The sequence below is a fragment of the Lissotriton vulgaris genome, chromosome 11, assembly GCF_964263255.1.
Source record: "Lissotriton vulgaris chromosome 11, aLisVul1.2, whole genome shotgun sequence".
Classification (NCBI taxonomy): domain Eukaryota; kingdom Metazoa; phylum Chordata; class Amphibia; order Caudata; family Salamandridae; genus Lissotriton; species Lissotriton vulgaris.
Genome location: NC_141699.1, coordinates 195,977,605 through 196,049,693, shown reverse-complemented (window position 1 = coordinate 196,049,693; position 72,089 = coordinate 195,977,605). Strand labels below are relative to the sequence as shown.

General features: G+C 43.6%; 1 long non-coding RNA gene across 1 annotated transcript; it reads right to left on the bottom strand.

The window, feature by feature from the left end:
* Positions 1-40,223: 40,223 nt before the first annotated feature.
* LOC147679513 (uncharacterized) lies at positions 40,224-56,939 on the bottom strand. The gene is made up of 3 exons (XR_015301000.1): positions 55,206-56,939; positions 41,960-48,985; positions 40,224-41,869 (listed from the first exon to the last, which is right to left on the bottom strand). It is a non-coding gene; the product is annotated as an uncharacterized LOC147679513 (long non-coding RNA).
* Between the last annotated feature and the right edge of the window lie 15,150 nt (positions 56,940-72,089).

The window sequence follows — 72,089 nt, the reverse complement described above, 5'->3', positions numbered from 1 at the left end:
ATACATGGAATAATCTTAGAGCCGCAGATAATAGACAAGTAGGTGGTGCTAAACCTGAGGATGTGATTGCTGATCTCCCTGGTAGGATTATTGATTATATGAAGACTTTGATGCCTACTGTGCGCGTTGGATAAATTGTCTGCGTGCAAGCAGAAGAAAGACGAAAATGTGTCTGACTTTTTCACTAGGTTCGAAGAGACGTTTATTGACCATAGTGGCCAGGACATGAGTACGGAAGGTGGTCAACGGTTGTTTGTTGACAAGTTTGTCCATAATTTGCTTCCCGAATTGTGCAGTAAGTTGAAGGATTCTGAAAGTGCTTGGGCTGTTTCTACGTCAGCGCAGATCTTGGCCACTGCCCAGTGCTATGAGACTAGAAATAAGGATGAGATAGAGAAAGCGGATAGGAAGACTAAGGAATTAAAGACTAAAGTTCTTCTACAGCAAGCTTATCCGCCTCGTAGTAATCAGCGCGATTATCAGCAACCTCAGCAATATCAGAGAAACTCACAAAGGTTCGAGTCTGCCCAACAGCGTTTTCCTGTAGGCCCTAATCAGTCTGCATATTGCAAAGAAGAGGGTAATTTCAAGAGTAGTTGTCCAGTTCTGTTACAGCGCACAAATGGTGTTTCTGGTGTGAGAGGTCGAGGTGTTCAGCAATTTCCGCGAGGTGGAGGACGTGGTGTGTTTCCTCAGAATGCGCGTTCTTTGCCTCCACAGAATTCTATGAATACTTTTGATCAGCACAATGGTGCATCTGGTAGGACGGCACAGTACTATGCGGACGATTACTATGTTGAAGGTGAGAACGCCGACGGTAATGATTGTTAGGACCCCCATAGACAAAGAGAGGGAGTTGTTTCAGTTCCAGTAGATCAGAGTGGACCTTATGTTGAAGTGATTGCATCAGGTGTGTCAGAGCTTTTTCTGTTGGATACTGGTGCTGCAAAGAGTTCTATTATGCACTCTAAACTCCCTGGCGCACCTTTGTCTGGCTTAACAAATGTTTCAGTAGGTTTTTCTGGCGCCCCGGTTAGTAATCCGATTTCTAGTCCTTTGTCTCTTTCTGTTGGACCTTGTGATTTCGAAGCACCCCTCATTCTGACGACAGGTTGTGGTGAGAACTTGTTGGGATTGGACTTATTGAAAAGATTGTATGTGACGCTGTATTGTTCTCCTTCAGGAGTACAGCTTACATTAGGTAAGAGAGTGAAATCTCCGATGTATTTATCTAAAGATCGACTTCCACCTGAATTGTCTACTCTCCCTGATTCTCTTTGGGCTACTGGTCCTAATGATGTGGGTCTCTTAGAGATTCCGCCATATGTTGTGACGTTGAAAGCAAATGCTAGATTACCTCGTATTCCGCAATATCGGATTTCCAGTGATGGCGAAAGAGCACTTCTGGCGATCATCTATGATCTGATTGAGAAAGGTGTGATTGAGGAAACGAGAGGTAATGTGTGCAATAGTCCTGTTTTGCCTGTTCTGAAACGAACTGATTCTTCACAGCCTCCTGTATATAGGTTTGTGATTTATCTTCGCGAAGTGAATACAATTGTAGTTCCTCAATTTCCTGTTGTACCTGATATCACCGCTTTACTGACTTTGATTCTGGCTACAGCCACGTGGTTTTCGGTGATTGACTTGAAGAATGCTTTCTTCAGCATCCCGATTGCTGTGGAGAGTAGAGATATTTTTGGCTTCTCTTTAGGAGGCCGAAGTTTCCGGTTTAAGCGCGCTCCCCAAGGCTATTGTGAGAGTCCATCGATCTATAGTCAGGCTTTGAAGACACAACTTGATTTGCTTGTTTTACCTGATGGCGCTGCTCTTATTCAGTACGTTGACGATCTGTTAGTTGCTGCTGACAATGAAGAGATTTGTAGAGAGGCTACTTTGTCGTTGTTATGTCACTTGTCTGATTTCCATCATAAGGTGTCTCTTTCGAAGTTGCAATATTGTCGATAAGAAGTTACCTATTTAGGTCACCTCTTATCGAAGGAGGGAAGGAAACTGACCCCAGAAAGAATTCAAGCTATTGCGAAAATTAGTGTGCCTACGACACAGAGAGAAGTACGTGCTTTCTTGGGTATTACGTCATACTGTAGACAGTGGATCCCTAATTTTTCGTTGCTTGCGAAGCCTTTGATAGCTCTTACGGTTAAGGATACTCCTAATCCTATTCCTTGGACTGACGAATGTCAAAAGAGTTTTTCAGAATTGCGTGATGCATTGTGTTCGGCTCCTGTATTGGGTACTCCCGACTACAGTAAGCCTTTTACATTGTATGTCCACGAGAGAGAAGGATGTGCATTGTCAGTCTTGACTCAACAGTTTGGCGATAAGCAGCGTCCATGTGCGTATTTTTCGTCGACTTTGGATCCGGTAGCTAGAGCGTTGCCGAGTTGCCTGAGAGCTACAGCAGCAGCGGCTGTTTCGATTCGACAGTCTGCTGGTTTGGTGATGGATAATACACTGATGGTGATGGTTCCACATGCAGTGGATACCTTGTTGAATCGCACCAAGACACAGCACTTAACTAGTGCTCGGTTGTCGGGTTACAAAGGGACACTCTTAGCGAGTCAAGTGCATATAAAGAGATGCAACACGTTGAATCCAGCCACGTTGTTGCCGATTTCAGTTGAGACAGATACTGTTGAACAGCATGATTGCTTCCTTAGGACAGAGGAAGAAACGAAAGGGAGGATAGACCTTAGGGATACTCCTCTTCCAGAGTGTGATGGTACCTTATGTGTTGATGGTTCGTGCTTCAAGCTTCCGAATGGTGATACGACTGCGGCATATGCTGTTACGACTTTGCACACCGTTGTTGAAGCTGCACGTATCCCACATAATTCAGCACAAGCAGCGGAGTTGATTGCATTAACGAGAGCGTGTGTGTTGGCGAAAGGAAAACAAGTGACTGTATACCCAAAGCCAGTATGCGTTTGGTGTGGCTCATAGTTTTGGACGTTTGTGGAAGGAGCGTGGGTTCCTCACGTCTCATGGAACGAAGATTCAGCATGGTCAGTTGGTGAATGAACTTCTTGAATCTCTTACTTTGCCGTTGCAAGTTGCGATCGTGAAATGCAGTGCGCATAAGAAAGTTACTGATGATGTTGGTCGTGGTAATGCGTTTGCAGATGAAGTCGCGAAAGAAACTGCGAGAGACGTGATGAGTCGAATGTATGTTGCAGGTCCGGCGAGATGAGTTCCGGATAGAAGTATGTGTGAAGATACGATTGAGAGTGTGAAATCCATCCAAGCTGAGGCTATAGAGAAAGAGTTGAATGAATGGAGAGAAAGCAAGGGTAAATTGGATCCGAATGGTTGTTGGATTGAGTTGTCAGAGCATCAGAGATGGTTGTTACCCGATGCGTATGTACTTCCAGTGGTTACGATGGCTCATGGATTGGCTCATATTAGTGTGAAAGGGATTTGTAAGTTGTTGGCTCCAGTATGGCAGAATGCTAGTATTCCTAAGTGTGCAGAGAATCTGGTCAAGAATTGTATGGTGTGTTTGATGTACAATCCTGGTAAGGGAACTCCAACCCCAGCTGGTCATTTTGCTCCTCCAACGTATCCGTTCGAGGCTTTGCAGCTAGATTTCATCCACATGGAGAGGTGCAACAACCTGAAATATGTCTTAGTGGTTGTTTGCTCTTTTTCTAGATGGGTGGAAGCCTACCCTTTGAAAGACAACACTGCCTTGTCCACAGCTAAAGCCCTTATTAAGGAATTTTTCCCTAGGTTCGGTTTGCCGAGAGTGATCTGGAGTGACAATCGGAGTGAGTTTGTGGGTCAAGGGATGAAGAGAGTATGTGATGGATTAGGAATTCGGCAGAAGTTCCACGCAGCAAATCATCCCCAATCAGCTGGTCTGGTAGAATGCTATAACGGCACCCTTAAGCTAAACTTGGCCAAAATTCAGGCGAGCTCTGGTTTACAATGGCCAGATGCCTTGCCACTAGCCCTTTTGTCCACTAGAATGACTGTGCATTCGCGAATGGGTCTGAGTCCATATGAGGTCGTTTTTGGTCGCCCGGCAAATGTTTGGGGAATGCCGCGGCTGACAAAATTCAGCGAGATAGAACACCCTGTATTGCTTGACTACCTGTACGAATTGATGGCTAAATTGCGTGTTTTACATCAACAGGTTCACAATACACTGCCACAAGCTTCTGAAGATCCAGGACACGCCATTGAACCTGGCTCCTGGGTGTTCGTGAAGAATTTCCAGCGGACCAAGAACGATCAGCCCCGCTGGACCGGTCCCTTCCTTGTTTTATTGGCCACACATTCTGCAGTACGAGTGCACAGTAAAAAGAACTGGATCCACGGCGTACATTGTAAGAGAGCCCCTTTGCCTCTGCAGTACGACCGGTGGGTCCAGAAAGGACTTCCTGACTCGGAGACTGAAACCGTGCCTCGTTTCCTGCCCTTTAGCGATGCCCGTTTGATTGGAACGAACACTGAACGAGAAAGCGACGATCTTCTTCAAGAAGCTGTGCCTCCGTCGAATCGTTTGAACACTGTTGAACCTGAGCTACTATTCCATGAACAGACATTGCCTGGCAAAGAGCTTTATAATTTGCGACCGAGAGTCGCTGGACAAATAAAATAAAGTGAAATTCTTTCTTTTCTGATTTTTAAGGTTAGCTCTCCTCCGAGGAACTATTTGGATTTTTGTTTTTCGAACCACCATCCGGGTTCAGCTGTAGGGTCGCGGTGTCAAGTCTTTGGAGTGCAAGCCGAAGACGTTAGGTCGACGGTTCTGGTTGGTCTAAGGGAGTTGCCCTGGACTGACAGATGCGTTCCTTAGCACAGAACACCCTACCGCCGCGAGCAGCAATTAGAGAGGATGGAGTTTTTCGAGATGGAAAGACCTGATGAAAGAATGAGCTCTAAGAGCAAAATATGTATTGTAATGACCAGAAAACGTTTTTTAATATTGTGTTTGTTTATGTTGTTTAGTTTAATGATGTTTTTTATTGGATATGTGACATTCTCTTTTCAAATGACGTTTGCACCCACTATACAACCCATATCTTCTTCCACTGTTTCTTCACATTCTTTTCACCCTCTGTCTGAACATGAGTCCATTAGGAGAATGGAATTCGCTAATAACTCCTTTGTTCAGCTTTTGCACCAACACCAGCTAGTAATGAACACGACTAATTGTTGGGTGTGTGGTCTTATGCCCCATACTATTGATAAAGGTATTCCTTACTTGGTCCTGTCATTCAGCTACAATGGTTCTGTGTGGGCATACAGAACGATGTTCATCTATGCTCGTGAAGTCTACCCCCTACGTTCTGTGAAAGATAATCCAAAGAATAGTACTCTAGTTAAGGGAATAGTAGATATGATTAGAGGAATAGATTCCTATGAGACTATCCCGAGAGATGAGACGCTAGCGTATACTGGATGGAACGTTACTGGATATGGAGTTAGTCTGAGTGGGAACCAGCGAGCGAAAAGATCCTCTCCGATTTGGATAGTGCCCCATCAGGGTCATTATTGTCTGCAAGGTAATGGCAAGAATCCGAGAGCTCAGTTAGAGAACAGCGTTTGTTATGTTATGTTATACTTGATTTTATATAGCGCACGGCTACTCAAAGAGTGTCCCGGCGCTTTGGTTTGCACACCTATCTCATAACATAACAAGTAAAAGACAGAAAAAAAGAGGATCTAGAAAAACAACCCAAGGGAACAACTAAGAAGTAAAAAGCCAGGTTTTGAGACCCTTCCTAAAAGCCAGTAAGTTTGATGTACTGCGCAATGCCACTGGAAGCGTATTCCATAGCTGGGGGGCCAGCAGTCTAAAAGAACGGCCTCCAATACGAGCCCTTTTCACACGCGGAACCGAGGCGAGGAACAAGGATCCTGACCTCAAGGGCCTGGCTGGATGGTAAAAGGCAAGCCTTTTTTGAAGGTATTTCGCTCCTGAGGCATGCAGAGCTTTATGCGCCAGAGTCAAGGCCTTGAAAAATATCCGCTTCCGGACAGGAAGCCAGTGCAGTGACTGCAGGAGGCCCGAGGCTCTGGCACGGCGAGATAGTCCAAAGATTGCCCGTGCTGCCGAGTTCTGGACCACCTGCAGCCGTTGAAGCAGATATTCTGGCAGGCCGAGATAAAGAATGTTCGAATAATCAATTCTCAAGCCAATTATCGCCTGCACTGTAATCTTCCTATGCTCCTCCGATAGTAAGGGGAGAAACTTGCGCAACATCCGGAGCAGGCCAAAACAGGTGCCAGTAAGACCGATTATCTGAGATCGCAGTGTTAGGCCGTTGTCAATCTTAATCTCTAGGTTTTTAGCCACCTGGGACGAACTTGCTGGTGGAAACATGTTCTCTGGCCACCACACCTTCCAATCCGGATCTGAGCTGCACCCAAAGAAGAGGACCTCGGATTTATCCGAGTTGCACTTGAGGCTGTTATGTTGGAACCAATGAAAAACAGCCTCAAGGCAACCCCGGATACTCTCTCCGTCGAAATCCGCACCACTCTCACAGGTAAAGAGGAGCTGGGTGTCATCGGCGTAGGAAACGATCTGAGCCCCGAAGGACTCCGCCAGAGCCGCCAGAGGGGTCATAAAGATGTTGAATAGAGTCGGGCTCAACACTGAGGGACTCCGACACCCAATGGCGACATCTCGGCGGAGCGAGCAGAGGCCCAGACCGTTTGTCGACGGCCCGCCAAGAACGAACGGAACCAGCTGAGACTTATGTATTTGCGTCTCAGACTTCCCCAGCGTTCCTAGCAGCTAAGGGTACCTATTTCATCTGTTACGATCGAGCGTACACATGGTTGCCCCTGACTATTCGGGCACCTGTTTTGTCTCGTTCCTGTTGCCTCCCACTTTTACAGCTGCTGCAGATTACCACAAGAGGAGAGTTGCTAGAGGTTTCTTCAGTGAGGAAGATACCGCAGGACAAGAATTGGGAGATTTCTTGAAGGGTTTTCTGCCGTTTTGGGGACCTATGGTTAACAGCAGGAACATACGGCAATTGACGAGAGTGGTTGAGTCCCCCATAGTCGAAACTGCTGGTGCCCTTAGTAACTTGACTGCTGAGCTCCAGTCGGATCGTCTTATGACTCTTCAGAACAGAGTTGCGTTAGATGTCATACTTGCAGATAGAGGAGGGGTATGTAAATTGATTCAATCGAGCTGCTGCCTTTTCATTCCAGACAACGCTCCGACAGTGTACCAAGAAATTTCCAAGCTACATAAGATCTCCGAGTCTGTACATATAGACAAGGGAGATTGGTCGTTGATGGGATGGTTTTGGGGATTGTTATCCACATGGGGGTGGAAGATTCTGATGGTCATTGGGATGATTTTAGCTATCCTTTTCCTGTTCTGTCTTTGCGTACAGTGTGCTCCTGCTATATGTGGCTTTTGTGCTACTTCGTGTTCGAGGAGACCTATCCAGAGAGAGTTACTAGGTACTAGGATGATGCTACAGCAACATCTTGATGATCTGATGAATATAGACCTGGATTCAGACTGACATGAGTTTGGGTTATTGCCTATGTAAGGGCAAAAGGAGGGTCTGTGGTTCCGTAGATTCTGAACCCGTTCAATAAAGGTCGACCGCAAATGACGAGTGCGGCATGTACGAGTGTTTTCGTCATAATCGATCAATGAGAACACTGCGTATTCATGGATTTCGTTCGAACCTTTAGTTTCCATTTTGTGTACGGCAGCCATTTTGTGTGGTTGCCCTCACATAGACTGATGACTACGGCCTAGCGAGTCTTTGGGACACTACACCTTTAGCTGACTCTTGTGTGACCTGAACGAATTGACTCCCTTGCCCGAGGCTGACCTCGTTGAGCCAGTTCCTTGTTAGGCAGCTGGTCAGATAGAGATCAAAGAGCAGGACATTGCTGAGTTTATGGTACATGCACACACCCTTCTATCTTGCTTGTCATCTGCTTCTGTTCTTTACTTTATGGCTTAATCATAGATGTGGGTTGAGGTCTTTAATGATGGGTCCGTCCGGCCTGTTCGAGCAAGAATGTTGGATTTTGCCTAGTCATTTCTGGTGGGCTGGACAACGGAAAGTGGGATTGTCGTCATGTGATATGTCTGAAATGTCACCGTTCGATTGGTCAGTTTGTATGTAATTGATGCTAGCCAGGAATGTGATTTTTAGCATAAAAGACAATGCTCCACTCAATGAATTTGTGCAGTCTCTAGCGAACCACCCGTGTTGTGCTTCGTAGACCTCGGTTCCTGGTTGCAGCCAATAAATTTGGTCTTTGACGTCACCAAGAAGTGTCTCGTATCTCTGTTTGCCAAGACAGGGGAACTCGAAGACATCGGGCGTTCTCCCTGGCGCCGCTGGGTTCTAAAACCCGGTTCTTCTTCAGAAGGAGCCAATCCAGATTTCGCAAGAGAAAGGATGTAAGGCAAGAGTTGGTGCGGTGCAGAAGTATATGGATGTAGACCTTCTCTCCGACACCAAAGGCAGAATCTCTTCCACTTAGCCCGATAGGTTTTATTCGTACTAGGCGCTCGGGCCTGGGCCAAAATATCTTTACATTCTCCTGAAAGATTTAAACCCTGGAACTCTCTGAACTCAGGAGCCACGCTGTCAATTGTAGTGACTTCAGGTCTGGATGCAGAACCTGTCCGTGAGCCTTTGTTAACAGTGATGGAACAAGAAGCAGGAGAATCGGTTGATCTTGGGAGAGGAGAAGTTCTGTGTACCAAAACTGCCTGGGCCATGCTGGTGCGATCAGAATCATTCTGCACGGTTCCACCTTGAGCTTGCGGATCAGTCTCAGGATCAACGGAATAGGAGGAAAGGCGTAAACAAATGCGCCGTACCAGGCAATCAAAAGCGCATTCCCCAAGGATCCCCGATGGTGAACCCTGCTTGCGTAGGACTGGCATTTGGCGTTTTGGGGAGTTGCAAACAGATCGATGGTTGGGGTCCCCCAACGTGCAAACAGTTCGTTCAGAATGGTCTGATCCAGTTCCCATTCGTGGCTGATAGTCTTTTGGCGACTCAAAGCGTCCGCTGTGGCATTGAGTGTGCCCGCCAGATGTTCTGCTGAAAGGGTGATATTGTGTTGGATCACCCAATTCCAAAGCCTCTGTGCTTCCTTCGAAAGGGTGCAAGATCTCGTTCCGCCCTGCTTGTTTATGTAGTGCATGGCTGTAGTGTTGTCTGTACGAACCAGCACTGAACGGTTGAGGATCCTTGGAAGGAAAGCCTGCAAGGCTAGACGAATGGCCATAAGTTCCAGTAGACTGATGTGGAACTTGACTTGGACTTAGCTCCAATGACCACTGACTTTCAGTTCTTGGAGGACCGCACCCCATCCCTCCATGGAAGCATCTGTTGTCAATACCATGGGAGATGGTGGAAGTTGGAATGGCAAACCTACTGAAAGATTGTCTTTTAGCAACCACCAGCTGCCTGCCTTCCGCATTTCCGGAGTGATTACAATCCTGTCGTCGAAGGAGCCCGTCACCTGACGCCATTGTTTGCCCAACTGTTCCTGCAGAGGACGCATTTGCAGCCTGCAGTGTGGTACCAATGGTATGAAGGATGATATCGATCCGAGAAGCGATTTGTATTTGCAAACTGACAGAAACTTCCGTGTCCGTAGAAGGCGAGCTGAAAGAATCAGCTTGGCTTGGCGCTCTTCTGAAGGAAAAGCAAGGCAGCATTCTGTGTCTAGGATCGCACCCAAAAACTTCGCTGTTTTGGAGGGGCGCAAAATCGATTTTTCCCTGTTGAGCCGAAGGCCTAGCTGCTCGAACAGTTGTCTGCAGCTCGTGACTGCCCTGGACGCCTCTTGGAACGAAGGAGCCTTTAGCAGCCAATCGTCCAGATATGGGAAGACTTCTAAAGACTGCTTTCTGAGAAAGGCTGCCACAGGAGCCAGTACCTTTGTAAAGATCCGCGGAGCGGACCGGAGACCAAAAGGCAGTACTTTGAATTGAAAATGGCTCTTGCCTACTGTAAATCGAAGATATTGCCTGTGAGCTGGATGAATGGGTACATGGAAGTAAGCATCTTCCAAATCTAGGGTTGCCATGTAGTCCCCTGGATTGAGAAGGCGGAGGATGTCCTGAAGAGTGACCATCCTGAAGGACAACTTGATGAGATAAATGTTGAGCTGTCGTAGATCTAAGATCGGACGCCACTTGTCCTTCATCTTCCGAACCAGGAAGAACCTGGAATAGAACCCTTTCCCCTTTTGGGAGAGAGGTACAGGTTCTATTGCCCCCTTGGTGAAGAGTTGGTGGGCCTCGAGATGAAGGAGTTTAAGATGTTTGGGTGTAAAGGCGTCTGGAGCTCTCGTTGGAGGAAGATCTTGGAACTCCAACGTGTGTCCTTTCTTGATGATGTTTAGGACCCACTGGTCTGTTGTTATGACTGTAGGAAGGTACATCCTGACTATGGTTGCCCCCAACTTTTTGCCCTGTGTTTTAGCTGGTTTTTGACATAGTCGACCTGGGATCCTGCCAATCTCTCTTTAAAATGGATTCCATGTACCCTAGGTGCATTTCCAATTGGTACTGGGCCACCCTATCAGACCCTGTAACTCAGGGCATGGGTGTACCCAGGGCTGCCAGGGGCTGCAGCATGTATTATGCCATCCCTGGCTGGCCTCCTAAATTTGACACAACTGGCTGCATGACAGCTGGGGCAAAGTCGTGTAATCACCCTTTGCTGTAGGTGTAGTATACCTATACCTAACCCTAAAATAGACACACAGATTCCTATCAGTCACTCCTATGGCAGGCCTTGACAATCCTGAAGGCAGAGTGCTTGGAATCATGTGAGATGGTGCTCTGGCATGAGCTGAGCCTGTCTGCAGCTTGCGGAACCAAGTCCTAATAGCTGTTCCATGATATCGCATACCATATACTCTTAAGTGCATTATAATCCTCGCGGTTAAATGCTATCTTTGGTATTGCTTTATCAAAACATGTCGAGTAAGGTGTCATACGAATTGGAATACTAACCCCTCGCCAATTCTGGCGACGGGGTTAGCATTCCACCCTTCTAGAGGGACACGACATGTATGTAACTGTGAACCCCGGTTAAAGTTAACTGAAGCCTCAGCTCCACAAAATGGATGCTGCCACCACAGACACGAGTCTGACCCCCTGCAGCTGGGAGTCCTTCCAGCGAGGGGAGCCTGGACAAAGGGTTTCCTGTCAGGGGCGGTGCTAGCACCGTCCCAGACATGGTTTTGTGTATCCTGGGTAGGCAGGGATTTTCAGGAAGGTGACTGCTGAGTGGCACCCCGGTGCTCACTACGCATAGGCCAGTCAGAACCAGATCCAGGGGCACACCAGCCCCTGGCCTGGGGAAGTCCGGCAGGGGAGAGGGGTGTAACCACCCCCCTCCTGGTCCCACCCATAGGCAGGACCTAGTCACCGGGTCAGCCCCCTTTTTTAGTATAAAGATAGGAGCGGGCCCCCTGTTCAAATTAGATCATCTTTGGAATCAAGATACCACTTTCTTCGAAAGGACTTCACGATTTCTTCTTCAAGATTCTCCCTTGTGGCTAAGGAGTAGTCACCCTGCATCAAGCAGGCACCATCCTAAAGAACACTGCGGTCTGCTGCAAGTCCTTCATCACGAATCCGACGACCCAGCTTGACGAGACCCGGCTTTCCTGGCACCTCTGACCTCTACTCACCTCTACAGCAAAGCTGAGAACCGTGAGTGCGACGAGACCTCGAGGGACCGACGATCGCCAAGACTGCACGACATCTTTACTGCAAGCCCACCGTGTCCTCCACTGGTGAGTGCTTTGGGGTCCGAGAAGCCCCAACCCTGCGCAGCTCCAGCACCCAAGGTCAGCCTCCCTGCATCTCCACGATCTGCGTGGGGCCCTTTTGCTGTTTGCTGTGCACCGCGTTGTTTGGCTACTAGCCGGCTGGCTTGTGGCCTTCTGAACGACGCCCGACGACTTCACGACTGCTGGTCTGGTTGCTCCAGACTGGCCCTTGCTTCCTTCTTGAAGAGAGGCACCCCGGACCCTCCTGGTCCACTCCAGACGCCATTTTGAGTCCACCGAGTGGGCTTGAATTTGCCAAGGCTTTGTTGCCCAATCCTGGGTCCAGCGACGCCGACAGCTTCTATCTTCGTGGGACAGCTCGATCCTCCATCCTGGTCGCCGACAACGCCTCCTGGTCCGTGAGATCTTCGAGCTCCAGCGTCACCCACTCACCTTGTCGAGGTGGCTACCATCCGGTGCCCTCCTGGTGCCCACTGACTACTGGCTAGTAGTCTAGAACTTGGTCCCCTCTGCTTTCAGGTGTCATCTATCTTCGAGATCCAGGCTTGGATCCAACTGAACTTTCTTCACTGGTCACCGGCCAGCATCTTTTCTTCCGGCTCCTGGTCCGTCTACGAGGATTCCCGACGTCTTTTCAGACCTATGCAGCTGCAGCCCCTGGGATAGGTAACTTCGGCATTTCGGTGCCCCAGCATAGCCTCACTATCCAAGGGTCAGAATCTACTTTCGTTTTCTCCCTACCAGGTCGGGTTCGCCCGAGAACACTAACTTTCTACTTCCTAGCTACCATAGACTTTTGTCCGCATCTCGCGTGAGAGTGCACACACTGCACCCGAGTCCCCTAGGCCTCCTAGAAGTAATCTAACGATTCCCTAGTCAAGTCCTAGCGATTCCAAAAGCTATTAGTACTGTACTTACCTGCTAGGAATTTCACATTCCACTTTTAGAGTATATGGTTTTCCGTGCCCCTCGGGCATTTGTATATACTGTGCTAACTTAAGTATTTTTGTAAGAGTTTTGGTTTGTGCTTAGTACCCTGTCCTCATAAAGAGTGCAGGGCTGTTGTGATCTTTAATAAATAACTGTTTATTTTCATAACACTTGTGTGGTGTCCTTTCACTTGGTGTTCAAGGGGTATATGTGTGGTAAACAGCTGGCTTAACACGCCCTCTCGAGTCTTTAGCCTTAGACTGCTCGTATCCATGCTACTAGGATAGCTGGTCTATAAGGTTGACTTACAACCAATCATCAATAAGGGTTGCTGGACTGATACATAGTGTTCACTAGAATAGTGAGCACTGCATATCAGGCCACCTTCTCACAATGACCATCCAGTTGTTGAGGCAATGGGCAATCCTGCCCTCCACTGGTGTTAACGAGGGTACAGGAACAGTAGAAAGAGCCACCTGGCTGCTATTGTCTCTTGGTATTATCTCTCCTCTGCTGCCCTTGTCGTCCTCTAGGCGGCTGGCGAGAGAAAGAACCCCTCTGTGAATACTGGGGTTTGTATGTTTGGCCAGGTTGGGAGTTGGAAGAGTAGCGGTGCAGATTGCCGCCTCTATATGAGGAGAATCCTCTTCCTCTTGCTCCCCTAAAGGGCACTTTGCGGTATTGTAAAGTTCCTAAGGACTTGGCCGTATCTGTATCTTTCTTTATGCCCTGTAGGGCGTCATCCACGTGTTTGCCAAGTAACATCTCCCCATCGTAAGGCAGATCCAGAATTGTATTTTGTACCTCCTGTCTAAACCATGTGGCTCGCAACCAACCCTGGCGTATCAAAACTGCCGAGCCAGCTAGCGCTCAGAAGGCCGTAGTTGCTATATCCACTGCACAGTCAATTACCTCAGAAGAGGATCGCTCCCCTTCCATTAAGATCTTTTTGACCTCGTCCTTAGATGCATCCTGAAGTTCTTCAACAAACGGGGAGAGGTCACACCACATCTGGCAATCGTATCTCCCCAGAATCGCCAAAGCATTAGCCACCCTAACGAGGAGGCTGGCCATTGTGGAGAACCTTTTTCCAACATTGTCCAAACGCCTGCCCTCTTTATCCGGTGGCGTCGTTAGCGACGTGGATGGGTTCTTAGATTTACTCTGTGCAGCCTGGGAGATAACCAGTCCGGTTTTGGTTGACCTAGTAGACATGCCGGGCTGCCCTCTGGCACCTTATATTTTTTCTCCAGTCTGGGGAGCACCGGGAGGACTGTGGCCGGATTCTGCATAGCTTTTAGGCCTTCAGACCAAACATGTTCAATGATGGGGATTGAACGTATGGATTTCCGGAATGGTTCTTTGAAATCATACAAAAAACATTCGGACTGAACTGTGGTAACTGGAAGACCAAATCTCTTGGAAGCTTGTTCCATCAAGTTGTGAGAACCTCAGATATCTGCTGGAGGAGAGATTGCGGTATCAGGCCCTGTGCCGTCTGGATCTCGAATGTCATCCTGATTCCAGTCTATATTCTGATCTTGGTCAGGGTCCACTTGCTGATCTACATCAGATGAGGCAATATCATCATCCATATCATCCCGAATGAGCACCACCTTTTGTGGATGTACAAGAGTGTTCTGCCACTGGTTGAGATAACGGAGGCGGAGGTGTAGGAGGGCGTACCTGTTAAACCTACTGTTGAGTAGGAAATCGCCTCCGATAGTCCTGCAACATTAATTGTAGATCAGAGATGAGAGTGGATGGCATCGCCACCATCTCCTGCTGAGACTGACGTGGAGGTTTCTGCAAAGGAACCTGCATGCGTGGCCTCTCCTGTTGGTGATAATAACCTTCTGGAACATAGTGTTGTTGCTCCATTTCACCTTCCTCAGAACTGACGTCTTGTAAGTCAGAAGGGCTATAAGCTGGCCCGAAATCGCTATAAGCCTCTTCTTCAGCGTCCTCATCCAGCAATAGGGTAGGAGGAAACCGTTGAACTCTCCGTGGAGATGTCATTTCCGGTGTTATTTGTCTTTTCCTGTGAGAAAAAGCAAGTTTTCTAGTCGTAGACGGAATTGTCGTCGACGGTTGAATCTTCAAAGACTGTTTCGTCAACGGAGGCATAGACGAAGAAACTGCGCTCGTCGTCGAGGACTGAATCGTCGACAGGGAGATGGTCATCGTCGACGATGGCTGGATCGTCGACGGAACCGTTGACGAACTTGTCGTCAGCAGCAAGGTCACAGGTGTCATCGTCGACCTTGTCCTCGTCGTCGCCATCGACGCGACTCTTGTCGTCATCGTCGTCGATGTGGAAAAAGTCATTTTTGTCATAGACGAACAGGCATCAGGCGTCTTAAACAACGTCGACGGCGCAGGTGCCGCCGTCGTAGCCATCGTCGACGAGGCCAATTTTAAAGACAAGTCTTTCTTGACAGAAATCGTCGACGTGCCTGTGGTTTTCACCGTCGACGAACGCTGTTTCTTGTCTGAAACAATCTCCTGAGTTGCAGTAGAAGGCTTTTTCACCCCTCTATCCTTGTCAGAGGGTGGTGAAGTCACAGGGACGATCTTTTTAGCCTTTTTTGAAGGTTGCGACTCCTCAGGCTGTCCCTGCCTCTTTTTTTCACTGTGGTGAGGAGATTTTTGGGAAGCAGGCCTATCAGAGGTCCCAGGCAAGGCTTTGACATGTGGTTCATCAGATGTAGTAGGGGGAGACCTACCCCTCTTCTTCGAATTTTCTTGATGACACCATCGAAGAGGAGCCCTCACTGTCAGAAGACATAACTTCCTTGCGGTCCTTCATTTTCTGCAGCGGTAGAAAATCTAAGGCTCTGGGGCTCTCTCAGGAAGGTTCTATGGGGTGAGGCTGCTCTGATTGGCTACTGCAAGAATTTGGTCTCTTCTACAAAAAGAGGTGGATAAGCTACAAAACGAGATGAGGCCTAGGCCTATTTTTTCACTTTGTGCTTACTACTAAGGTATTTTCTATTTACCGAGGCTCCCATTCCGACGACGGGGAATGATACAAAGCATGGGAATCTACGAAAGTTCCAATACTGGGGCAATCACCAAACTAATAAATAATGACCATCCTCTGCTTACCAAAAACTGATGGAGCGGTAATTTCTTCTGGTAATTTCTCAATGAAAAACCCTCATGCTACCTCTAACTTACAGCTGAAAAAGGTGTTGGGCCATTCACACCATGTATTACCTTCAGGAGACTTTAAATAAAGATGAACAGTCAAAAATGCAATTATTATTTTAAGCCAATAAAGAGAGTTGTTGAGAATTTAAAAGGTTTTATTTTCTAGTCAAAAGTTAATTTTTCTCTGACTCTTTATTCATTAGTAAAATATCAATCAGGTTACAGAATTTGGAAAACAGGAAAAATAGCATTAATACAGAACACATTACAGTATGCATATAAGCATTACATATAGGAAAGAAAATGTGGCGCAGAATTTCAGTCAAAACTCTTTAAGAGTTTCTAAGAAAAATAGTCTAGCAAAGCTAATCAATAATTAAATAGTTGGCAAAAATCTCACATTAAGAGGAATAAATGCATAAATCAAATACATGTTTTCAGACCTAATTAATTAGTCAAAGCATAAACTTAAAGTTTAGCATCTAATTCTAAAAAGCCTTTCTATCTGTTGCTGTTCTTCGGAATCTGTCTGTGTCTAAAGAGCAAGCAGGGAGTGAGACAGCCCCTCCTTCACCAGACCTCAAAGGAACGTGACCTGCAGTGCCAAAATATGACGTGAAAGCAAGAAACCTCCCCCTGACTCTCCTCGGACCCAGACCCCGCCCTTCAGCAATCTCCCGGGACGTTTCTCGTACCTAACCCATAGAATGTCTGGTCTAATCTGTTCCTTCTCTCAAGAGCTCATACACCCCCCTAATGAGCCTAGAAGCCAAAGCCCCTCCAGAGAGGTCATTATTTATACTCTAAATCTTGGCAGTCCACACAAACCTGTACGTGATTGGTCAGCCACAACAGCAATAGTTCTCACCACCCTGACTCATTCTAACAACCTGACTATACCAGTTTTAACAAAAGAAGCATACATAATAAATAAATTTTATAAGTTTGCAACAATTGCTAGGGAAAATGTTTCTATAGTTTTCCTTCCTTCCTGTCACAGCGCAGCATGACAGATACTTTATCAAACTGGTACATTGGCACAATCACAAGAATGTACAGTTCAAGATGTCCTTGACTCCTTCCGCAGTTTGAGTCAATCTGGTCTCTGCGTATGCTCTCTTCTCTTTCAAAGCAAGCCATAGCCTTGCTGGTTCCACAGGCAGCCATTTTATGGTAGGCACAAAAATAAAACAAACACAAATAGAATATTAATTTCATGTAAATCAGCCCATTATGTTTCCCAACTCCATACTAATACCCCTTATAAATGTTTACCTAGCCAAGCTATAAGTGTAAAGCAGCGTTTCTATTATTTATGACAACATGCAAAATAAATGTGCAACATAGCATTTTTATGCTTTAGTGTAAAATTTTAAAGCACATACAGTTTATATAGCGCACACATGTAATACAACACACACAGCAACATGCTTTAGTGTTTTAGATAGCTTTTCATGCAAAAAAGCATTTAGCCCCCTGGGTAGTGTTTGGTGATTTATTAATTCACACACATTATAAAAAGAGGTGTTATTAACTGAAAATATTTATCAAAATATGCAACAAGTTAATGTCTCTTAAGACAGAATTTAGATTACAAGGAATGAACTGAGAAGAGAGAAACACATTCTATTAATTTTCAAAGCTAAAAAGGCCACTTTTCTCTACACTGAAAAAAAAAACATGTTAATTCAGCAAAAGCATTTCAGACTGAATAGGCCTCACTTTCATGATTTTCATGTGCCATGTTTTAACTTGCACCAAAATGTGCGTGGCAATTTAAATGCACTCTGTCTGAAGCACAAAAAATAAAACAATGCCTGACAGCAGATGAAATCTGCTCCATCAATGCGATCTCAAATCTAACTTGCCGTCCACGTTTAATCGTCCAAATATTCCCTTCTTAGGATCATTCCAAATTCTGCGAGCGATCAAGCATTCACATCTCATTAGAGGTGGTCATGTGACATTCAAGATCTACAATTGTGCCACAGCTTTCGGTAAAACTTGTACGACGGCTAGTATTTCAATGATAGCCCCACTTGTTTGCTTTTTAAATACTGTTTGTATTTCGAATATCAATTGGCTTTACGCATCAAAACACCTGATATTAGCTTCTTTATGTGCATCCTCTTGGTCAATTTTGTGGTAGAAGTGCTCTCTGAAAAATGTGACAAACAAAGATGTTGCAATACCCCAACCCAATCCATACTACACAATAAAAGAGTAAAGTCTTATTTTAATCATGAATGCTGCCGGAAGCAAAAATATTTGTAGAGCATTCCAAAAGCAGCAAAAAAAAAAAAAAGAAAATCTTAATATGTTTGGTACTTTAAAATTAAACCCATGTCCCTCTCTAAAAAAGTAATAGGCGATTATAGCACGTAAGTTATTTATCACATACTTGCCATCTTTTTCAGGGCTGGATTAACTGAAGAGCTAGTAAATGCCACATCTACCTCCATTAGATACATTAGTATTACAGGCTATAGCAATTAACATCCATCTTCTAAAGGATCTGCCTCATTCAACTTATTGTTCACCATAACACACACGGGTGCTAGCCTTTCTTTTGCTATTTCCTATTAGGAGAAGAGAGAGAAAAAGGGAACCCTAACGAAAAGATAAAGATGAAAAAAAACACCCAACTGAAAAAAGACAAATAAAAGGACACAGCGCATATGGTTGCAATTAGATCAGAGAAGCTGCTTATTTTCTAAAAGGTAACCATTCAAATCATCAAAAACATGCATACATTTGCCAGTGACAACTGTAGCGAGAAAAAACATTATGCCTTTAGCTAAAAGGGAAATAAATAAAACATGTACCTTTTCTAGGAACACAGAATACGCTACGCTTCCAAAGGCCAAGCTCTCAAACAGGTGTACACAACTTATTATCCGGAGGCTGTGAACAAACAAAGCAAAAAACATCACCCTGCCTCTCCCTTGCTTAAACCTATCCCCAAAGATACTGCACCATCACAAGCAAGCGATCCTTCTTCCTATTTCTTATTATATTTATGGCCCAAAAATAAACACGTAATGATTGTTTTTGTTTACTGGTAATCCACATAAATAAGTACTTATCACTTCAGCACATCTCAAGCCGCATCAATTCTTCCATTGAAATACGTTTAACCCTATGCCAGCAAATCTCGGCACAGCCGTACTCCAAATAAATGTGTATGTCTCAACAAGACGTAAGAGCTCTTGGATCCAATTCATAATTCAACTTGAGGAATTTTCACGGTCTGGCAGTTTGAGACCCATCACAACGTACAGGAAAAGAATATGCTACCTTGACGTTTCCTGTTGGAAATAGAAAAAGCATGCCCAACACAAAAAACGCAATAAAATATTTAACTAGCAACTATCCTCTTGCCAGACTGTTTCTTTATAACTGAACTGCATGAGATTAGGAAACAAGCAACTCTAACCTGCCACCAAAAATACACTATGCTCTTTATTGGACAAGCTATTGAGTTTATGATAAACACTCAGCCATTATTTCATGTATTTCCATTCAGCGCTTTCAAAAACTCATAATTAAACCTAATTAGCGTATTCACAAACAAAACATTTAGGAACAAGACTACATCCAAATCAACCTTTCGTTCCATACATTGTTTTCAATTCACACATTTAACCCCTTTACTGCTAAGGCATTATTATTAATCTCATATAATTTCCATTGAAATCAATGGAAAGTCCATGACGAGTTACCCTTGTTATTAGCAGCCAAGAGGTTAATAGTAAAAAAGAATTTTCAGAAGATTGCAATAACAGTACCTCATCTTACGGTGCACAACATTTCACATCTCAGACATGCAAGCATTAGCTGTGCTTCGCAGTAGGAAAACAGCCAAATCTTCTCTCTATAGCAAAGAATTATGCACAATGCCTACTCGCATCCACTCATGGTAGTAAGTCATTCAATTTATCACTAGAAGGTGAACAACGCATTACGTACCTACTTTTATCATGCAAGTGTCACTTTCCTTGGATAATTCCAAATTCTGATCCTGATCAAGAATTTGCATTCTTTAGACATCTAGATTAGTCATTTAACATCTACAGTCCTGCTGCTTCGAACAAACTGGTACAATTCCTAGTATCTGAATGATATCGGCACTTGTGTTCTCACAGTTGTTCTGGATTACATTCGCATCTTGAATGATACTTGGCTTTTACTGGACACAAAACTTTGCTTCAGAATATGCGATATTAGCCTCTCCATGTGCATCTTGTTTGTGGTTTTGTGGCATGAGTGCTCTCTGAAAAATGACAGAAAGAATGTTGTCGCAAAACCCCAGCCTATTCAACAATATGCGTTTAAAGAGTAGGATCCCAATTAATCATGATGGCTATTATAAGCAACAGCATTTGTAGAGAGCATCAAGAAGCTTGGTACCTGAATAAGTTAAACGCAAGATGCCCTAAAAAGGCATAGGAACCCATAGAATTCATGTAACGCAGAGGTAAATTTTCATTGTCAGCTAGGCCAGTAACTGGTAAAAGAGAAGGGCCTTACTCAAATCATGTTGTCCATCACAACACAAATTGATGTGTTTTTTTAGTTTGCTCTTTCCTACAGACAAAAAAATAAAGAGACACCTGCAAAAAAAAGAAGAGAAAAAAAACACACACTGCACTTGGCTGGAATTCAATAAGAGAACACGCACATTTCTCCCAAGGCAAATTGATAAACCATCAGCAAATACACCTATTGTGACGACAAATGTAATGCGATATTCTAATTTGAACAAAAAAAACCTTCCTTTTCAGGCACCAAAAAAATATGCTCTAATATGCAGACACGCTTAACAATTAATTTTTAACACATCTATTTCTTTTGGATAAATGCACTGCCAAATTGATTCCTGCAACTTGAATTACATGATTTTAGAAAATCGAATAAAAAAGTATTATGATTAGCAGCTTCACAAACATACATTCAGGGAAAAGACATTCTTACGTGCATAGCAATCTTTTCATCACATTAGCGGCAATCACAACATTCAGCAATGATGGATTTTGATTACCTGCCATTAACATTACCTCATCTCCTAGGGCGCAGTACCTTTCATGTTTAAGCGATGTAAATATTCTGTGGGGTCAAGTCGCAGAACAGAAATACACTCCTGTATGCATCCATTCCTGGTTGTAACTCTCGTCCACTTTTTACATTTATCATTCCATGGCGATGCGATCTCAAATCTAACTTGCCGTCCACTTTTAATCGTCCAAATATTCCCTTCTTAGGATCATTCCAAATTCTGCGAGCGATCAAGCATTCACATCTCTTTAGAGGTGGTCATGTGACATTCAAGATCTACAATTGTGCCACAGCTTTCGGTAAAACTTATACGACGGCTAGTATTTCAATGATAGCCCCAGTTGTTTGCTTTTTAAATACCGTTTGTATTTCGAATATCAATTGGCTTTACGCATCAAAACACCTGATATTAGCTTCTTTATGTGCATCCTCTTGGTCAATTTTGTGGTAGAAGTGCTCTCTGAAAAATGTGACAAACAACGTTGTTGCAATACCCCAACCCAATCCATACTACACAATAAAAGAGTAAAGTCTTATTTTAATCATGAATGCTGCCGGAAGCAAAAATATTTGTAGAGCATTCCAAAAGCAGCCACAAAAAAAAGAAAATCTTAATATGTTTGGTACTTTAAAATTAAACCCATGTCCCTCTCTAAAAAAGTAATAGGTGATTATAGCACGTAAGTTATTTATCACATACTTGCCATCTTTTTCAGGGCTGGATACACTGAAGAGCTAGTAAATGCCACATCTACCTCCATTAGATACATTAGTATTACAGGCTATAGCAATTAACATCCATCTTCTAAAGGATCTGCCTCATTCAACTTATTGTTCACCATAACACACACGGGTGCTAGCCTTTCTTTTGCTATTTCCTATTAGGAGAAGAGAGAGAAAAAGGGAACCCTAACGAAAAGATAAAGATGAAAAAAAACACCCAACTGAAAAAAGACAAATAAAAGGACACGGCGCATATGGTTGCAATTAGATCAGAGAAGCTGCTTATTTTCTAAAAGGTAACCATTCAAATCATCAAAAACATGCATACATTTGCCAGTGACAACTGTAGCGAGAAAAAACATTATGCCTTTAGCTAAAAGGGAAATAAATAAAACATGTACCTTTTCTAGGAACACAGAATACGCTACGCTTCCAAAGGCCAAGCTCTCAAACAGGTGTACACAACTTATTATCCGGAGGCTGTGAACAAACAAAGCAAAAAACATCACCCTGCCTCTCCCTAGCTTAAACCTATCCCCAAAGATACTGCACCATCACAAGCAAGCGATCCCTCTTCCTATTTCTTATAATATTTATTGCCCAAAAATAAACACGTAATGATTGTTTTTGTTTACTGGTAATCCACATAAATAAGTACTTATCACTTCAGCACATCTCAAGCCGCATCAATTCTTCCACTGAAATACGTTTAACCCTATGCCAGCAAATCTCGGCACAGCCGTACTCCAAATAAATGTGTATGTCTCAACAAGACGCAAGAGCTCTTGGATCCAATTCATAATTCAACTTGAGGAATTTTCACGGTCTGGCAGTTTGAGACCCATCACAACGTACAGGAAAAGAAAATACTACCTTGACGTTTCCTGTTGGAAATAGAAAAAGCATGCCCAACACAAAAAACGCAATAAAATATTTAACTAGCAACTATCCTCTTGCCAGACTGTTTCTTTATAACTGAACTGCATGAGATTAGGAAACCAGCTACTCTAACCTGCCACCAAAAATACACTATGCTCTTTATTGGACAAGCTATTGAGTTTATGATAAACACAGCCATTATTTCATGTATTTCTATTCAGCGCTTTCAAAAACTCATAATTAAACCTAATTAGCGTATTCACAAACAAAACATTTAGGAACAAGACTACATCCAAATCAACCTTTCGTTCCATACATTGTTTTCAATTCACACATTTAATAGTAAAAAAGAATTTTCAGAAGATTGCAATAACAGTACCTCATCTTACGGTGCACAACATTTCACATCTCAGACATGCAAGCATTAGCTGTGCTTCGCAGTAGGAAAACAGCCAAATCTTCTCTCTATAGCAAAGAATTGTGCACAATGCCTACTCGCATCCACTCATGGTAGTAAGTCATTCAATTTATCACTAGAAGGTGAACAACGCATTACGTACCTACTTTTATCATGCAAGTGTCACTTTCCTTGGATAATTCCAAATTCTGATCCTGATCAAGAATTTGCATTCTTTAGACATCTAGATTAGTCATTTAACATCTACAGTCCTGCTGCTTCGAACAAACTGGTACAATTCCTAGTATCTGAATGATATCGGCACTTGTGTTCTCACAGTTGTTCTGGATTACATTCGCATCTTGAATGATACTTGGCTTTTACTGGACACAAAACTTTGCTTCAGAATATGCGATATTAGCCTCTCCATGTGCATCTTGTTTGTGGTTTTGTGGTATGAGTGCTCTCTGAAAAATGACAGAAAGAATGTTGTCGCAAAACCCCAGCCTATTCAACAATATGCGTTTAAAGAGTAGGATCCCAATTAATCATGATGGCTATTATAAGCAACAGCATTTGTAGAGAGCATCAAGAAGCTTGGTACCTGAATAAGTTAAACCCAAGATGCCCTAAAAAGGCATAGGAACCCATAGAATTCATGTAACGCAGAGGTAAATATTCATTGTCAGCTAGGCCAGTAACTGGTAAAAGAGAAGGCCTTACTCAAATCATGTTGTCCATCACAACACAAATTGATGTGTTTTTTTAGTTTGCTCTTTCCTACAGACAAAAAAATAAAGACACCTGCAAAAAAAAAAGAAGAAAAAAAACCACACATTGCACTTGGATGGAATTCAATAAGAGAACACGCACATTTCTCCCAAGGCAAATTGATAAACCATCAGCAAATACACCTATTGTGACGACAAATGTAATGCGATATTCTAATTTGAACAAAAAAACCCTTCCTTTTCAGGCACCAAAAAAATATGCTCTAATATGCAGACACGATTAACAATTAATTTTTAACACATCTATTTCTTTTGGATAAATGCACTGCCAAATTGATTCCTGCAACTTGAATTACATGATTTTAGAAAATCGAATAAAAAAGTATTATGATTAGCAGCTTCACAAACATACATTCAGGGAAAAGACATTCTTACGTGCATAGCAATCTTTGCATCACATTAGCGGCAATCACAACATTCAGCAATGATGGATTTTGATTACCTGCCATTAACATTACCTCATCTCCTAGGGCGCAGTACCTTTCATGTTTAAGCGATGTAAATATTCTGTGGGGTCAAGTCGCAGAACAGAAATACACTCCTGTATGCATCCATTCCTGGTTGTAACTCTCATCCACTTTTTACATTTATCATTCCATGGCGATGCGATCTCAAATCTAACTTGCAGTCCACTTTTAATCGTCCAAATATTCCCTTCTTAGGATCATTCCAAATTCTGCGAGCGATCAAGCATTCACATCTCTTTAGAGATGGTCATGTGACATTCAAGATCTACAATTGTGCCACAGCTTTCGGTAAAACTTGTACGACGGCTAGTATTTCAATGATAGCCCCACTTGTTTGCTTTTTAAATACTGTTTGTATTTCGAATATCAATTGGCTTTACGCATCAAAACACCTGATATTAGCTTCTTTATGTGCATCCTCTTGGTCAATTTTGTGGTAGAAGTGCTCTCTGAAAAATGTGACAAACAAAGTTGTTGCAATACCCCAACCCAATCCATACTACACAATAAAAGAGTAAAGTCTTATTTTAATCATGAATGCTGCCGGAAGCAAAAATATTTGTAGAGCATTCCAAAAGCAGCCACAAAAAAAAAGAAAATCTTAATATGTTTGGTACTTTAAAATTAAACCCATGTCCCTCTCTAAAAAAGTAATAGGTGATTATAGCACGTAAGTTATTTATCACATACTTGCCATCTTTTTCAGGGCTGGATACACTCAAGAGCTAGTAAATGCCACATCTACCTCCATTAGATACATTAGTATTACAGGCTATAGCAATTAACATCCATCTTCTAAAGGATCTGCCTCATTCAACTTATTGTTCACCATAACACACACGGGTGCTAGCCTTTCTTTTGCTATTTCCTATTAGGAGAAGAGAGAGAAAAAGGGAACCCTAACGAAAAGATAAAGATGAAAAAAAACACCCAACTGAAAAAAGACAAATAAAAGGACACGGCGCATATGGTTGCAATTAGATCAGAGAAGCTGCTTATTTTCTAAAAGGTAACCATTCAAATCATCAAAAACATGCATACATTTGCCAGTGACAACTGTAGCGAGAAAAAACATTATGCCTTTAGCTAAAAGGGAATGCAAATGCTACTTACCAGTATGCATCTGTTCTTGGCATGTAGGGCTGCTGACATTCATATCTGTGCATAGTCCGCCACCTAGTGTTGGGTCCGGATGATTGCACATTGTTGTCCTGGAAGAGTCTTCGAAGTATCACGAGATAGGTGGCTCCTCCCCTGGACTACAGTGCGCATGGGCATCGCCTCCATCCCCAGATTGTTTTTAGCCATTGGCAGAGATGGAGTGAAGAAAGTGAGTGATGACCATGCTATGAGCATATGTGTATATGAATGAATACTGCAGCTGCTACAGGCGCCGGGGAGGAGGGTGGGCGATATGAATGTCAGCAGCCCTACATGCCAAGAACAGATGCATACTGGTAAGTAGCATTTGCAGTTCGAGGCATGTGGGCTGCTGAATTCATATCTGTGCATAGAATACATAGCAGTCCCTCCATTAACGGCGGCCGCCCGTGCCCGCTGCAGCAGTTTGAAAAAGCGTTTTTAGAACAGCCTGACCAACAGCTGCCTGCTGTCTGGAATGCACGTCTACACAGTAGTGCTTAGTGAAGGTATGTGTGGTAGACCATGTGGCTGCTCTACAGATGTCTTCCAAGGGAATGTTACCTAGGAAGGCCATAGAGGCCCCCAACTTCCTAGTGGAGTGGGCCCTTGGTGGGATAGTAAGAGTGCGCTTAGCTTTAGCATAACAGATCTGAATGCACTTTACTATCCATCTAGCAATCCCCGCCTTGGAGATTGCATTTCCCTTGTGTTGTGTGGCAAAAGCAACAAAGAGTTGTTTGGTTTTGCGGAAATCTTTTGTCCTGTCCACATAGTACATCAAGGCCCTTTTCACATCAAGAGTGTGGAGCATGCGCTCCGCCAGCGTCTCTGGGTTTTGGAAAAACACTGGCAATTCAATTGTCTGGTTCATGTGGAACTGTGAGACTACTTTGGGTAAGAATTTAGGGTTAGTGCGGAGCACCACCCTGTTAGCATGTATTTGGAAGAAAGGTTCTTGGATGGTGAGCGCCTGCAGCTCGCTCACCCTCCGCAGCGATGTAATTGCTACTAGGAACGCAACCTTCCAAGTCAAGAACTGGAGCTCACAAGAGTGCAGTGGCTCAAAGGGAGGACCCATCAGCCTTGTAAGAACCACATTGAGGTTCCATTCTGGAGCTGGTGGGGTCCTTGGTGGAATGACCCTTTTGAGTCCTTCCAGAAAGGCCTTGATAGCAGGGACCTTAAAGAGTGACAGGTGCTGCCTATTCTGGAGGTATGCTGCCATGGCAGACAGGTGAATGCGGATGGAAGAGTACGCTAGATTACATCGATACAGGTGAAAGAGGTAACATATGATGTTCTGAATGGAAGCATCTAGCGGGTCAAAGCTGTGGTTCACACAGTAGATGACAAACCTCTTCCATTTTGCCGCATAACAAGCTCTCGTAGTGGGCTTCCTTGCCTCCCGAATGATGTCCATACAATCGGGAGGAAGATTGAGGTAGCCAAACTCTAGGACTTCAGGAGCCAGATCGCCAGGTTGAGCTGTTGCGGATCTGGGTGCTGAATGTCGCCATGGCTCTGCGTCAGAAGGCTGGGAGTGAGATGAAGCCTTTGATGCGGTACCACGGAGAGTTCCAGAAACGTGGTGTACCATGGTTGGCGAGCCCACGTCGGAGCAACCAGGATGAGCGTCATCGAGTGTTGCCTGAGCTTGCGTGCCACCAGCGGTATCAGGGGCGCTGGTGGAAAAGCGTACGCAAATCTGCCTGACCAGTTCATCCACATCGCATTGCCCTGTGATTGGGGGTGTGGGAACCTGGCGGCGAAGCTTTGGCATTTTGCGTTCTCCTTTGTGGCGAACAGGTCTATCTCTGGATGACCCCACCTTTGGAAGTACGGTTGGAGTACTGATGGATGTATCTCCCACTCGTGCATCTGATGGCTGTGCCTGCTGAGCAGATCTGCCATTTGATTGTCCTTGCCCGGGAGATGCTCTGCCATGAGGAAGATGTTCCTCTGAATGGCCCACTTCCACATGCTCTGAGCCAGGTGAGACAGCTGTGGAGAGTGTGTACCTCCCTGCTTTTGGATGTAGTACATGGCCGTCATGTTGTCCGTCCGGATCAACACGACCTTGTTGCACAGATGTACTTTGAACGCCTTTAGGGCCATGAAGATTGCCATCAGTTCCAACACATTGATGTGCATCTTCCTTTGCTGAAATGTCCACAGTCCCTGCACAGTGTAGTGGAGTACATGCGCTCCCCATCCCTGGAGAGAGGCGTCCGTCGTCAGGATGATCTGTGGGACAGGCTCCTGGAATGGTCGGCCCTTGCAAAGGTTTTGTGGATTCCACCAATGCAGAGAGTTGTATGCCCGACCGCTCACCAACACTAGGTCTGTCAGTTGCCCATGAGCCTGAGTCCACTGACGTGCAAGGCACTCCTGAAGCGGACGCATATGTAGTCTCGCGTGCGGGACAATGGAGATGCAGGAGGCCATCATGCCTATCAACTGCATGAACACCCTCGCTGGAAGCGAGTGTTGGGGTCTGAATCGTTGGATCAGCACCTGGATACTGGCGATTCTCACTGAATTTGGCTGCGCAGTGGCTGCCAGAGTGTTGATAGTCGCGCCCAGATACTGTCGCACGTGGGCGGGCTGGAGATGGGACTTTGGGTAGTTCAGAGAGAATCCCAGATCGTGCAGGAGGTGAATGGTGCGTGACACGTGGTCTACGCACTGCTGTTCCGTCTTTGCCTGAATAAGCCAATCGTCCAGGTATGGAAAGACATGGACGTGCTGGCGACGGAGATGCGCCGCCACCGTCGCTAGGCATTTTGTAAACACTCTCGGTGCCGTGGTGACCCCGAACGGCAGGACCCTGAACTGGTAGTGCTGGTCTAAAATCTTGAATCTGAGATACCTTCTGTGGGAAGGATGCAGGGGAATATGAAAATAGGCATCCTTCAGATCCAGCGTTGCTAGGAAGTCCCCCTGTTGAAGCAGGGGAAGCACCTGCTGCAATGTGAGCATATGGAAGTGCTCCGAGTTGATGTACCAGTTCAGGGGCCTGAGGTCCAGGATCGGCCTGAGTGATCCGTCCTTTTTGGGGATTAGGAAATACAGGGAGTAAACCCCCGTTCCCTGTTCTTGCAATGGAACGAGCTCTATTGCCCCTTTTTGCAGCATGACCAGAACTTCTTGCTGCAACAAGGTCAAGTGCTCGTCGGACATAGCACGGGTTCTTGGCGGTATGTCCGGTGGAATGGACGTAAGTTCTAGACAGTACCCGTACTGGATAAGAGACCGCACCCACCTGTCCGTGGTGATGGATCTCCACGCCGGCAGGAACTGTTGGAGTCTCCCCCCGACAGGTGTCGTGTGATCGGGGGGAAGTGACAAGACGTCACTGCTTGTTGGTGGTGGTGGACCTGGATGCATTGTTTCCACGTCCCCTGCCTTTGATATTGTTGCCTCTGTAGCCACCCCTGCCCTTGTTGTTGTTATACGAGGACTGGGAGCTACCCTTGTAGTATTGTGTGGATTGGGATGCCTGGCCCCTTGAGGTGCCTCTTGAGTTGGAGCGGCGAAAAGAACCACCCCGAAACTGCTGGCTTTGCAAAGCTCCCATAGATTTGGCAGTTTCAGTATCTTTTTTCATTTTTTCTAGGGAGGCATCCACCTCTGGGCCGAACAGATGGTCAGGATTCACTGTCTGCCCCAATATTGTGGTCTGTATGTCGGGTTTGAACCCTGAAATTCGAAGCCAGGCATGACGTCTAAGTAAAACACTTGTATTGATGGCCCTGGAGGCAGTGTCTGCCACATCTAGGGCACATTTGATGGACGCATTCGTAATGAGTTTACCCTCCTGAATGAGCATCTCCCCCGCCTCTTTATACTGGTCAGGCAAGTGTTGAAGGATGGCCTCTAATGTGTCATAATGGGCCCTATCATAACGTGCGAGCAGGGCTTGAGTGTTAGAGATCCTCCAGATGTTTGCTGCCTGTGCAGCAATGCGTTTGCCTGATGCCTCAAAGATTTTGGACTCTTTGTCAGGGGGAGGAGCGTCACCAGTCGTTTGCGAATTTGCCCTTTTTCGAGCGTTGGAAACCACCAGGGAGTCCAATGGCAAGTGTCCCTTAATGTAAGTGGGATCCGTGGGCGCCGCTTTATACTTCCTGTCGATGCGAGGATTGACCACCCGCGCCCGGGTGGGCTCCTTGAACACCTCCTGTGCATGCTTCAGCACTCCTTTAAGCATTGGAAGCGTCTTGACCTGCTTTTCGGCGACTGAGAAGGTGTCGACCAAAAAGTCCGCATCCACTGGATCCGAGTGGAGCTCGACGTCATGGTTCGCCGCAGCTCTCTCTATCAGTGCATTGAATGCCGCCGAGTCCTCCGTCGGGGACGTCTTTGCGGCGAAAAGTTGAGTGTCCTGCCCCGACTGCGGGTCGTTTGCGTCGTCTCCTGCTGTCCAGGGCACCTGCTCCTCGTCCGGATCCGAGTACGCAGGGTAGGTGTACTCGGCCTCTTCCTCGTCGACGTCAGGCACGGGGGAATGGGCCGGCGAGTGTTCCAGGGCTTGCGGAGACAGTGGTTCCATCAGAGCCGAAGATTCCGCAGAGTACTTTTTGCTCTTGAGTGGAATCTTAAAAGGTTCCAAGGTCGGCTCCGATGTAATCTTCCTCTTGAGGAGCGACAATTTTCCCGTGTTGGCGTCGATGTGCACCTCACGACGTTCTTCCACCGCGAGCGGCTGGAGCCGAAGCTTTGACACCACCAAGGCAGCCTTCGGCGACAAGATGTCCTGAGAGTGTCCGCTCTGCTTAGGCGCGAAGGCCTTCGGCGCCGACTTGGGAGGAAGGGTAAAACGAATGGGCGTTTGCCCCTTGGCAGGCTTCGTCGTGGGCCTAGGCCCTACAGGGTCCTGGCTGGGAACCGCAGACTGCTGGATCCGCCGTAAGGATTCTCCCACCCTCTTGGTAAGGGACGCCGAGGGCTGAAACGACTCGAGCGACTCTTCGTCTTCGAGAGCGTGTTCGACGGTAAGCCTCTTCTTCGGCGCCGACGCCCCATGGCCTGGCGCACTGTCGGTGTGACGCTTTTTAGAAGCCGTCTTCGGGTCCGCGACCCCTTTCGGTGCCGACGCCGCCGCGTCGGATGCCTTAACCTTCGGCGCCGACCCAGATGGCTTTGGGTCGGCCACTTTGGCGCGGCTCTTCTGGTCAGCCATCTTGGCGTGGCTCTTCAAGTCGGCCATTTTGGGTTTCGTGGAAGTTGACGCCTCCAGAACCTTTTTCACCAGCGCCACTTTTGGTTTCGGTTTCGCATCCGAGGGTGCGAGACCAGTTGGCTTCACTTTCGGTTTCTTGTTAGAAATGTCCGTGACCGGGCCCGGAGGCGGGGACGTAGGACTGGTCGTTAGATCTTGGGTAAGGCCCGAAGGCGATCCCTCGACCTGGGCCGTATAACGGGGAGTAACCCCGGAGTCTTGTTGGGGATGCTCTTCGTCCGAGCTATCACCCATTGCGGGACAAGCCCGGTCGTCGTCCCCTACCTCGTCGGAGACTTCGTCATAGGCCTCATCACCCGCGTCGCCGGTCTCTTCCTCGGACGCGGGGGCAGAGTCCGATTCTTGTACGTCGTCTTCTCCCTCGACCGATTCCTGGAAGATGTCATCAGGTGGGGGTGCCGAAGCCGACAATTGAGCCTGGAGCCGATTAGCCCGGCGAATCTTCAAAGTTTTCTTACTCCTAAATTTGGAACACGCCATGCAAGTGTCCTCACGGTGATCCGGTGACAAGCATGTATTGCACACGGGGTGCACGTCAAGGTGAGAATACTTTGAGTGACACAGCGGACACTTCTTGAATGGCGTCCACTCCATAGCAAGTGTGTAGTGTAGGCCCGTCCGCGTCGAAGCACGTGGAGGGGCAGTAAGAGATCGGAGCTGAGAGTCGGTAAGAAACCCGAACGGAACAATACCGACGCCCAGCCTAAAGACCTTTTGGTCTCGAGAGAAAGTAGAACAAACTATCGGTCCCGATAGAGGGAACCGAAACACATCCGAACCCGATGGCGGAAAAAAACAATCTGGGGATGGAGGCGATGCCCATGCGCACTGTAGTCCAGGGGAGGAGCCACCTATCTCGTGATACTTCGAAGACTCTTCCAGGACAACAATGTGCAATCATCCGGACCCAACACTAGGTGGCGGACTATGCACAGATATGAATTCAGCAGCCCACATGCCTCGAACATAAATAAAACTTGTACCTTTTCTAGGAACACAGAATACGCTACGCTTCCAAAGGCCAAGCTCTCAAACAGGTGTACACAACTTATTATCCGGAGGCTGTGAACAAACAAAGCAAAAAACATCACCCTGCCTCTCCCTAGCTTAAACCTATCCCCAAAGATACTGCACCATCACAAGCAAGCGATCCCTCTTCCTATTTCTTATTATATTTATTGCCCAAAAATAAACACGTAATGATTGTTTTTGTTTACTGGTAATCCACATAAATAAGTACTTATCACTTCAGCACATCTCAAGCCGCATCAATTCTTCCACTGAAATACGTTTAACCCTATGCCAGCAAATCTTGGCACAGCCGTACTCCAAATAAATGTGTATGTCTCAACAAGACGCAAGAGCTCTTGGATCCAATTCATAATTCAACTTGAGGAATTTTCACGGTCTGGCAGTTTGAGACCCATCACAACGTACAGGAAAAGAAAATGCTACCTTGACGTTTCCTGTTGGAAATAGAAAAAGAATGCCCAACACAAAAAACGCAATAAAATATTTAACTAGCAACTATCCTCTTGCCAGACTGTTTCTTTATAACTGAACTGCATGAGATTAGGAAACCAGCAACTCTAACCTGCCACCAAAAATACACTATGCTCTTTATTGGACAAGCTATTGAGTTTATGATAAACACTCAGCCATTATTTCATGTATTTCTATTCAGCGCTTTCAAAAACTCATAATGAAACCTAATTAGCGTATTCACAAACAAAACATTTAGGAACAAGACTACATCCAAATCAACCTTTCGTTCCATACATTGTTTTCAATTCACACATTTAATAGTAAAAAAGAATTTTCAGAAGATTGCAATAACAGTACCTCATCTTACGGTGCACAACATTTCACATCTCAGACATGCAAGCATTAGCTGTGCTTCGCAGTAGGAAAACAGCCAAATCTTCTCTCTATAGCAAAGAATTGTGCACAATGCCTACTCGCATCCACTCATGGTAGTAAGTCATTCAATATATCACTAGAAGGTGAACAACGCATTACGTACCTACTTTTATCATGCAAGTGTCACTTTCCTTGGATAATTCCAAATTCTGATCCTGATCAAGAATTTGCATTCTTTAGACATCTAGATTAGTCATTTATCATCTACAGTCCTGCTGCTTCGAACAAACTGGTACAATTCCTAGTATCTGAATGATATCGGCACTTGTGTTCTCACAGTTGTTCTGGATTACATTTGCATCTTGAATGATACTTGGCTTTTACTGGACACAAAACTTTGCTTCAGAATATGCGATATTAGCCTCTCCATGTGCATCTTGTTTGTGGTTTTGTGGTATGAGTGCTCTCTGAAAAATGACAGAAAGAATGTTGTCGCAAAACCCCAGCCTATTCAACAATATGCGTTTAAAGAGTAGGATCCCAATTAATCATGATGGCTATTATAAGCAACAGCATTTGTAGAGAGCATCAAGAAGCTTGGTACCTGAATAAGTTAAACCCAAGATGCCCTAAAAAGGCATAGGAACCCATAGAATTCATGTAACGCAGAGGTAAATATTCATTGTCAGCTAGGCCAGTAACTGGTAAAAGGGAAGGCCTTACTCAAATCATGTTGTCCATCACAACACAAATTGATGTGTTTTTTTAGTTTGCTCTTTCCTACAGACAAAAAAATAAAGACACCTGCAAAAAAAAAAAGGAGAAAAAAAACACACATTGCACTTGGATGGAATTCAATAAGAGAACACGCACATTTCTCCCAAGGCAAATTGATAAACCATCAGCAAATACACCTATTGTGACGACAAATGTAATGCGATATTCTAATTTGAACAAAAAAACCCTTCCTTTTCAGGCACCAAAAAAATATGCTCTAATATGCAGACACGATTAACAATTAATTTTTAACACATCTATTTCTTTTGGATAAATGCACTGCCAAATTGATTCCTGCAACTTGAATTACATGATTTTAGAAAATCGAATAAAAAAGTATTATGATTAGCAGCTTCACAAACATACATTCAGGGAAAAGACATTCTTACGTGCATAGCAATCTTTGCATCACATTAGCGGCAATCACAACATTCAGCAATGATGGATTTTGATTTCCTGCCATTAACATTACCTCATCTCCTATGGCGCAGTACCTTTCATGTTTAAGCGATGTAAATATTCTGTGGGGTCAAGTCGCAGAACAGAAATACACTCCTGTATGCATCCATTCCTGGTTGTAACTCTCATCCACTTTTTACATTTATCATTCCATGGCGATGCGATCTCAAATCTAACTTGCAGTCCACTTTTAATCGTCCAAATATTCCCTTCTTAGGATCATTCCAAATTCTGCGAGCGATCAAGCATTCACATCTCTTTAGAGATGGTCATGTGACATTCAAGATCTACAATTGTGCCACAGCTTTCGGTAAAACTTGTACGACGGCTAGTATTTCAATGATAGCCCCACTTGTTTGCTTTTTAAATACTGTTTGTATTTCGAATATCAATTGGCTTTACGCATCAAAACACCTGATATTAGCTTCTTTATGTGCATCCTCTTGGTCAATTTTGTGGTAGAAGTGCTCTCTGAAAAATGTGACAAACAAAGTTGTTGCAATACCCCAACCCAATCCATACTACACAATAAAAGAGTAAAAGTCTTATTTTAATCATGAATGCTGCCGGAAGCAAAAATATTTGTAGAGCATTCCAAAAGCAGCCAAAAAAAAGGAAAATCTTAATATGTTTGGTACTTTAAAATTAAACCCATGTCCCTCTCTAAAAAAGTAATAGGCGATTATAGCACGTAAGTTATTTATCACATACTTGCCATCTTTTTCAGGGCTGGATACACTGAAGAGCTAGTAAATGCCACATCTACCTCCATTAGATACATTAGTATTACAGGCTATAGCAATTAACATCCATCTTCTAAAGGATCTGCCTCATTCAACTTATTGTTCACCATAACACACACGGGTGCTAGCCTTTCTTTTGCTATTTCCTATTAGGAGAAGAGAGAGAAAAAGGGAACCCTAACGAAAAGATAAAGATGAAAAAAAACACCCAACAGAAAAAAGACAAATAAAAGGACACAGCGCATATGGTTGCAATTAGATCAGAGAAGCTGCTTATTTTCTAAAAGGTAACCATTCAAATCATCAAAAACATGCATACATTTGCCAGTGACAACTGTAGCAAGAAAAAACATTATGCCTTTAGCTAAAAGGGAAATAAATAAAACATGTACCTTTTCTAGGAACACAGAATACGCTACGCTTCCAAAGGCCAAGCTCTCAAACAGGTGTACACAACTTATTATCCGGAGGCTGTGAACAAACAAAGCAAAAAACATCACCCTGCCTCTCCCTTGCTTAAACCTATCCCCAAAGATACTGCACCATCACAAGCAAGCGATCCCTCTTCCTATTTCTTATTATATTTATGGCCCAAAAATAAACACGTAATGATTGTTTTTGTTTACTGGTAATCCACATAAATAAGTACTTATCACTTCAGCACATCTCAAGCCGCATCAATTCTTCCACTGAAATACGTTTAACCCTATGCCAGCAAATCTCGGCACAGCCGTACTCCAAATAAATGTGTATGTCTCAACAAGACGTAAGAGCTCTTGGATCCAATTCATAATTCAACTTGAGGAATTTTCACGGTCTGGCAGTTTGAGACCCATCACAACGTACAGGAAAAGAAAATGCTACCTTGACATTTCCTGTTGGAAATAGAAAAAGCATGCCCAACACAAAAAACGCAATAAAATATTTAACTGGCAACTATCCTCTTGCCAGACTGTTTCTTTATAGCTGAACTGCATGAGATTAGGAAGCCAGCAACTCTAACCTGCCACCAAAAATACACTATGCTCTTTATTGGACAAGCTATTGAGTTTATGATAAACACTCAGCCATTATTTCATGTATTTCTATTCAGCGCTTTCAAAAACTCATAATTAAACCTAATTAGCGTATTCACAAACAAAACATTTAGGAACAAGACTACATCCAAATCAACCTTTCGTTCCATACATTGTTTTCAATTCACACATTTAATAGTAAAAAAGAATTTTCAGAAGATTGCAATAACAGTACCTCATCTTACGGTGCACAACATTTCACATCTCAGACATGCAAGCATTAGCTGTGCTTCGCAGTAGGAAAACAGCCAAATCTTCTCTCTATAGCAAAGAATTGTGCACAATGCCTACTCGCATCCACTCATGGTAGTAAGTCATTCAATTTATCACTAGAAGGTGAACAACGCATTACGTACCTACTTTTATCATGCAAGTGTCACTTTCCTTGGATAATTCCAAATTCTGATCCTGATCAAGAATTTGCATTCTTTAGACATCTAGATTAGTCATTTAACATCTACAGTCCTGCTGCTTCGAACAAACTGGTACAATTCCTAGTATCTGAATGATATCGGCACTTGTGTTCTCACAGTTGTTCTGGATTACATTGGCATCTTGAATGATACTTGGCTTTTACTGGACACAAAACTTTGCTTCAGAATATGCGATATTAGCCTCTCCATGTGCATCTTGTTTGTGGTTTTGTGGTATGAGTGCTCTCTGAAAAATGACAGAAAGAATGTTGTCGCAAAACCCCAGCCTATTCAACAATATGCGTTTAAAGAGTAGGATCCCAATTAATCATGATGGCTATTATAAGCAACAGCATTTGTAGAGAGCATCAAGAAGCTTGGTACCTGAATAAGTTAAACCCAAGATGCCCTAAAAAGGCATAGGAACCCATAGAATTCATGTAACGCAGAGGTAAATTTTCATTGTCAGCTAGGCCAGTAACTGGTAAAAGAGAAGGGCCTTACTCAAATCATGTTGTCCATCACAACACAAATTGATGTGTTTTTTTAGTTTGCTCTTTCCTACAGACAAAAAAATAAAGAGACACCTGCAAAAAAAGAAGAGAAAAAAAACACACACTGCACTTGGCTGGAATTCAATAAGAGAACACGCACATTTCTCCCAAGGCAAATTGATAAACCATCAGCAAATACACCTATTGTGACGACAAATGTAATGCGGTATTCTAATTTGAACAAAAAAACCCTTCCTTTTCAGGCACCAAAAAAATATGCTCTAATATGCAGACACGCTTAACAATTAATTTTTAACACATCTATTTCTTTTGGATAAATGCACTGCCAAATTGATTCCTGCAACTTGAATTACATGATTTTAGAAAATCGAATAAAAAAGTATTATGATTAGCAGCTTCACAAACATACATTCAGGGAAAAGACATTCTTACGTGCATAGCAATCTTTTCATCACATTAGCGGCAATCACAACATTCAGCAATGATGGATTTTGATTACCTGCCATCAACATTACCTCATCTCCTAGGGCGCAGTACCTTTCATGTTTAAGCGATGTAAATATTCTGTGGGGTCAAGTCGCAGAACAGAAATACACTCCTGTATGCATCCATTCCTGGTTGTAACTCTCATCCACTTTTTACATTTATCATTCCATGGCGATGCGATCTCAAATCTAACTTGCCGTCCACTTTTAATCGTCCAAATATTCCCTTCTTAGGATCATTCCAAATTCTGCGAGCGATCAAGCATTCACATCTCTTTAGAGGTGGTCATGTGACATTCAAGATCTACAATTGTGCCACAGCTTTTGGTAAAACTTATACGACGGCTAGTATTTCAATGATAGCCCCACTTGTTTGCTTTTTAAATACCGTTTGTATTTCGAATATCAATTGGCTTTACGCATCAAAACACCTGATATTAGCTTCTTTATGTGCATCCTCTTGGTCAATTTTGTGGTAGAAGTGCTCTCTGAAAAATGTGACAAACAAAGTTGTTGCAATACCCCAACCCAATCCATACTACACAATAAAAGAGTAAAGTCTTATTTTAATCATGAATGCTGCCGGAAGCAAAAATATTTGTAGAGCATTCCAAAAGCAGCCACAAAAAAAAAAGAAAATCTTAATATGTTTGGTACTTTAAAATTAAACCCATGTCCCTCTCTAAAAAAGTAATAGGTGATTATAGCACGTAAGTTATTTATCACATACTTGCCATCTTTTTCAGGGCTGGATACACTGAAGAGCTAGTAAATGCCACATCTACCTCCATTAGATACATTAGTATTACAGGCTATAGCAATTAACATCCATCTTCTAAAGGATCTGCCTCATTCAACTTATTGTTCACCATAACACACACGGGTGCTAGCCTTTCTTTTGCTATTTCCTATTAGGAGAAGAGAGAGAAAAAGGGAACCCTAACGAAAAGATAAAGATGAAAAAAAACACCCAACTGAAAAAAGACAAATAAAAGGACACGGAGCATATGGTTGCAATTAGATCAGAGAAGCTGCTTATTTTCTAAAAGGTAACCATTCAAATCATCAAAAACATGCATACATTTGCCAGTGACAACTGTAGCGAGAAAAAACATTATACCTTTAGCTAAAAGGGAAATAAATAAAACATGTACCTTTTCTAGGAACACAGAATACGCTACGCTTCCAAAGGCCAAGCTCTCAAACAGGTGTACACAACTTATTATCCGGAGGCTGTGAACAAACAAAGCAAAAAACATCACCCTGCCTCTCCCTAGCTTAAACCTATCCCCAAAGATACTGCACCATCACAAGCAAGCGATCCCTCTTCCTATTTCTTATTATATTTATTGCCCAAAAATAAACACGTAATGATTGTTTTTGTTTACTGGTAATCCACATAAATAAGTACTTATCACTTCAGCACATCTCAAGCCGCATCAATTCTTCCACTGAAATACGTTTAACCCTATGCCAGCAAATCTCGGCACAGCCGTACTCCAAATAAATGTGTATGTCTCAACAAGACGCAAGAGCTCTTGGATCCAATTCATAATTCAACTTGAGGAATTTTCACGGTCTGGCAGTTTGAGACCCATCACAACGTACAGGAAAAGAAAATGCTCCCTTGACGTTTCCTGTTGGAAATAGAAAAAGCATGCCCAACACAAAAAACTGCAATAAAATATTTAACTAGCAACTATCCTCTTGCCAGACTGTTTCTTTATAACTGAACTGCATGAGATTAGGAAACCAGCAACTCTAACCTGCCACCAAAAATACACTATGCTCTTTATTGGACAAGCTATTGAGTTTATGATAAACACTCAGCCATTATTTCATGTATTTCTATTCAGCGCTTTCAAAAACTCATAATTAAACCTAATTAGCGTATTCACAAACAAAACATTTAGGAACAAGACTACATCCAAATCAACCTTTCGTTCCATACATTGTTTTCAATTCACACATTTAATAGTAAAAAAGAATTTTCAGAAGATTGCAATAACAGTACCTCATCTTACGGTGCACAACATTTCACATCTCAGACATGCAAGCATTAGCTGTGCTTCGCAGTAGGAAAACAGCCAAATCTTCTCTCTATAGCAAAGAATTGTGCACAATGCCTACTCGCATCCACTCATGGTAGTAAGTCATTCAATGTATCACTAGAAGGTGAACAACGCATTACGTACCTACTTTTATCATGCAAGTGTCACTTTCCTTGGATAATTCCAAATTCTGATCCTGATCAAGAATTTGCATTCTTTAGACATCTAGATTAGTCATTTAACATCTACAGTCCTGCTGCTTCGAACAAACTGGTACAATTCCTAGTATCTGAATGATATCGGCACTTGTGTTCTCACAGTTGTTCTGGATTACATTCGCATCTTGAATGATACTTGGCTTTTACTGGACACAAAACTTTGCTTCAGAATATGCGATATTAGCCTCTCCATGTGCATCTTGTTTGTGGTTTTGTGGTATGAGTGCTCTCTGAAAAATGACAGAAAGAATGTTGTCGCAAAACCCCAGCCTATTCAACAATATGCGTTTAAAGAGTAGGATCCCAATTAATCATGATGGCTATTATAAGCAACAGCATTTGTAGAGAGCATCAAGAAGCTTGGTACCTGAATAAGTTAAACCAAAGATGCCCTAAAAAGGCATAGGAACCCATAGAATTCATGTAACGCAGAGGTAAATTTTCATTGTCAGCTAGGCCAGTAACTGGTAAAAGATACGGGCCTTACTCAATCATGTTGTCCATCACAACACAAATTGATGTGTTTTTTTAGTTTGCTCTTTCCTACAGACAAAAAAATAAAGAGACACCTGCAAAAAAAAGAAGAGAAAAAAAACACACACTGCACTTGGCTGGAATTCAATAAGAGAGAATGCACATTTCTCCCAAGGCAAATTGATAAACCATCAGCAAATACACCTATTGTGACGACAAATGTAATGCGATATTCTAATTTGAACAAAAAAAACCTTCCTTTTCAGGCACCAAAAAAATATGCTCTAATATGCAGACACGATTAACAATTAATTTTTAACACATCTATTTCTTTTGGATAAATGCACTGCCAAATTGATTCCTGCAACTTGAATTACATGATTTTAGAAAATCGAATAAAAAAGTATTATGATTAGCAGCTTCACAAACATACATTCAGGGAAAAGACATTCTTACATGCATAGCAATCTTTTCATCACATTAGCGGCAATCACAACATTCAGCAATGATGGACTTTGATTACCTGCCATTAACATTACCTCATCTCCTAGGGCGCAGTACCTTTCATGTTTAAGCCATGTAAATATTCTGTGGGGTCAAGTCGCAAAACAGAAATACACTCTTGTATGCATCCATTCATGGTTGTAACTCTCATCCACTTTTTACATTTATCATTCCATGGCGATGCGATCTCAAATCTAACTTGCCGTCCACGTTTAATCGTCCAAATATTCCCTTCTTAGGATCATTCCAAATTCTGTGAGCCATCAAGCATTCACATCTTTTTAGAGGTGGTCATGTGACATTCAAGATCTACAATTGCGCCACAGCTTTCGGTAAAACTCGTACGACGGCTAGTATTTCAATGATAGCCCCACTTGTTTGCTTTTTAAATACTGTTTGTATTTCGAAAATCAATTGGCTTTATGCATCAAAACACCTGATATTAGCTTCTTTATGTGCATCCTCTTGGTCAATTTTGTGGTAGAAGTGCTCTCTGAAAAATGTGACAAAGTTGTTGCAATACCCCAACCCAATCCATACTACACAATAAAAGAGTAAAGTCTTATTTTAATCATGAATGCTGCCGAAAGCAAAAATATTTGTAGAGCATTCCAAAAGCAGCCAAAAAAAAAAAGAAAATCTTAATATGTTTGGTACTTTAAAATTAAACCCATGTCCCTCTCTAAAAAAGTAATAGGCGATTATAGCACGTAAGTTATTTATCACATACTTGCCATCTTTTTCAGGGCTGGATACACTGAAGAGCTAGTAAATGCCACATCTACCTCCATTAGATACATTAGTATTACAGGCTATAGCAATTAACATCCATCTTCTAAAGGATCTGCCTCATTCAACTTATTGTTCACCATAACACACACGGGTGCTAGCCTTTCTTTTGCTATTTCCTATTAGGAGAAGAGAGAGAAAAAGGGAACCCTAACGAAAAGATAAAGATGAAAAAAAACACCCAACTGAAAAAAGACAAATAAAAGGACACGGCGCATATGGTTGCAATTAGATCAGAGAAGCTGCTTATTTTCTAAAAGGTAACCATTCAAATCATCAAAAACATGCATACATTTGCCAGTGACAACTGTAGCGAGAAAAAACATTATGCCTTTAGCTAAAAGGGAAATAAATAAAACATGTACCTTTTCTAGGAACACAGAATACGCTACGCTTCCAAAGGCCAAGCTCTCAAACAGGTGTACACAACTTATTATCCGGAGGCTGTGAACAAACAAAGCAAAAAACATCAGCCTGCCTCTCCCTAGCTTAAACCTATCCCCAAAGATACTGCACCATCACAAGCAAGCGATCCCTCTTCCTATTTCTTATTATATTTATGGCCCAAAAATAAACACGTAATGATTGTTTTTGTTTACTGGTAATCCACATAAATAAGTACTTATCACTTCAGCACATCTCAAGCCGCATCAATTCTTCCACTGAAATACGTTTAACCCTATGCCAGCAAATCTCGGCACAGCCGTACTCCAAATAAATGTGTATGTCTCAACAAGACGTAAGAGCTCTTGGATCCAATTCATAATTCAACTTGAGGAATTTTCACGGTCTGGCAGTTTGAGACCCATCACAACGTACAGGAAAAGAAAATGCTACCTTGACATTTCCTGTTGGAAATAGAAAAAGCATGCCCAACACAAAAAACGCAATAAAATATTTAACTAGCAACTATCCTCTTGCCAGACTGTTTCTTTATAACTGAACTGCATGAGATTAGGAAACCAGCAACTCTAACCTGCCACCAAAAATACACTATGCTCTTTATTGGACAAGCTATTGAGTTTATGATAAACACTCAGCCATTATTTCATGTATTTCTATTCAGCGCTTTCAAAAACTCATAATTAAACCTAATTAGCGTATTCACAAACAAAACATTTAGGAACAAGACTACATCCAAATCAACCTTTCGTTCCATACATTGTTTTCAATTCACACATTTAATAGTAAAAAAGAATTTTCAGAAGATTGCAATAACAGTACCTCATCTTACGGTGCACAACATTTCACATCTCAGACATGCAAGCATTAGCTGTGCTTCGCAGTAGGAAAACAGCCAAATCTTCTCTCTATAGCAAAGAATTGTGCACAATGCCTACTCGCATCCACTCATGGTAGTAAGTCATTCAATTTATCACTAGAAGGTGAACAACGCATTACGTACCTACTTTTATCATGCAAGTGTCACTTTCCTTGGATAATTCCAAATTCTGATCCTGATCAAGAATTTGCATTCTTTAGACATCTAGATTAGTCATTTAACATCTACAGTCCTGCTGCTTCGAACAAACTGGTACAATTCCTAGTATCTGAATGATATCGGCACTTGTGTTCTCACAGTTGTTCTGGATTACATTGGCATCTTGAATGATACTTGGCTTTTACTGGACACAAAACTTTGCTTCAGAATATGCGATATTAGCCTCTCCATGTGCATCTTGTTTGTGGTTTTGTGGTATGAGTGCTCTCTGAAAAATGACAGAAAGAATGTTGTCGCAAAACCCCAGCCTATTCAACAATATGCGTTTAAAGAGTAGGATCCCAATTAATCATGATGGCTATTATAAGCAACAGCATTTGTAGAGAGCATCAAGAAGCTTGGTACCTGAATAAGTTAAACCCAAGATGCCCTAAAAAGGCATAGGAACCCATAGAATTCATGTAACGCAGAGGTAAATTTTCATTGTCAGCTAGGCCAGTAACTGGTAAAAGAGAAGGGCCTTACTCAAATCATGTTGTCCATCACAACACAAATTGATGTGTTTTTTTAGTTTGCTCTTTCCTACAGACAAAAAAATAAAGAGACACCTGCAAAAAAAGAAGAGAAAAAAACCACACACTGCACTTGGCTGGAATTCAATAAGAGAACACGCACATTTCTCCCAAGGCAAATTGATAAACCATCAGCAAATTCACCTATTGTGACGACAAATGTAATGCGGTATTCTAATTTGAACAAAAAAACCCTTCCTTTTCAGGCACCAAAAAAATATGCTCTAATATGCAGACACGCTTAACAATTAATTTTTAACACATCTATTTCTTTTGGATAAATGCACTGCCAAATTGATTCCTGCAACTTGAATTACATGATTTTAGAAAATCGAATAAAAAAGTATTATGATTAGCAGCTTCACAAACATACATTCAGGGAAAAGACATTCTTACGTGCATAGCAATCTTTTCATCACATTAGCGGCAATCACAACATTCAGCAATGATGGATTTTGATTACCTGCCATTAACATTACCTCATCTCCTAGGGCGCAGTACCTTTCATGTTTAAGCGATGTAAATATTCTGTGGGGTCAAGTCGCAGAACAGAAATACACTCCTGTATGCATCCATTCCTGGTTGTAACTCTCATCCACTTTTTACATTTATCATTCCATGGCGATGCGATCTCAAATCTAACTTGCCGTCCACTTTTAATCGTCCAAATATTCCCTTCTTAGGATCATTCCAAATTCTGCGAGCGATCAAGCATTCACATCTCTTTAGAGGTGGTCATGTGACATTCAAGATCTACAATTGTGCCACAGCTTTTGGTAAAACTTATACGACGGCTAGTATTTCAATGATAGCCCCACTTGTTTGCTTTTTAAATACCGTTTGTATTTCGAATATCAATTGGCTTTACGCATCAAAACACCTGATATTAGCTTCTTTATGTGCATCCTCTTGGTCAATTTTGTGGTAGAAGTGCTCTCTGAAAAATGTGACAAACAAAGTTGTTGCAATACCCCAACCCAATCCATACTACACAATAAAAGAGTAAAGTCTTATTTTAATCATGAATGCTGCCGGAAGCAAAAATATTTGTAGAGCATTCCAAAAGCAGCCACAAAAAAAAAGAAAATCTTAATATGTTTGGTACTTTAAAATTAAACCCATGTCCCTCTCTAAAAAAGTAATAGGTGATTATAGCACGTAAGTTATTTATCACATACTTGCCATCTTTTTCAGGGCTGGATACACTGAAGAGCTAGTAAATGCCACATCTACCTCCATTAGATACATTAGTATTACAGGCTATAGCAATTAACATCCATCTTCTAAAGGATCTGCCTCATTCAACTTATTGTTCACCATAACACACACGGGTGCTAGCCTTTCTTTTGCTATTTCCTATTAGGAGAAGAGAGAGAAAAAGGGAACCCTAACGAAAAGATAAAGATGAAAAAAAACACCCAACTGAAAAAAGACAAATAAAAGGACACGGAGCATATGGTTGCAATTAGATCAGAGAAGCTGCTTATTTTCTAAAAGGTAACCATTCAAATCATCAAAAACATGCATACATTTGCCAGTGACAACTGTAGCGAGAAAAAACATTATACCTTTAGCTAAAAGGGAAATAAATAAAACATGTACCTTTTCTAGGAACACAGAATACGCTACGCTTCCAAAGGCCAAGCTCTCAAACAGGTGTACACAACTTATTATCCGGAGGCTGTGAACAAACAAAGCAAAAAACATCACCCTGCCTCTCCCTAGCTTAAACCTATCCCCAAAGATACTGCACCATCACAAGCAAGCGATCCCTCTTCCTATTTCTTATTATATTTATTGCCCAAAAATAAACACGTAATGATTGTTTTTGTTTACTGGTAATCCACATAAATAAGTACTTATCACTTCAGCACATCTCAAGCCGCATCAATTCTTCCACTGAAATACGTTTAACCCTATGCCAGCAAATCTCGGCACAGCCGTACTCCAAATAAATGTGTATGTCTCAACAAGACGTAAGAGCTCTTGGATCCAATTCATAATTCAACTTGAGGAATTTTCACGGTCTGGCAGTTTGAGACCCATCACAACGTACAGGAAAAGAAAATGCTACCTTGACATTTCCTGTTGGAAATAGAAAAAGCATGCCCAACACAAAAAACGCAATAAAATATTTAACTAGCAACTATCCTCTTGCCAGACTGTTTCTTTATAACTGAACTGCATGAGATTAGGAAACCAGCAACTCTAACCTGCCACCAAAAATACACTATGCTCTTTATTGGACAAGCTATTGAGTTTATGATAAACACTCAGCCATTATTTCATGTATTTCTATTCAGCGCTTTCAAAAACTCATAATTAAACCTAATTAGCGTATTCACAAACAAAACATTTAGGAACAAGACTACATCCAAATCAACCTTTCGTTCCATACATTGTTTTCAATTCACACATTTAATAGTAAAAAAGAATTTTCAGAAGATTGCAATAACAGTACCTCATCTTACGGTGCACAACATTTCACATCTCAGACATGCAAGCATTAGCTGTGCTTCGCAGTAGGAAAACAGCCAAATCTTCTCTCTATAGCAAAGAATTGTGCACAATGCCTACTCGCATCCACTCATGGTAGTAAGTCATTCAATTTATCACTAGAAGGTGAACAACGCATTACGTACCTACTTTTATCATGCAAGTGTCACTTTCCTTGGATAATTCCAAATTCTGATCCTGATCAAGAATTTGCATTCTTTAGACATCTAGATTAGTCATTTAACATCTACAGTCCTGCTGCTTCGAACAAACTGGTACAATTCCTAGTATCTGAATGATATCGGCACTTGTGTTCTCACAGTTGTTCTGGATTACATTCGCATCTTGAATGATACTTGGCTTTTACTGGACACAAAACTTTGCTTCAGAATATGCGATATTAGCCTCTCCATGTGCATCTTGTTTGTGGTTTTGTGGTATGAGTGCTCTCTGAAAAATGACAGAAAGAATGTTGTCGCAAAACCCCAGCCTATTCAACAATATGCGTTTAAAGAGTAGGATCCCAATTAATCATGATGGCTATTATAAGCAACAGCATTTGTAGAGAGCATCAAGAAGCTTGGTACCTGAATAAGTTAAACCCAAGATGCCCTAAAAAGGCATAGGAACCCATAGAATTCATGTAACGCAGCGGTAAATATTCATTGTCAGCTAGGCCAGTAACTGGTAAAAGAGAAGGGCCTTACTCAAATCATGTTGTCCATCACAACACAAATTGATGTGTTTTTTTAGTTTGCTCTTTCCTACAGACAAAAAAATAAAGACACCTGCAAAAAAAAAGAAGAGAAAAAAAACACACATTGCACTTGGATGGAATTCAATAAGAGAACACGCACATTTCTCCCAAGGCAAATTGATAAACCATCAGCAAATACACCTATTGTGACGACAAATGTAATGCGATATTCTAATTTGAACAAAAAAACCCTTCCTTTTCAGGCACCAAAAAAATATGCTCTAATATGCAGACACGATTAACAATTAATTTTTAACACATCTATTTCTTTTGGATAAATGCACTGCCAAATTGATTCCTGCAACTTGAATTACATGATTTTAGAAAATCTAATAAAAAAGTATTATGATTAGCAGCTTCACAAACATACATTCAGGGAAAAGACATTCTTACGTGCATAGCAATCTTTTCATCACATTAGCGGCAATCACAACATTCAGCAATGATGGATTTTGATTACCTGCCATTAACATTACCTCATCTCCTAGGGCGCAGTACCTTTCATGTTTAAGCGATGTAAATATTCTGTGGGGTCACGTCGCAGAACAGAAATACACTCCTGTATGCATCCATTCCTGGTTGTAACTCTCATCCACTTTTTACATTTATCATTCCATGGCGATGCGATCTCAAATCTAACTTGCCGTCCACTTTTAATCGTCCAAATATTCCCTTCTTAGGATCATTCCAAATTCTGCGAGCGATCAAGCATTCACATCTCTTTAGAGGTGGTCATGTGACATTCAAGATCTACAATTGTGCCACAGCTTTCGGTAAAACTTGTACGACGGCTAGTATTTCAATGATAGCCCCACTTGTTTGCTTTTTAAATACTGTTTGTATTTCGAATATCAATTGGCTTTACGCATCAAAACACCTGATATTAGCTTCTTTATGTGCATCCTCTTGGTCAATTTTGTGGTAGAAGTGCTCTCTGAAAAATGTGACAAACAAAGTTGTTGCAATACCCCAACCCAATCCATACTACACAATAAAAGAGTAAAGTCTTATTTTAATCATGAATGCTGCCGGAAGCAAAAATATTTGTAGAGCATTCCAAAAGCAGCCAAAAAAAAAAAAGAAAATCTTAATATGTTTGGTACTTTAAAATTAAACCCATGTCCCTCTCTAAAAAAGTAATAGGCGATTATAGCACGCAAGTTATTTATCACATACTTGCCATCTTTTTCAGGGCTGGATACACTGAAGAGCTAGTAAATGCCACATCTACCTCCATTAGATACATTAGTATTACAGGCTATAGCAATTAACATCCATCTTCTAAAGGATCTGCCTCATTCAACTTATTGTTCACCATAACACACACGGGTGCTAGCCTTTCTTTTGCTATTTCCTATTAGGAGAAGAGAGAGAAAAAGGGAACCCTAACGAAAAGATAAAGATGAAAAAAAACACCCAACTGAAAAAAGAGAAATAAAAGGACACGGCGCATATGGTTGCAATTAGATCAGAGAAGCTGCTTATTTTCTAAAAGGTAACCATTCAAATCATCAAAAACATGCATACATTTGCCAGTGACAACTGTAGCGAGAAAAAACATTATGCCTTTAGCTAAAAGGGAAATAAATAAAACATGTACCTTTTCTAGGAACACAGAATACGCTACGCTTCCAAAGGCCAAGCTCTCAAACAGGTGTACACAACTTATTATCCGGAGGCTGTGAACAAACAAAGCAAAAAACATCACCCTGCCTCTCCCTAGCTTAAACCTATCCCCAAAGATACTGCACCATCACAAGCAAGCGATCCCTCTTCCTATTTCTTATTATATTTATGGCCCAAAAATAAACACGTAATGATTGTTTTTGTTTACTGGTAATCCACATAAATAAGTACTTATCACTTCAGCACATCTCAAGCCGCATCAATTCTTCCACTGAAATACGTTTAACCCTATGCCAGCAACTCTCGGCACAGCCGTACTCCAAATAAATGTGTATGTCTCAACAAGACGTAAGAGCTCTTGGATCCAATTCATAATTCAACTTGAGGAATTTTCACGGTCTGGCAGTTTGAGACCCATCACAACGTACAGGAAAGGAAAATGCTACCTTGACGTTTCCTGTTGGAAATAGAAAAAGCATGCCCAACACAAAAAACGCAATAAAATATTTAACTAGCAACTATCCTCTTGCCATTACTGTTTCTTTATAACTGAACTGCATGAGATTAGGAAACAAGCAACTCTAACCTGCCACCAAAAATACACTATGCTCTTTATTGGACAAGCTATTGAGTTTATGATAAACACTCAGCCATTATTTCATGTATTTCCATTCAGCGCTTTCAAAAACTCATAATTAAACCTAATTAGCGTATTCACAAACAAAACATTTAGGAACAAGACTACATCCAAATCAACCTTTCGTTCCATACATTGTTTTCAATTCACACATTTAATAGTAAAAAAGAATTTTCAGAAGATTGCAATAACAGTACCTCATCTTACGGTGCACAACATTTCACATCTCAGACATGCAAGCATTAGCTGTGCTTCACAGTAGGAAAACAGCCAAATCTTCTCTCTATAGCAAAGAATTATGCACAATGCCTACTCGCATCCACTCATGGTAGTAAGTCATTCAATTTATCACTAGAAGGTGAACAACGCATTACGTACCTACTTTTATCATGCAAGTGTCACTTTCCTTGGATAATTCCAAATTCTGATCCTGATCAAGAATTTGCATTCTTTAGACATCTAGATTAGTCATTTAACATCTACAGTCCTGCTGCTTCGAACAAACTGGTACAATTCCTAGTATTGCAAATGCTACTTACCAGTATGCATCTGTTCTTGGCATGTAGGGCTGCTGACATTCATATCTGTGCATAGATCGCCACCTAGTGTTGGGTCCGGATGATTGCACATTGTTGTCCTGGAAGAGTCTTCGAAGTATCACGAGATAGGTGGCTCCTCCCCTGGACTACAGTGCGCATGGGCATCGCCTCCATCCCCAGATTGTTTTTAGCCATTGGCAGAGATGGAGTGAAGAATGTGAGTGATGGCCATGCTATGAGCATATGTGTATATATGAATGAACACTGCAGCTGCTACGGGCGCCGGGGAGGAGGGTGGGCGATATGAATGTCAGCAGCCCTACATGCCAAGAACAGATGCATACTGGTAAGTAGCATTTGCAGTTCGAGGCATGTGGGCTGCTGAATTCATATCTGTGCATAGAATACATAGCAGTCCCTCCATTATCGGCGGTCGCCCGTGCCAGCTGCAGCAGTTTGAAAAAGCGTTTTTAGAACAGCCTGACCAACAGCTGCCTGCTGTTTGGAATGCACGTCTACACAGTAGTGTTTAGTGAAAGTATGTGTGGTAGACCATGTGGCTGCTCTACAGATATCTTCTAAGGGAATGTTACCTAGGAAAGCCATAGAGGCCCCTAACTTCCTGGTGGAGTGGGCCCTCGGTGGGATAGTGAGAGTGCGCTTAGCTTTAGCGTAACAGATCTGAATGCACTTTACTATCCATCTAGCAATCCCCGCTTTGGAGATAGCGTTTCCCTTGTGGTGTGTGGCAAAAGCAACAAAAAGTTGTTTGGTTTTGCGGAAATCTTTCGTCCTGTCTACATAGTACATTAAAGCCCGTTTCACATCGAGGGTATGGAGCATGCGCTCCGCCAGCGTCTCTGGGTTTTGGAAAAACACCGGCAATTCAATTGTTTGATTCATGTGGAATTGTGATACCACTTTGGGTAGGAATTTAGGGTTAGTGCGGAGCACCACCCTGTTAGCATGTACTTGGAAGAAAGGTTCTTGGATGGTGAGCGCCTGCAGCTCGCTAACCCTCCGTAGCGATGTAATTGCTACTAAGAACGCAACCTTCCAAGTCAGAAACTGAAGCTCACAAGAGTGCAGTGGCTCAAAGGGAGGACCCATCAGCCTCGTAAGAACCACATTGAGGTTCCATTCTGGAGCTGGTGGGGTCCTTGGTGGAATGACCCTTTTGAGTCCTTCCAGAAAGGCCTTGATAGCAGGGACCTTAAAGAGTGACAGGTGCTGCCTATTCTGGAGGTATGCTGCCATAGCAGACAGGTGAATGCGGATGGAAGAGTACGCTAGATTGCATCGATACAGGTGAAAAAGGTAACAGATGATGTTTTGAATGGAAGCATCTAGCGGGTCAATATCGTGGTTAGCACAGTAGATGACAAATCTCTTCCATTTAGCCGCATAACAAGCTCTAGTAGTGGGCTTCCTTGCCTCCCGAATGATGTCCATGCAATCGGGAGGAAGATTGAGGTAGCCAAACTCTAGGACTTCAGGAGCCAGATCGCCAGGTTGAGCTGTTGCGGATCTGGGTGCTGAATGTCGCCATGGCTCTGCGTCAGAAGGCTGGGAGTGAGATGAAGCCTTTGATGCGGTACCACGGAGAGTTCGAGAAACGTGGTGTACCATGGTTGGCGAGCCCACGTTGGAGCAACCAGGATGAGAGTCATCGAGTGCTGCCTGAGCTTGCGTGCCACCAGCGGTATCAGAGGTGCTGGGGGAAAAGCGTACGCAAATCTGCCTGACCAGTTCATCCACATCGCATTGCCCTGTGATTGCGGGTGTGGGAACCTGGCGGCGAAGCTTTGGCATTTTGCGTTCTCCTTTGTGGCGAATAGGTCTATCTCTGGATGACCCCACCTTTGGAAGTACGGTTGGAGTACTGATGGATGTATCTCCCACTCGTGCATCTGATGGCTGTGCCTGCTGAGCAGGTCCGCCATTTGATTGTCTTTGCCCGGGAGATGCTCTGCCATGAGGAAGATGTTCCTCTGAATGGCCCACTTCCACATGCTCTGAGCCAGATGAGACAGCTGTGGAGAGTGTGTGCCTCCCTGTTTCAGAATGTAGTACATGGCTGTCATGTTGTCCGTCCGGATCAACACGACTTTGTTGCACAGATGTACTTTGAACGCCTTTAAGGCCATGAAGATTGCCATCAGTTCCAACACATTGATGTGCATCTTCCGTTGCTGTAGCGTCCATAGTCCTTGCACGGTGTAATGGAGTACATGCGCTCCCCATCCCTGGAGAGAGGCGTCCGTTGTCAGGATAATCTGTGGGACAGGCTCTTGGAATGGTCGGCCCTTGCAAAGGTTTAGTGGATTCCACCAATGCAGAGAGTTGTACGCCCGACCGCTCACCAACACTAGGTCTGTCAGTTGCCCATGAGCCTGAGTCCACTGACGTGCCAGGCACTCCTGAAGCGGACGCATATGTAGTCTCGCGTGCGGGACAATGGAGATGCAGGAGGCCATCATGCCTATCAACTGCATGAACACCCTCGCTGGAAGCGAGTGTTGGGGTCTGAATCGTTGGATCAGCGCCTGGATACTGGCGATTCTCACTGAATTTGGCTGCGCAGTGGCTGCCAGAGTGTCGATTGTCGCGCCCAGATACTGTCGCACGTGGGCGGGCTGGAGATGGGACTTTGGGTAGTTCAGAGAGAATCCCAGATCGTGCAGGAGATGGATGGTGCGTGACACGTGGTCGACGCACTGCTGTTCTGTCCTTGCTTGAATGAGCCAGTCGTCCAGGTAGGGAAAGACGTGGACGTGCTGGCGACGGAGATGCGCCGCCACGGTCGCCAGGCATTTTGTAAATACCCTTGGTGCTGTGGTGACCCCGAACGGCAGAACCTTGAACTGGTAATGCTGGTTTAAGATTGTGAATCTGAGATACCTCCTGTGCGAAGGATGCAGGGGGATGTGAAAATATGCATCCTTCAGATCCAGTGTAGCCAGGAAGTCCCCCTGTTGAAGCAGGGGAAGCACCTGCTGCAACGTGAGCATATGGAAGTGCTCCGAGAGGATGTACCAGTTCAGGGGCCTGAGGTCCAGGATCGGTCTGAGGGACCCGTCCTTTTTGGGGATGAGAAAATAGAGGGAGTAAACCCCTGTTCCCTGTTCTTGCAATGGAACGAGCTCTATCGCCCCTTTTTGCAGCATGAGTAGAGCTTCTTGCTGCAACAAGGTCAAGTGCTCGCTGGACATAGGACGGTTTCTTGGCGGTATGTCCGGTGGAATGGACGTAAGCTCTAGACAGTACCCGTACTGGATAAGAGACCTCACCCACCTGTCTGTGGTGATGGACTCCCACGCTGGCAGGAACTGCTGGAGTCTCCCCCCGACTGGTGTTGTGTGGTCGGGGGGCAGTGACAAGACGTCACTGCTTGTTGGTGGTGGTGGACCTGGAGCCATTGTTTCCACGTCCCCTGCCCTTGACATTATTGCCTCTGTAACCACCTCTGCCCTTGTTGTTAAACGAGGCTTGGGTGTTACCCTTGTAATATTGTGTGGATTGGGATGCCTGTCCTCTTGAGGTGCCTTTTGAATTTGAGCGGCGAAAGGAGCCACCCCGAAACTGCTGACTTTGTAAAGCCCCCATTGACTTGGCAGTTTCCTGGTCTTTTTTCATTTTTTCCAGGGAGGCATCCACTTCAGGGCCAAACAGATGGTCAGGATTGACTGTTTGGTTTAGTATAGTAGTCTGGATGTCGGGTTTGAACCCCGAAATCCTAAGCCAGGCATGGCGTCTAAGCAACACGCTTGTATTGATAGCCCTGGAGGCCGTGTCTGCCACATCCAGTGCACATTTGATGGATGCGTTAGTAATGAGTTTACCCTCCTGAATAAGCATCTCCCCTGCCTCCTTGTATTGGTCAGGTAGGTGTTGTAGGATGGCCTCAAGTGTGTCATAATGTGCCCTATCATAACGTGCGAGCAGGGCTTGGGTGTTAGAAATCTTCCAGATGTTAGCTGCCTGTGCAGCGATCCTTTTGCCTGAGGCTTCGAAGATTTTTGACTCTTTATCTGGGGGAGGAGCGTCACCAGTTGTTTGAGAGTTTGCCCTCTTCCGAGCGTTGGAAACGACCAAGGAGTCCAATGGCAAGTGTCCCTTGATATACGTTGGATCTGTGGGTGCTGCCCGATATTTCCTGTCGATCCGAGGGTTGACCACACGCGCCCGTGTGGGTTCCCTGAAGACCTCTGCGGCATGCTTGAGCACCCCCTTAAGCATCGGCAGCGTTTTGACCGACTTTTCAGCCACCGAGAAGGTGTCGAACAAGAAGTCCACATCCACGGGGTCGGAGTGTAGTTCGACGTCGTGGTTGGCCGCAGCTCTCTCTATCAGTGCATTGAAGGCCGCCGAGTCTTCTGTAGGGGACGTCTTGGCGGCGAAAAGCTGAGTGTCCTGACCCGACTGCGGGTCCTCGTTGTCGGCCCCGGTGGTCCAGGGCACAGGCTCCTCCTCCGGATCCGAGTACGCCGGATAGGTGTACTCGGCATCCTCCTCGTCGGCATCGACTGCGACTGAATGCGCCGGCGAGTGCCCCAGGGCCTGGGGGGACACAGGTTCCACCATAGCCGAAGATCCCGCAGAGTCCTTTTTGTTTTTAAGAGGGATCTTAAAGGGTTCCAACGCCGGCTCCGTCGTGATCTTCCTCTTGAGGAGCGACAGTTTTCCGGTGTTGGCGTCGATGAACACCGCACGACGTTCCTCGACCGCAAGTGACTGGAGTCGAGGCTTTGGCACCGTTGAGGCAGCTTTGGGTGTCAATGGTTCCTTAGCGGGTCCGCCCGGCTTCGGCGCGAAGGCCTTCGGCGCCGACTTGGGCGGGAGAGTGAAACGGATAGGCTTGTGGCCCGCGGTAGTCTGAGGCGCCACAGTGTCCTGAGCGGGAACCACCCCGGCTTTTCGAATCCGCTGCAAGGATTCCGCCACCTTCTTTGTGAAGGCTGGAGAGGGCTGGACTGGCTCGAGCGAATCCTCATCCTCGAGATCCACAACGACAGAGGGCACTTTCTTCGGTGCCGGCGGCCCATGCCCATCGGCGTCGTCGCCCTGACGCTTCTTCGGAGCCGTCTTCGGGTCCACGACCCCTTTCGGCGCCGATGCAGCCGCATCTGAGACCTTCGCCTTCGGCGCCGACCCGGATGGTTTCGGGTCGGCCATTTTGGCGCGACGCTTCTGGTCGGCCATTTTGGATGCCTTTGTATTTGACGCCTCCAGAACCTTCATCACCTGCGCCACTTTCGGTTTCGGATCCGATGGCGCGTGACCAGTTGGCTTCACTTTCGGTTTTATCAACTGAAGTGATGGTTCCGAAATGTCCGTGACCGGGCCCGGAGGCGGGGACGTAGGACTTATAGTGAGATCTTGGGTAAGGCCCGAAGGCGATCCCTCGACCTGGGCCGTTTGAAGGGGTATAACCCCTGAGTCTGGTTGGGGATGCTCCTCCTCTGAGCTATCCCCCATCGTGGCACAAGCCTGATCGTCGTCCCCTACCTCGTCGGAGACTTCGTCAAAGTCCTCCTCACCCGCGTCGTAGGTCTCCTCATCGTACACGGGACCGGAGTCCGAGTCTTGCGCGTCGTCTTCTACCTCGACAGATTCCTGGAAAATGTCTTCTGGAGGGGGCGCCGCAGCCGATAGTTGAGCCTGGAGTCGATTGGCCCGGCGAATTTTCAATGTCTTCTTGCTCCGGAATTTCGAACACGCCATGCAGGTGTCCTCGCGGTGATCCGGCGACAAGCAGGTATTGCACACAGGGTGCACGTCGAGGTGCGAATATTTTGAGTGGCACAGCGGACACTTTTTAAATGGAGTCCGCTCCATGGCTAGAGGTGTAATGTAGGCCCGTCCGCGCCGAAAGCACGTGGAAGGGCAGCAAGAAATCGGAGCTGAGAGTCAGAAAGAAAACCCGCACGCAACTATACCGACGCCCAGCCTAAAGACCTTTTGGTCTCGAGTAGAAATAGAACAACTATCGGTTCCGACAGAGGGAACCGAAACACATCCGAACCCAATGGCGGAAAAAAACAATCTGGGGATGGAGGCGATGCCCATGCGCACTGTAGTCCAGGGGAGGAGCCACCTATCTCGTGATACTTCGAAGACTCTTCCAGGACAACAATGTGCAATCATCCGGACCCAACACTAGGTGGCGATCTATGCACAGATATGAATTCAGCAGCCCACATGCCTCGAACCTGAATGATATCGGCACTTGTGTTCTCACAGTTGTTCTGGATTACATTGGCATCTTGAATGATACTTGGCTTTTACTGGACACAAAACTTTGCTTCAGAATATGCGATATTAGCCTCTCCATGTGCATCTTGTTTGTGGTTTTGTGGTATGAGTGCTCTCTGAAAAATGACAGAAAGAATGTTGTCGCAAAACCCCAGCCTATTCAACAATATGCGTTTAAAGAGTAGGATCCCAATTAATCATGATGGCTATTATAAGCAACAGCATTTGTAGAGAGCATCAAGAAGCTTGGTACCTGAATAAGTTAAACCCAAGATGCCCTAAAAAGGCATAGGAACCCATAGAATTCATGTAACGCAGAGGTAAATTTTCATTGTCAGCTAGGCCAGTAACTGGTAAAAGAGAAGGGCCTTACTCAAATCATGTTGTCCATCACAACACAAATTGATGTGTTTTTTTAGTTTGCTCTTTCCTACAGACAAAAAAATAAAGAGACACCTGCAAAAAAAAGAAGAGAAAAAAAACACACACTGCACTTGGCTGGAATTCAATAAGAGAACACGCACATTTCTCCCAAGGCAAATTGATAAACCATCAGCAAATACACCTATTGTGACGACAAATGTAATGCGATATTCTAATTTGAACAAAAAAACCCTTCCTTTTCAGGCACCAAAAAAATATGCTCTAATATGCAGACACGCTTAACAATTAATTTTTAACACATCTATTTCTTTTGGATAAATGCACTGCCAAATTGATTCCTGCAACTTGAATTACATGATTTTAGAAAATCGAATAAAAAAGTATTATGATTAGCAGCTTCACAAACATACATTCAGGGAAAAGACATTCTTACGTGCATAGCAATCTTTTCATCACATTAGCGGCAATCACAACATTCAGCAATGATGGATTTTGATTACCTGCCATTAACATTACCTCATCTCCTAGGGCGCAGTACCTTTCATGTTTAAGCGATGTAAATATTCTGTGGGGTCAAGTCGCAGAACAGAAATACACTCCTGTATGCATCCATTCCTGGTTGTAACTCTCATCCACTTTTTACATTTATCATTCCATGGCGATGCGATCTCAAATCTAACTTGCCGTCCACTTTTAATCGTCCAAATATTCCCTTCTTAGGATCATTCCAAATTCTGCGAGCGATCAAGCATTCACATCTCTTTAGAGGTGGTCATGTGACATTCAAGATCTACAATTGTGCCACAGCTTTCGGTAAAACTTATACGACGGCTAGTATTTCAATGATAGCCCCACTTGTTTGCTTTTTAAATACCGTTTGTATTTCGAATATCAATTGGCTTTACGCATCAAAACACCTGATATTAGCTTCTTTATGTGCATCCTCTTGGTCAATTTTGTGGTAGAAGTGCTCTCTGAAAAATGTGACAAACAAAGTTGTTGCAATACCCCAACCCAATCCATACTACACAATAAAAGAGTAAAGTCTTATTTTAATCATGAATGCTGCCGGAAGCAAAAATATTTGTAGAGCATTCCAAAAGCAGCCACAAAAAAAAAGAAAATCTTAATATGTTTGGTACTTTAAAATTAAACCCATGTCCCTCTCTAAAAAAGTAATAGGTGATTATAGCACGTAAGTTATTTATCACATACTTGCCATCTTTTTCAGGGCTGGATACACTGAAGAGCTAGTAAATGCCACATCTACCTCCATTAGATACATTAGTATTATAGGCTATAGCAATTAACATCCATCTTCTAAAGGATCTGCCTCATTCAACTTATTGTTCACCATAACACACACGGGTGCTAGCCTTTCTTTTGCTATTTCCTATTAGGAGAAGAGAGAGAAAAAGGGAACCCTAACGAAAAGATAAAGATGAAAAAAAACACCCAACTGAAAAAAGACAAATAAAAGGACACGGCGCATATGGTTGCAATTAGATCAGAGAAGCTGCTTATTTTCTAAAAGGTAACCATTCAAATCATCAAAAACATGCATACATTTGCCAGTGACAACTGTAGCGAGAAAAAACATTATACCTTTAGCTAAAAGGGAAATAAATAAAACATGTACCTTTTCTAGGAACACAGAATACGCTACGCTTCCAAAGGCCAAGCTCTCAAACAGGTGTACACAACTTATTATCCGGAGGCTGTGAACAAACAAAGCAAAAAACATCACCCTGCCTCTCCCTAGCTTAAACCTATCCCCAAAGATACTGCACCATCACAAGCAAGCGATCCCTCTTCCTATTTCTTATTATATTTATTGCCCAAAAATAAACACGTAATGATTGTTTTTGTTTACTGGTAATCCACATAAATAAGTACTTATCACTTCAGCACATCTCAAGCCGCATCAATTCTTCCACTGAAATACGTTTAACCCTATGCCAGCAAATCTCGGCACAGCCGTACTCCAAATAAATGTGTATGTCTCAACAAGACGCAAGAGCTCTTGGATCCAATTCATAATTCAACTTGAGGAATTTTCACGGTCTGGCAGTTTGAGACCCATCACAACGTACAGGAAAAGAAAATGCTCCCTTGACGTTTCCTGTTGGAAATAGAAAAAGCATGCCCAACACAAAAAACGCAATAAAATATTTAACTAGCAACTATCCTCTTGCCAGACTGTTTCTTTATAACTGAACTGCATGAGATTAGGAAACCAGCAACTCTAACCTGCCACCAAAAATACACTATGCTCTTTATTGGACAAGCTATTGAGTTTATGATAAACACTCAGCCATTATTTCATGTATTTCTATTCAGCGCTTTCAAAAACTCATAATTAAACCTAATTAGCGTATTCACAAACAAAACATTTAGGAACAAGACTACATCCAAATCAACCTTTCGTTCCATACATTGTTTTCAATTCACACATTTAATAGTAAAAAAGAATTTTCAGAAGATTGCAATAACAGTACCTCATCTTACGGTGCACAACATTTCACATCTCAGACATGCAAGCATTAGCTGTGCTTCGCAGTAGGAAAACAGCCAAATCTTCTCTCTATAGCAAAGAATTGTGCACAATGCCTACTCGCATCCACTCATGGTAGTAAGTCATTCAATTTATCACTAGAAGGTGAACAACGCATTACGTACCTACTTTTATCATGCAAGTGTCACTTTCCTTGGATAATTCAAAATTCTGATCCTGATCAAGAATTTGCATTCTTTAGACATCTAGATTAGTCATTTAACATCTACAGTCCTGCTGCTTCGAACAATCTGGTACAATTCCTAGTATCTGAATGATATCGGCACTTGTGTTCTCACAGTTGTTCTGGATTACATTCGCATCTTGAATGATACTTGGCTTTTACTGGACACAAAACTTTGCTTCAGAATATGCGATATTAGCCTCTCCATGTGCATCTTGTTTGTGGTTTTGTGGTATGAGTGCTCTCTGAAAAATGACAGAAAGAATGTTGTCGCAAAACCCCAGCCTATTCAACAATATGCGTTTAAAGAGTAGGATCCCAATTAATCATGATGGCTATTATAAGCAACAGCATTTGTAGAGAGCATCAAGAAGCTTGGTACCTGAATAAGTTAAACCCAAGATGCCCTAAAAAGGCATAGGAACCCATAGAATTCATGTAACGCAGAGGTAAATATTCATTGTCAGCTAGGCCAGTAACTGGTAAAAGAGAAGGCCTTACTCAAATCATGTTGTCCATCACAACACAAATTGATGTGTTTTTTTAGTTTGCTCTTTCCTACAGACAAAAAAATAAAGACACCTGCAAAAAAAAAGAAGAGAAAAAAAACACACATTGCACTTGGATGGAATTCAATAAGAGAACACGCACATTTCTCCCAAGGCAAATTGATAAACCATCAGCAAATACACCTATTGTGACGACAAATGTAATGCGATATTCTAATTTGAACAAAAAAACCCTTCCTTTTCAGGCACCAAAAAAATATGCTCTAATATGCAGACACGATTAACAATTAATTTTTAACACATCTATTTCTTTTGGATAAATGCACTGCCAAATTGATTCCTGCAACTTGAATTACATGATTTTAGAAAATCGAATAAAAAAGTATTATGATTAGCAGCTTCACAAACATACATTCAGGGAAAAGACATTCTTACGTGCATAGCAATCTTTGCATCACATTAGCGGCAATCACAACATTCAGCAATGATGGATTTTGATTACCTGCCATTAACATTACCTCATCTCCTATGGCGCAGTACCTTTCATGTTTAAGCGATGTAAATATTCTGTGGGGTCAAGTCGCAGAACAGAAATACACTCCTGTATGCATCCATTCCTGGTTGTAACTCTCATCCACTTTTTACATTTATCATTCCATGGCGATGCGATCTCAAATCTAACTTGCCGTCCACTTTTAATCGTCCAAATATTCCCTTCTTAGGATCATTCCAAATTCTGCGAGCGATCAAGCATTCACATCTCTTTAGAGGTGGTCATGTGACATTCTAGATCTACAATTGTGCCACAGCTTTCGGTAAAACTTGTACGACGGCTAGTATTTCAATGATAGCCCCACTTGTTTGCTTTTTAAATACTGTTTGTATTTCGAATATCAATTGGCTTTACGCATCAAAACACCTGATATTAGCTTCTTTATGTGCATCCTCTTGGTCAATTTTGTGGTAGAAGTGCTCTCTGAAAAATGTGACAAACAAAGTTGTTGCAATACCCCAACCCAATCCATACTACACAATAAAAGAGTAAAAGTCTTATTTTAATCATGAATGCTGCCGGAAGCAAAAATATTTGTAGAGCATTCCAAAAGCAGCCAAAAAAAAGGAAAATCTTAATACGTTTGGTACTTTAAAATTAAACCCATGTCCCTCTCTAAAAAAGTAATAGGCGATTATAGCACGTAAGTTATTTATCACATACTTGCCATCTTTTTCAGGGCTGGATACACTGAAGAGCTAGTAAATGCCACATCTACCTCCATTAGATACATTAGTATTACAGGCTATAGCAATTAACATCCATCTTCTAAAGGATCTGCCTCATTCAACTTATTGTTCACCATAACACACACGGGTGCTAGCCTTTCTTTTGCTATTTCCTATTAGGAGAAGAGAGAGAAAAAGGGAACCCTAACGAAAAGATAAAGATGAAAAAAAACACCCAACAGAAAAAAGACAAATAAAAGGACACAGCGCATATGGTTGCAATTAGATCAGAGAAGCTGCTTATTTTCTAAAAGGTAACCATTCAAATCATCAAAAACATGCATACATTTGCCAGTGACAACTGTAGCAAGAGAAAACATTATGCCTTTAGCTAAAAGGGAAATAAATAAAACATGTACCTTTTCTAGGAACACAGAATACGCTACGCTTCCAAAGGCCAAGCTCTCAAACAGGTGTACACAACTTATTATCCGGAGGCTGTGAACAAACAAAGCAAAAAACATCACCCTGCCTCTCCCTTGCTTAAACCTATCCCCAAAGATACTGCACCATCACAAGCAAGCGATCCCTCTTCCTATTTCTTATTATATTTATGGCCCAAAAATAAAACGAAATGATTGTTTTTGTTTACTGGTAATCCACATAAATAAGTACTTATCACTTCAGCACATCTCAAGCCGCATCAATTCTTCCACTGAAATACGTTTAACCCTATGCCAGCAAATCTCGGCACAGCCGTACTCCAAATAAATGTGTATGTCTCAACAAGACGTAAGAGCTCTTGGATCCAATTCATAATTCAACTTGAGGAATTTTCACGGTCTGGCAGTTTGAGACCCATCACAACGTACAGGAAAAGAAAATGCTACCTTGACGTTTCCTGTTGGAAATAGAAAAAGCATGCCCAACACAAAAAACGCAATAAAATATTTAACTAGCAACTATCCTCTTGCCAGACTGTTTCTTTATAACTGAAATGCATGAGATTAGGAAACCAGCAACTCTAACCTGCCACCAAAAATACACTATGCTCTTTATTGGACAAGCTATTGAGTTTATGATAAACACTCAGCCATTATTTCATGTATTTCTATTCAGCGCTTTCAAAAACTCATAATTAAACCTAATTAGCGTATTCACAAACAAAACATTTAGGAACAAGACTACATCCAAATCAACCTTTCGTTCCATACATTGTTTTCAATTCACACATTTAATAGTAAAAAAGAATTTTCAGAAGATTGCAATAACAGTACCTCATCTTACGGTGCACAACATTTCACATCTCAGACATGCAAGCATTAGCTGTGCTTCGCAGTAGGAAAACAGCCAAATCTTCTCTCTATAGCAAAGAATTATGCACAATGCCTACTCGCATCCACTCATGGTAGTAAGTCATTCAATTTATCACTAGAAGGTGAACAACGCATTACGTACCTACTTTTATCATGCAAGTGTCACTTTCCTTGGATAATTCCAAATTCTGATCCTGATCAAGAATTTGCATTCTTTAGACATCTAGATTAGTCATTTAACATCTACAGTCCTGCTGCTTCGAACAAACTGGTACAATTCCTAGTATCTGAATGATATCGGCACTTGTGTTCTCACAGTTGTTCTGGATTACATTCGCATCTTGAATGATACTTGGCTTTTACTGGACACAAAACTTTGCTTCAGAATATGCGATATTAGCCTCTCCATGTGCATCTTGTTTGTGGTTTTGTGGTATGAGTGCTCTCTGAAAAATGACAGAAAGAATGTTGTCGCAAAACCCCAGCCTATTCAACAATATGCGTTTAAAGAGTAGGATCCCAATTAATCATGATGGCTATTATAAGCAACAGCATTTGTAGAGAGCATCAAGAAGCTTGGTACCTGAATAAGTTAAACCCAAGATGCCCTAAAAAGGCATAGGAACCCATAGAATTCATGTAACGCAGAGGTAAATATTCATTGTCAGCTAGGCCAGTAACTGGTAAAAGAGAAGGCCTTACTCAAATCATGTTGTCCATCACAACACAAATTGATGTGTTTTTTTAGTTTGCTCTTTCCTACAGACAAAAAAATAAAGACACCTGCAAAAAAAAAAGAAGAGAAAAAAAACATACATTGCACTTGGATGGAATTCAATAAGAGAACACGCACATTTCTCCCAAGGCAAATTGATAAACCATCAGCAAATACACCTATTGTGACGACAAATGTAATGCGATATTCTAATTTGAACAAAAAAACCCTTCCTTTTCAGGCACCAAAAAAATATGCTCTAATATGCAGACACGATTAACAATTAATTTTTAACACATCTATTTCTTTTGGATAAATGCACTGCCAAATTGATTCCTGCAACTTGAATTACATGATTTTAGAAAATCGAATAAAAAAGTATTATGATTAGCAGCTTCACAAACATACATTCAGGGAAAAGACATTCTTACGTGCATAGCAATCTTTGCATCACATTAGCGGCAATCACAACATTCAGCAATGATGGATTTTGATTACCTGCCATTAACATTACCTCATCTCCTATGGCGCAGTACCTTTCATGTTTAAGCGATGTAAATATTCTGTGGGGTCAAGTCGCAGAACAGAAATACACTCCTGTATGCATCCATTCCTGGTTGTAACTCTCATCCACTTTTTACATTTATCATTCCATGGCGATGCGATCTCAAATCTAACTTGCCGTCCACTTTTAATCGTCCAAATATTCCCTTCTTAGGATCATTCCAAATTCTGCGAGCGATCAAGCATTCACATCTCTTTAGAGGTGGTCATGTGACATTCTAGATCTACAATTGTGCACAGCTTTCGGTAAAACTTGTACGACGGCTAGTATTTCAATGATAGCCCCACTTGTTTGCTTTTTAAATACTGTTTGTATTTCGAATATCAATTGGCTTTACGCATCAAAACACCTGATATTAGCTTCTTTATGTGCATCCTCTTGGTCAATTTTGTGGTAGAAGTGCTCTCTGAAAAATGTGACAAACAAAGTTGTTGCAATACCCCAACCCAATCCATACTACACAATAAAAGAGTAAAAGTCTTATTTTAATCATGAATGCTGCCGGAAGCAAAAATATTTGTAGAGCAGTCCAAAAGCAGCCAAAAAAAAGGAAAATCTTAATATGTTTGGTACTTTAAAATTAAACCCATGTCCCTCTCTAAAAAAGTAATAGGCGATTATAGCACGTAAGTTATTTATCACATACTTGCCATCTTTTTCAGGGCTGGATACACTGAAGAGCTAGTAAATGCCACATCTACCTCCATTAGATACATTAGTATTACAGGCTATAGCAATTAACATCCATCTTCTAAAGGATCTGCCTCATTCAACTTATTGTTCACCATAACACACACGGGTGCTAGCCTTTCTTTTGCTATTTCCTATTAGGAGAAGAGAGAGAAAAAGGGAACCCTAACGAAAAGATAAAGATGAAAAAAAACACCCAACTGAAAAAAGACAAATAAAAGGACACAGCGCATATGGTTGCAATTAGATCAGAGAAGCTGCTTATTTTCTAAAAGGTAACCATTCAAATCATCAAAAACATGCATACATTTGCCAGTGACAACTGTAGCGAGAAAAAACATTATGCCTTTAGCTAAAAGGGAAATAAATAAAACATGTACCTTTTCTAGGAACACAGAATACGCTACGCTTCCAAAGGCCAAGCTCTCAAACAGGTGTACACAACTTATTATCCGGAGGCTGTGAACAAACAAAGCAAAAAACATCACCCTGCCTCTCCCTTGCTTAAACCTATCCCCAAAGATACTGCACCATCACAAGCAAGCGATCCCTCTTCCTATTTCTTATTATATTTATGGCCCAAAAATAAACACGTAATGATTGTTTTTGTTTACTGGTAATCCACATAAATAAGTACTTATCACTTCAGCACATCTCAAGCCGCATCAATTCTTCCACTGAAATACGTTTAACCCTATGCCAGCAACTCTCGGCACAGCCGTACTCCAAATAAATGTGTATGTCTCAACAAGACGCAAGAGCTCTTGGATCCAATTCATAATTCAACTTGAGGAATTTTCACGGTCTGGCAGTTTGAGACCCATCACAACGTACAGGAAAAGAAAATGCTACCTTGACGTTTCCTGTTGGAAATAGAAAAAGCATGCCCAACACAAAAAACGCAATAAAATATTTAACTAGCAACTATCCTCTTGCCAGACTGTTTCTTTATAACTGAACTGCATGAGATTAGGAAACCAGCAACTCTAACCTGCCACCAAAAATACACTATGCTCTTTATTGGACAAGCTATTGAGTTTATGATAAACACTCAGCCATTATTTCATGTATTTCTATTCAGCGCTTTCAAAAACTCATAATTAAACCTAATTAGCGTATTCACAAACAAAACATTTAGGAACAAGACTACATCCAAATCAACCTTTCGTTCCATACATTGTTTTCAATTCACACATTTAATAGTAAAACAGAATTTTCAGAAGATTGCAATAACAGTACCTCATCTTACGGTGCACAACATTTCACATCTCAGACATGCAAGCATTAGCTGTGCTTCGCAGTAGGAAAACAGCCAAATCTTCTCTCTATAGCAAAGAATTGTGCACAATGCCTACTCGCATCCACTCATGGTAGTAAGTCATTCAATTTATCACTAGAAGGTGAACAACGCATTACGTACCTACTTTTATCATGCAAGTGTCACTTTCCTTGGATAATTCCAAATTCTGATCCTGATCAAGAATTTGCATTCTTTAGACATCTAGATTAGTCATTTATCATCCACAGTCCTGCTGCTTCGAACAAACTGGTACAATTCCTAGTATCTGAATGATATCGGCACTTATGTTCTCACAGTTGTTCTGGATTACATTCGCATCTTGAATGATACTTGGCTTTTACTGGACACAAAACTTTGCTTCAGAATATGCGATATTAGCCTCTCCATGTGCATCTTGTTTGTGGTTTTGTGGTATGAGTGCTCTCTGAAAAATGACAGAAAGAATGTTGTCGCAAAACCCCAGCCTATTCAACAATATGCGTTTAAAGAGTAGGATCCCAATTAATCATGATGGCTATTATAAGCAACAGCATTTGTAGAGAGCATCAAGAAGAAATGCGTTACTTACCTGTAACTGCAGTTATCCAGTATTAGTGTCTTTCATAGATTCACATGCCTGAATCATTCCCCGTCGTCGAGACGGGAGCCTCCGGTACATAAAAAAGTAATGTCCTAAGACATACATAAAGAGAATAGGTCTAAGGGTCTAACCTTAGTAACCTATCTAGGTCCTTATGCAGGAAGGACCAAATAGAGTAGGCTCCAGGGTCCCACCTTGGTAGCCTATCTGTGTCCTTTTGTAAAAAAAAGGACCAAAACAAAAGGAACAACCAATCAGCTACTACCTCCCTCTAGAACCTTCCTGTGAGGAGCCTCAGTCTCTCAGATTTTCGTACGCACCAAGTTGGATAGGTGTAAACCTGTAGAGAGAGGTGAGTCCTTCCAGGGGAGGCGGGAGGGTGCATGTGAATCTATGAAAGACACTAATACTGGATAACTGCAGTTACAGGTAAGTAACGCATTTCTTATCCAGTATTTGGGTGTCTTTCATAGATTCACATGCCTGAATCAGAGTAGCAAGCAATACAATATGCACATTCTGTGAAGATACAGACAGTATATTACTGCAAGAAATGAACATTTGTGACTGTAGGAAAAAAACAACAGCATACAATGTCATGCAGAATCTAGTAACAAAGAAATGTGCATACCAGTCAAGGATGGTGGGAAGTAGGAGGGCTCACCTCACTGGAATAGATGGCGAAGCACTGCTCTGCCCACTGCTGCGTCTTTCGTCAGCTCAGCGTCCAAGCAGTAGTGCCTGGTGAAGGTATGCGGGGACTTCCAGGTCGCCGCTCTACATATGTCTAGGAGTGGCACTCCAGCAAATAGTGCCGCAGACGTAGACATGGCTCTGGTGGAGTGGGCTTTGGCCCGTGAGTCCAGAGGTCTTCCTGCCTTCTCGTGGCAGAGAGTTATGGCTGAGGAGATCCATCGTGATATGCTCTGTTTAGTTAAGGGCATGCCTTTCCTAGGCCTGCTGAATGCGACAAAGAGTTGGGATGACTTCCTGAATTGTCTTGTTCTGTCAAGATAGAATTTTAGGCATCTTTGAAGGTCTAAAGAGTGCAGTGATCTCTCAGCCGGGGTAGATGGGTTCGGAAAGAATGATTTAAGAACCACCGGCTCATTAAGATGGAAGTCCGAAGGGACTTTGGGTATGAAACGTGGGTTGGTACGCAGGATGACTCTGTCCTCCTTGAATTGAAGGAATGGGTCCTGGACGGAAAGGGCCTGTAGCTCGCCTACTCTTCTGGCCGAGGTCAGAGCAAGTAGGAGGGCTGTCTTCCACGACAGGAATTTTATGTCAGACTTGTGGATAGGTTCGAAGGGATGTTTCATCAGCTGGTGAAGAACTATGTTGAGCTGCCACGTTGGAGGGACAGGTTTTGGTCTAGGGAAGGACCTAAAGAGGCCTTTCAGAAATTGCTTAATGAGTCTGTCCGCCCACAGAGAGGGGCCCCTAGAAGTTCGAGTGAACCTAGAAATCGCTGCCAAGTGGACCTTGATGGACGCATGGGCCAGGCCTGAGTGCGCCAGGTGTAGAAGGTATGGCAGGAGTTGTTGGGGAGTGACCCGGAAGGGGTGTAGACCCTCCTTTTCACACCAGATGCAGAAGCGTTTCCACTTGAGAGTATAGGTCTTTTTTGTGCTGTTAGCTCTGGCGTTGGACAGGACATCTTTGCACTCTTGTGGGATGTTTAGATGGCTGAACTCACGGTAGTCAGGAGCCAGGCTGACAATTTCAGAGGGCCCAGGTTCGGGTGGAGAACCTGCCCGTGAGACATCGTGAGCAGGGTTGGGTGACTGTGAAGACGAAGAGGTGGGTGGACGGATAGACGGTGGAGCTCCGTGTACCAGTGCTGCCTCGGCCAGGATGGGGCGATGAGGATTAGAGTGCAGGGCTCCGATTTCATTTTCCTGATTACTCTGGGTATCAGTGGGAATGGCGGAAAGGCGTAAGCAAACACGTTCTGCCAAGCTATTGAAAATGCATTCCCTAGAGTTCCTGGTTGGGGAAGCCTGCTTGCGAAGCTTGGGCATCTGGCGTTCTCCCTGGTGGCGAAGAGGTCTATCTGTGGTGTCCCCCACTTCGTGAAGATGTGGTTCAATGCACTCTCGTCTAACTCCCATTCGTGGGATAGGGACTGTTCTCTGCTGAGGGCGTCCGCCAGGACATTGTCCTTGCCTGGAACGTATTCGGCTTTGAGGGTGATGCCATGTTGTAGAAGCCAGTTCCAAACTCTCTGAGATTCTCGAGAGAGAGATAGCGAGCGCGTCCCACCCTGTTTGTTCAGGTAGTGCATAGTCGTGGTGTTGTCCGTCCTGACTAGCACTGGGGAGTTTCTGATGCGCGGGAGGAACGATTGGAGCGCCAGGAAGACCGCCCGTAGCTCTAGAATGTTGATGTGGAGCTTGGACTCCTGTGGCGACCATTTTCCGTTGGTCTGCAGTTCTTGTAGGACTGCACCCCAGCCCTCCAAGGATGCATCCGTGGTGATGATATGTGGTTGCGCCGGAAGCAGGAACGGTAGTCCTTGCGACAGGTGTTTGTCTGAAGTCCACCATTGTAGACTGTTGATTAGATGTTGAGTGACTCGTAAGCGGTCCTCGAAGGATCCCTTCGCTTGTGTCCATTGTTTTGACAGTTCTTCCTGAAGGGGGCGCATTTTTAGGCGGCAGTGAGGGATGAGAAGGATACATGACGACATCATGCCAAGGAGCGATTTGAAGAGGCGGACGGTCAGAGACTGTTTGGATGCCACTGACTTGGCCAAGGAGATGAGTTTCGACTTTCTCTCCTGTGATGGAAAGGCCTTCGTGCAATCCGTGTCCAGGGTCGCTCCTAGGAAGGTGATGACTCGAGCTGGTGTCAGGGATGACTTTTCCCTGTTGAGGGTCAGTCCAAGGCGGCGGAAAAGATGCAGACAGGCGCTGGAAGATGCAGCTGCGGCTGCTCTCGACGGAGCTTTTACCAGCCAGTCGTCCAGGTAAGGGAAGACCTGGTGTCCCTGCTGGCGGAGATAGGCTGCGACCGGAGAAAGGCATTTCGTAAAGATCCTTGGAGCAGATTTGAGGCCGAAGGGGAGTACGCGGAATTGGTAGTGTATCCCTGCGACTGCAAACCTTAGGAACTTTCTGTGACCCTTGAGGATAGGGATGTGGTAATAGGCGTCCTGTAGGTCGAGTGATGTCATGTAATCGCCTTTTTCCAGGAGTCCCAGGATCTCCTGTAGCGTGACCATTCGAAACGATTGCTTCTTGAGAAACACGTTGAGGGCTCTTAAGTCGAGAATTGGACGCCATTTCTTCCCCTTCTTGTGGATGAGGAAGAAGTGGGAATAGAAGCCCTCCCCCATCTGGGCGTGTGGAACTTTTTCTATCGCGCCTTTCTGGAGCATGGATGTTAGTTCTTGCCGAAGCAGCCGCAGGTGTCTGTGAGGACGCTTGACAGGTGGTGTCTGAGGAGGGTTTGAGAGGAATTCTAGAGAGTGGCCGAATTGAAGGAGTTGTAGAACCCACCGGTCTGTCGTTATTTGCCGCCAGTTTTGAAGGTAAAAGGAAAGCTTCCCTCCAAGTCGCAAGGGAAGCGATGGTGGAGGGGCTGGCCAATTGGAAAAGTCATTGTCGATTGCCTGCTGGTCTCTTCTGTCCTTTCCCTCTGTAGGACGATTTATTGAAGGAGGACTGACGTCCCGACTGGTTTTGGCGCTGTTGAAATTGCGTTTTACCCTGAGAGTAAGAGTAAGAGGACTTGTTTTGATAAGATCCTCTATAGGAGGATTGTCCCCTCCCCCTGTTGGCACGAAAGGACTGAGTGCGAGATTGCAGAGTGCCCAGGGCTCTGGCTGTGTCAGTGTCCTTTTTAATTGCAGTGAGGGCTTCGTCAATCTTCTCGCCGAATAGGTGATCGCCATCATAGGGCATATCTAAGATCTTGGTCTGGACCTCCTGTCTGAAAGAGGTGGCTTTAAGCCAGCCTTGGCGTCGCAGGACAGCGGCTCCCGCCAGCTGTCTGAATCCAGTCATGGCCACGTCAATGGCGCAGTCTATCAGTTCTGAGGCCGATGTTTGGCCCTCAAGGAGGAGCGAGTGTGCCTCCGCTTTAGCATCTTCCGGCAGGTCGGCAATGTAGGGCGCGATGTCCGCCCAGAGTTGGCGGTTGTAACGCCCAAGAAGGGCGATGGAATTGGCAATTTTCACCGTTGTCGCAGAGGTAGTGGAAAAGCGTTTCCCAACTGCATCTAACTTCCTGCCTTCTTTATCTGGTGGTGTCGATAAAGGTGATGCAGGGTTACGCGAGTTCTTCTGCGCCGCCTGGGTGACCACAGAGTCCGCCTTGGGGTGACCCGTGAGGCATGCTGGAGCTGAAGACGTAGCTCTGTACTTTTTATCCAGTTTGGGTACGATTACCTGTAGGGAAGCTGGAGATTGCATGAGCTGCTTGCCCTGTTTGAGTAGATAATCAATGATCGGAATCGATCTAGTAGTTTTCTTAGTTGGTTCTTTAAAGTCATAGAGGAAACATTCAGTTTCCTGAGATTCCATTGACATATGGAACCTTTTGGCAGCCCTTTCCATGAGGTTATGGAAACCTCCAATATCAGCAGGTGGAGACTCAGAAGATTGTGGCTCCGGAGAGGCTGGAGAGTGAGTAACATAGTCCTGGTCCGCATCCACGTCCGTATCATCATCTCGGACTTCCCCTTCTTCATGTTCTCTGTCCTCTTCCTCGGACGAGATAGGGTCTTGAGCAGGGTCCTGTGTCCTAGGAAGGACCAGTGGAGGGGGCCTAGGTCTTGTCCCTTGTGCAGGAACGGGCACAGATGGCTGCGGGGTTGGTGGGACAGTAGGGGTGGCTTTCTGCGGAAACCGCAGTTTGTAGTCTTGGACGAGAAAGCTCAAGTCTGCAACCAATGAGGCCGGCAAGCACACCATTGGGGTCACCTGGGTGTGGACTTGGGTAGGCACTACTGGAGGGGTCGATTCCTCAACCTCCTGCTCTTCGTCCGTACTCTGGCACTTGACAATTAGGTCGGAAGGACTAGTGGCTTGGGTAAACTCCTCCTCCTCCTCCGGCTCCTGGTCCTGTAAGAAGCAGGATGGTGTCAGCTGTTGGACCTTACTAGGTGAGGTCATCTCCGGAGTGATCTGCCTTTTGGTGATCCTAATGGAGACATGGGAAGTCTGAGCGTCCATTGCGTGTGACAAGAGCTCGGATTCTTTCCAGGTACCAGTAGCCGTCGGTATAGTCTTCGTCGACGGTGCATCCGTCGACGACCCTCTCGTCGACGGAGCTTTAAGCAGCGTTTCCTTCGTCGACTGCTTCGTCGTCGGCGCCGCCGTCGACGGAGCGCCCTTCGTCGACGGAGTGTCCCTCGTCGACGGCTTCGTCGACGGTGTGACTTTCGTCGACGGTGTCGTCGTCGACGTCTTCGTCGACGGTGCTGTCGTCGACGCCCTCGTCGACGGTGCCGTCGTCGATGTCCTCGTCGACGGTCTTGTCGTCGACGGTGCGGAGGATGAAATCGGTCGTCCTGCTGACGACGAGTAGGTTAGAGTCGTCGATGAGGAGGACGCCGACGATGCCATCGTCGTCGATACCGTCGTCGTCGATGTTGAGACGGTTTTAGGCGATGAGGTGGTCGCCGATTGCGCCGTCGTCACCGTAAGCAGTGGTTGCTTCCTAGGGACAGGAAGGTCCTTGCTAGATACGGCAGGCTTGCCCTCTGAAGCCTTTTTAGACCTCTTAGGAGGGGTCGCTGAGTGGCCAGGCGAGGAAGCCCTAGGCCTCTTCAGGGAAAGTTGTGAGGCGACCGACATGCTCCCACCCTCGGAAATGAGGTCGGTCGGTTTGTCTTTGAGCCTGTTCAGCCAGATAAGAAGTCTCCCTTCCCGGTCTTTCTGGGTTTTGACGGAGAACTTACGGCAAATCTTGCAGTCGATGGTCTTGTGGTGAGGGTAGAGGCAATACAGGCATTCCTCATGTTCGTCGTCCACGTGGAGCCTTAGTTTACCACAGGAGGCACAGGGACGGAAAAGTGCTCTTTTCTTGACGTCAGCCATAGTAGAAAGTCGAAAAAACTGTGAAGTTTGGAGAAAATACGATATTCCTGAGGAGAACTCAGGTGGAGACTCCCTAGCACAACGTGCGGTAGAAAATCTGAGAGACTGAGGCTCCTCACAGGAAGGTTCTAGAGGGAGGTAGTAGCTGATTGGTTGTTCCTTTTGTTTTGGTCCTTTTTTTTACAAAAGGACACAGATAGGCTACCAAGGTGGGACCCTGGAGCCTACTCTATTTGGTCCTTCCTGCATAAGGACCTAGATAGGTTACTAAGGTTAGACCCTTAGACCTATTCTCTTTATGTATGTCTTAGGACATTACTTTTTTATGTACCGGAGGCTCCCGTCTCGACGACGGGGAATGATTCAGGCATGTGAATCTATGAAAGACACCCAAATACTGGATAAGCTTGGTACCTGAATAAGTTAAACCCAAGATGCCCTAAAAAGGCATAGGAACCCATAGAATTCATGTAACGCAGAGGTAAATTTTCATTGTCAGCTAGGCCAGTAACTGGTAAAAGAGAAGGGCCTTACTCAAATCATGTTGTCCATCACAACACAAATTGATGTGTTTTTTTAGTTTGCTCTTTCCTACAGACAAAAAAATAAAGAGACACCTGCAAAAAAAAGAAGAGAAAAAAAACACACACTGCACTTGGCTGGAATTCAATAAGAGAACACGCACATTTCTCCCAAGGCAAATTGATAAACCATCAGCAAATACACCTATTGTGACGACAAATGTAATGCGATATTCTAATTTGAACAAAAAAACC